This window comes from Pseudorca crassidens, chromosome 11, assembly GCF_039906515.1.
Source record: "Pseudorca crassidens isolate mPseCra1 chromosome 11, mPseCra1.hap1, whole genome shotgun sequence".
NCBI classification, from domain to species: Eukaryota; Metazoa; Chordata; class Mammalia; order Artiodactyla; family Delphinidae; genus Pseudorca; species Pseudorca crassidens.
In genome coordinates this window covers 43579852-43640799 of record NC_090306.1, presented here as the reverse complement: position 1 = coordinate 43640799, position 60948 = coordinate 43579852, and the positions used below count along the sequence as shown (strand labels likewise).

At 47.7% G+C, this 60948-nt stretch overlaps 3 protein-coding genes across 20 annotated transcripts; 1 reads left to right on the top strand and 2 right to left on the bottom strand.

Annotated features, from left to right (window-relative positions):
• Positions 1-2097: 2097 nt before the first annotated feature.
• Positions 2098-35668, top strand: RACGAP1 (Rac GTPase activating protein 1). Of its 18 annotated transcripts, none has more exons than XM_067696489.1 (18): positions 2114-2255; positions 7110-7138; positions 15546-15634; positions 21298-21500; positions 22525-22661; positions 23616-23685; positions 25357-25410; positions 26088-26168; positions 26947-27064; positions 27540-27670; positions 28318-28482; positions 29681-29776; positions 29864-30062; positions 31578-31683; positions 31859-31991; positions 32106-32241; positions 34108-34216; positions 34523-35668. In XM_067696489.1, the coding sequence occupies exons 3-18, from the start codon at positions 15550-15552 to the stop codon at positions 34596-34598; spliced, it is 1899 nt and encodes a 632-aa protein (XP_067552590.1). In that variant the 5' UTR covers positions 2114-2255; positions 7110-7138; positions 15546-15549; the 3' UTR covers positions 34599-35668. The 18 variants fall into 18 exon arrangements, with proteins under 18 accessions (XP_067552585.1, XP_067552590.1, XP_067552586.1 ...); XM_067696485.1 differs by having other exon boundaries at positions 7110-7225; positions 15550-15634; XM_067696475.1 differs by having other exon boundaries at positions 2116-2255; positions 7110-7225.
• A 9199-nt stretch (positions 35669-44867) lies between these two features.
• Positions 44868-47497, bottom strand: AQP6 (aquaporin 6). Its single transcript, XM_067698656.1, has 4 exons — positions 47105-47497; positions 46161-46319; positions 45820-45900; positions 44868-45169 (listed from the first exon to the last, which is right to left on the bottom strand). The coding sequence occupies exons 1-4, from the start codon at positions 47495-47497 to the stop codon at positions 44957-44959; spliced, it is 846 nt and encodes a 281-aa protein (XP_067554757.1). The 3' UTR covers positions 44868-44956.
• A 6614-nt stretch (positions 47498-54111) lies between these two features.
• On the bottom strand, positions 54112-57930 carry AQP5 (aquaporin 5). The gene is made up of 4 exons (XM_067696470.1): positions 57323-57930; positions 56041-56205; positions 55592-55675; positions 54112-54804 (listed from the first exon to the last, which is right to left on the bottom strand). The coding sequence occupies exons 1-4, from the start codon at positions 57683-57685 to the stop codon at positions 54631-54633; spliced, it is 786 nt and encodes a 261-aa protein (XP_067552571.1). The 5' UTR covers positions 57686-57930; the 3' UTR covers positions 54112-54630.
• Positions 57931-60948: the final 3018 nt, after the last annotated feature.

Genomic DNA, 60948 nt, shown 5'->3' with positions numbered 1-60948 from the left:
TGTGAAGTAGGTTCTGTTATTCTCATTTAACACGGGAGACAGCAGAAGTTGAGCGGAGAGGGAGAGAGCCCAGATTTGATTCCAGGCCTGACTCCGATCACTGGTTCTTGACTTAACTTTTAGGGTTAAGAGTTAGTAGTAAGTGCTACTTGTTACAATTTACATAAATCTCTGGTCTTTTTTCAGAACCAGCTACTTTCCTCTTCGCAGCCTGTCTCCCTACAGTTCCAGCCACCTTGAACGCGAGTAGCCGAGCGTCCTCTGAGTAAAGTTCAGGCAGGCAGTAGCCCTTGCTGGGTCAGGGTTAGCTGAGGTGGACACAATGAGGAGGGGAATACAGGAGTGTCAGCGGGTGGAGAGTGCAGGGGGGCAATACAAGGCTGGTGGAACTCAAACCTGTTTGCACATCAGAATCACTTGGGAAGTTTTTAGAAAATTCCTGAGTCTCACTCTTCATGATTTTAGGCCTTGGATCCATATTTTGGATACTCATGACGAGCTGGGCATAGGAAAGGGGTGGTGAAGCTACTTTATTTTCTTGGAGGTAGCCATTCAACAGCTATTCTAGAGCAGTGCTTCTCAAAGTGTGGTACCCACATCACTAACAACAGCATCACCTGGAAATGTGTTAAAAATGCAAATTCTCAGGCCCCACCAAAGACCTAATGACCAGTGGTGCTCAGCAATCTGTTTTAACAAGAACCCTTGAGGGGATTCTGATGCATGCTTGAGAACCACTGGTCTACAGCAGGGACCTACTGAACGTCGGGTACGTTGTTAGAAGTGGGACGAGGTTAGGGTGGATGAGCTGTGGTCTCGACTTTCAAGGAGCCTGGAATCTAGTAGAGATGAGTTCAGGACCTCGATAACTACACCTCCTCCCCCAAGCAAGGCTCTGCTGAGCCTGGGCACCTGGGAGAGGCACAGGTGTGTTTCTGAAGGGGACTTGGTTCTACTAGAGTCTGATTTAATTGAACGTTTTATTCATTGTGAGAGGCTGATTCCTAGGCATGGGGCAGGGAAACCACGGATTCAGGAAGATTTTTTGTTTGTTTCTGTTTTTTCAATGAGACGGAGGAAAGAATCAAAAGAAAGAGAGGAAAGAAACAGAGAAGACAGGGAGACACAAAGTAATAATAACTAATACTTATGGGGCACTTACTATGTGCCAGGCACTGTGCTAAGAGTTTTGCAAACACTGTCTCATTTAATCCTCCCAACAGCCCTTTAGACTATAATTATCATCCCCATTTAATAGATAGGGAAATGGAGGCACAGATAAATCAAGTTGCCCATCACACAGGTCATAAGTGATAGAGATAGACCTTGAACCAGGGCCAGTATAACTCCAGAGCCCATGCATTTTACCACTATGCTTTGCTCCTTCTCTTAGAGAATAGGAAGTCACCTGCCATTTGCTCAAAAACCTTCAATGGCTCACTAGTGCCTAGAGAATTCATCTTAATTTATTCATCTTGGTATTCAAGGTCTCTCATACTGTGATTTCAAAATTCCCTCCAGTCTTTACCATCCCCCTTCAAGATCCTTGCACTTCGGCCATGCTGGATTTACTTCTCCATTTTCTTTTTTCTTTTGTTTTAATGAAATTGCTGGGTCTCATGTCAGTTTTCCTGTTTTATTTATTTTAAATTTTTATTTATTTATTTTTGGCTGTCTTGGGTCTTCACTACTGCCCACGGGTCCTCTCCAGCTGCAGCGAGGGGGGCCACTCTTTGCTGCTGCCAGCCTGTCTTCTGGAACACGGGCTCCAGGCGCGCGGGCTTCGGTAGCTGTGGCACGCAGACTCAGTAGTGTGGCTCACTGGGCTCCAGAGCGCAGGGCCATGACCAGTAGTCGTGGCCCACCGGCTTAGTTGCCCCGGGGCACGTGGGACCCTCCTGGACCAGGGCTCGAACCTGTGTCCCCTGCATTGGCAGGCGGACTCCCAAACCACGGCGCCACCAGGGCTGTCCCCTCCATTTTTCTCTTAACCCTTCTGACTACTTCACTTCCCACTCCCCTCCCCGTTGGGATCCTATCTATTCCTCAAAGCTCGGTTTGACGCCTCTTCCTCTCTGATTCCCAGCCAAAAATGGGCTTGCTTCCCCCGAATCCCCAGAACACAGTCCCCACCTCCGCACTCTGCGCCGCTTGTACCCCACCCCACGCCGGTGCTGAGCGCACTGCCTGGAACGCGGAAGTGCTCCAGACGTCCTGGTGTAACTGACGGAGGGAACAGTAATTCTCGACTGGAGGTAGGGTGGAAGACCTCTAGAGATGGAGAGCAAATGAGAAGGAACTGGGAGATAAAAACCGATAGGGGGAGAGAGGATGAAGACAAACACTGGGCGGCGACTAGACGGCCCGCCGCCACGGGCCCAGTCTCGCCCCGCCCCGCCAGGCCCCCCACTGCCCAGCGACCGACGGTGCCCGTTCCCCGGTAGCGATTTCTGGGCAGGCGGCCCGCCGGGCGAGAGGTGGGGCGCGGGTGGCGGCGGGGCGGCGCGCTCGGCCGGTCATCCGCGTCCTCACATTAGCATAAATCCCATTAGCCGCTCCCGCGCGCCGGAGTGGGGTGAGGGTTCTGCCTCGTGCGGCGGCGAGGGCGGGCGCAGCGGTGCTAACGCATCCTCCGACGGCGCGTTCCGGCTGATAGAGGGCCGTTTACAATCGTTATCTCGCTGGCATCCCTGAACCATCCGGTGCGTGGGGCTCTCCCAATGCTAGGGATTAAAAAACCAGCCAACATCTCGTGTCTAATAGGTGGCCGAGCTGGAATCGAATCCATGCTTTCTGGCATCAGTTCTCATGCTTTTTCCGTTACAGGTGCAGCCCCAGGATGCCTCTCTACCCAGAGTATAGTTTGGGAAGAAAGAGGTTTAAGACCCCCCCGCCCCCGCCCCCCCCCACCTTTCCCGTGCTTCTCACCGGGCTGGTGCAGCAGGGAAGGGGGTTGAGTGGAATGGGAGGGGTGTGGTGGTGCTTTGGATGGAGGGAGGAATTGGGGGGGGGCAGTGTCACCAACCCTCATCCATCATTTGGGACAGAATTTGGGTGATGGAGTGGAATGCTTCCACCGTCCTATTGAACTCACCTCCGCTCACCCAAAGGACTATTTATTGGAGCTGCAAAAGCAAGAGATGATAGCAGTAAATGAGAGGAGTACCATCTCTGTTCTCTGGAAGTTTACAGTCTAGTAGGGAAAATCAGGAATATTTACGGAGCACTTACTCTGTGCCAGGAACTGTGCGAACTTTTTTTTTTTTAACCTATTTTTGGCTGCGTTTGGGTCTTTGTTGCCGCCTGCCGGCTTTCTCTAGTTGCTGGGAGTGTGGGCTACTCTTCCTTGTGGTGCTTGGACTTCTCGTTGTGGTCAGGCTTCTCTTGTGGCGGAGCACAGGCTCTAGGCGCATGGGCTTCAACAGTTGTGGTGCGTAGGCTTAGTAGTTGTGGCTCCCGGGCTCTAGAGCGCAGGCTCAGTGGTTGTGGTGCACGGGCTTAGTTGCTCCGCGGCACGTGGGATCTTCTCGGACCAGAGCTCGAACCTGTGTCCCCTGCATTGGCAGGCGGATTCTTAACCACCGCACCACCAGGGAAGTCCTGTGTGCCACCCGCTTTACATGGATATCTCACTTATTCCTCTCAACAACTCTATGAAATAGGTATTATTATGATTTACATTTATAGACGAGTGAGCAAAGGCACAGATGACTTCTGAAAGGCCATATAGCTGGTGACTAGAAGAACCAGGAAGATGAAACAGATGAGCTGACATGTGTGACGGGAGGAAGAGGATGATGGGGAAGCTTGTAGCAAAAGCATGGCTCTAGGCCTCAGAGACCTCCCTGAGCAAGGCAGAAAACTTCTCAGCTGCCCAAAAGGCTGAGTAGAATTTAGCCAGGTAAAGAGGCTGTAAGGGTGGGGAAGAGGAACTGCAAACGCCAGAGGGTCAGGAAATGCAGCTCTAGGGGCAAGCCAGGGCCAGGTTAGGAGAGCCTTATTAAGGATTTTGGTCTTTACTGAGGAGGAAGTTGAAGTCATTAATGGTGTTAAACAAAAGAGAGGCATGATTAGAATTGCATTTTTAACAGATCATTCGGGGGACTTCCCTGGTGACACAGTGGGTAAGACTCCTCACTCCCAATGCAGGGGGCTCGGGTTCAATCCCTGGTCAGGGAACTAGATCCCACATGCATGCCACAACTAAGACCCATGCAACCAAACAAATAAATAAAATAAATATTAAAAAATTAAAATAAAAAAAAGATCATTCAGGGTGTAAAGAATGCAAGTGAGGGGTAAACAGATTCACTGATGGCTTGGCCACTGAATTGGATTAGGGTGGTGAAGGTAGGAAGAAGTAAAGTGGGTACATACAAGAGATACTTAAGAGCTGCGCTAAGTAATTGGATAAGGGGTGAAAGGGAGGGGGAGAAAGCTGAGTCATTTTATACCCCCTTCTCTCCTTCAACTGCTAGATCCAATCATTTAATAAATTCATTTGATTTCATGAATGTCTTTCCCACCCGTCCCCTCCTTTCCATCCCCGCTGCCACTGGCCTGATTCAGCTCAGGTCCTCTCCCTAACAATGAAGCAAGAGTCTTTCTACCTTCAGATTTTCCCCTCTCCAGACAATCCTCCATGCCGTTTGCGGGTACGACCTATGTAAAATGCAAACATAGTCGGAGTCAACCCAGGCCCCATTGTCTTGTCATTTTGTCAATTACAGGATAAAGTCCCATCCTTTCCTAGTCTGTTCGTTCTTTGCTAGCTTCTTCCCCTCCTCAGGCCCAAGCTGCACAAGAGGTGTCACACCCACTGAACCCCCAAAGTTACCTGCATGTTAAGGTAAATATTCCTTCACAGCACTAAACCTTCACAAATCCTTTGCTTGTGTATTTATTATATATACTTGTGACTCATTTCTGAGAGGTCACATTGGCAGGAATTGCCTCTCCTTTCTATCAGGTAAATTCCTATTCATACTTCAAGTCCAAGTTCAGATAACAAGTCTCTGTAGGCTTTTCTAACACTTCCGCCCCCCTGATAGGATTAATTGCTTCCTCATCTGTGCTTCTAAAGCACTTTACACATATTCTGTTCTTGTATATGTTTAACTGTATTATAGGTGTAGGAGGCAGAGGCTAATGCAATCAACTAAATGAGATCTCCTGACGTTGAAGGGTTGTGGGAAGGAATAAATGGGATAATATGTGTACAGTTAATATTTCTTCATCTCTTTCCTAATAATAAAAATCTTTATTACAGTTTACAAAGTGTAAACTTTGATAGTGTTCCACATACTCTCCTGTTTGATCTAGGAATAAGCCTGTGAGATAGGATTGATACTGTTATTTCTGTTTTATAGCTGGAGGAATTGAAGTACAGAAGGGTTAAAAAGTGATGATGTGGCTGGTTCAGCAGTATGCGGAGGCACAAAAGTGCTCCACAGTATTTGTTTAAATGGAGTCAAGTTTTCTGGTTATAAAACCTGTGATCTTCCCTTTAAACCACACTGCTTCTTGCATGCATTAGCCAGTATTTTTTTCAAGTTGCAGGTAGCTAATCATTAATAAATTCGATGAGGTAGGGACAACCAACATGGCAGGGGTGGTGGTAAGAGAATAGGAAAAAAATAGTTCAGAATACATTCATGGAGTAAGGATAAGCAGAGTTCTGTACTACGTGGTTGTAATGTAAAATCTGTTTCTCAATGTGGATTTGGATTAAAAGAAAGTATGAAAGCCCCGTGTTAGCACTATGCCAAGTTCTAAATGAACGTTTATTAAATGAAATCATGGCACTTTCATTTTATATTTATTTTTGTTTTCCCGATGTGTAGCTACTGGAAAGCAGATATCATGTCATCTTTATTTTTCCAGTTCCTAGGAGAGTCCTTGTTACAAATTTGGTGCAATTAATAAATGTGTGTCAAATGAAAACCTGGAATGCAGGAATGAATGAAGGCAGTGTACAGCTCAGCATATATGGTTGTAAATGACTGCTGTTCTATCTCCTTCCGGAATTCTTCCTATTCAATCGAGAGATGAGACACTGTTCAGTTAACAGTTTCCAAAAGTCCTATTTCTCAGTCTGGAGAAAACAGTAAGGCCAAGAATAATTTGCACTCAAGAAGTATCACTTGCCCTTAGTCAACATGGTATCGTGAATGGCTTCAGGAAAGGGCTCCGGGGGGGTGAGGGGAAGGGGGAAACAACAACAACAACAACCAAAAAAAACGGTTGACCTTAGTCAAGATGGCTGCCTTTGGCTTCGCTCTATCAGAACGCGCATGCCCAGCCTTGTCCCCGCCCCCTCCCCGTGGCCCCGACGCGTGCGTCGCAACGTAGGGGGACAGCGCGGGAGGAATAAATTTCTCTGTGATTGGTTGGTGACGGATTTCAAACACGAGCTGGCGGCGAGGAGCTTCTCTGCCGTTGGGTGAGGCGCGGAGGGAAGTGGAAGGCCGCCCAGGTGGGACCCGGGGGACCCGGCCAAGTGGGTGCTGGGAGTTGCGGGAAAAGGTGGTTCTGGCGCTGGGTTTGTGGTGGGACGCAGGCGTCCGCGGTTGTGAAGCCGTGGCCCGCTCGCGGGTTGTGGTGGAGGCCGGCACCTACAGCCCCTCCTTTGAAGGCTCTCCATGGGCCGGGGGCGCGGGCGGCCTGAGGGGGCGATGGCTGGGAAGTGGGTGGCTTCTTTCTTGGCGCCGTGTTTTGTGGAAAGCCGGGGGCCTCTCTTTGAGATGGTGGCTTGAACAAGGCAGGAGCCACCCCAAAGAAGTGGCTCTCACCTAAAGACAGAGTTAGGGAGTGGGTGGGCTAACACCACCGTTCTCCACAGAGGAGCAAGACTTTTTCGAAGGAAAAAGCAAGCCCTGGTGTTTGAGAGGCCGGCGCGGCTCCGAGTGGTGCCCCTCTCCCTAGTGGGCTGTGTGTGTCTAGGTAGGCAATGACATCTTGCCCTTCCCGTCCTAAATCCCAGCCTTGGTAACAACGAGGCCATTTCACATACATCCCTCTTCAGGATTTCATTCCTCGGCAGAGGGTGTGCATAGGAACGTGGGGTGGGTGGGAAGATAAGCTTTTTTTTCTTTTTCTTTCTTTTAAAGAAACGTCATCATACTCTTCAATGTGGAAGGTGAGCTTTTCGAGTTATTGAAAGTGTTCAGAGAAGACGCTTTTCCTATAGCTTAAGCATTCAACAGGCACTTATTAAGTGCAAAATGTAAGTACAAGACAATCTTACTTGGCTTTAAAGGAGCTTGCAGTTTATTTGGGTTAATAGAACTTAGAAAGGTAACAGATTGTGTTACCTTTAGTAGGCCTTTACACTGTGGAGAGTACTGTACATCAGTACAGCCCTTTTAGAAAATATTTTGGCACTGTTTATCAAGAGTCATAAGAGGTTTTCATCCTCTGACTTGGTAATCCCAGCCTTGGAAATCCATTTTAAGGCACACGGCCACCTGAAGAAAAACACTGTCCTCGGTGATGTTCAATTTATTTATTCGGTGAATATTTAGTAATCATTTGCCAAGTGTCAGGCACTGTTCTAGGCACCAGGGGCTCAGCGATGAACAAACAAAAATCTCTGCCTTCTTGGAACTTAAACTATTGGGGAGACAGACAATAAACAAAATAAGTAAGTTAATATATAAGTACGTTAGATGGAGATGAGTGCTTTTGAGCAAAATAAAGCAGAGAAGTGTTGGGGGGGAAGATGCAATTTAAAATAGTGTGGTTAAGAATGACACAATGACTTTTTTAAAAATTGAAGTGTAGTTGATTTACAATGTTGTATTAGTTTCTGGTGTACAGCAAAGTGATTCAGTTTTATATATATATTGTTTTTCATATTCTTCTCCATTATAGTTTACTGAATCTAGTTCCCTGTGCTATACAGTAGAACCTTGTTGTTTTATCTGTTTTATATATAGTAGTTTGATTCTGCTAATCCCAAACTCATAATTTATCCCACCCCCTTTCCCCTTTGGTAACCATGTTTGTTTTCTGTGTCTAAGTCTGTTTCTGTTTCGTAAATAAGTTCATTTGTGCCATATTTTAGATTCCACATATAGATATCATATGATATTTGTCTTTTCTCTTTCTGACTTACTTCACTTATTATAATCTCTAGGTCCATCCATGTTGCTGCAGATGGCATTGTTTCATTCTTTTTTATAGCTGAGTAGTATTCTATTTGTGTATATATACACCACATCTTTTTTTTTTTTTTTTTTTTTTGTGGTACGCGGGCCTCTCACTGTTGTGGCCTCTCCCCTTGCGGAGCACAGGCTCCGGACGCGCAGGCTCAGTGGCCATGGCTCACGGGCCCAGCCGCTCTGCGGCATGTGGGATCTTCCCGGACTGGGGCACGAACCCATGTCCCCTGAATCGGCAGGCAGACTCTCAACCACTGTGCCACCAGGGAAGCCCCACATCTTCTTTATCCATTCTTCTGTCAATGGAAATTTAGGTTGTTTCCATGTCTTGGCTATTGTAAATAGTGCTGCTGTGAACATTGGGGTGCATGTATCTTTTCAAATCATAGTTTTCTCCACATATATGCCCAGGAGTGGGATTGCAGGATCATTTGGTAGCTCTATTTTGAGTTTTTTAAGGAACCTCCGTACTGTTTTCCATAGTGGCTGCACCAATTTACATTCCTACCAACAGTGTAGGAGGGTTCCCTTTTCTCCACAGCCTCTCTAGCATTTATTTGCAGACTTTTTTTTTTTTTTGGTGGTACGTGGGCCCCCACTGTTGTGGCCTCTCCCATTGCAGAGCACAGGCTCCGGATGCGCAGGCTCAGCGGCCATGGCTCATGGGCCCAGCCGCTCCGCGGCATGTGGGATCTTCCCGAACCGGGGCACGAACCCGTGTCCCCTGCATCGGCAGGTGGACTCTCAACCACTGCGCCAGGAAGGCCCCTCGTTGTAGTTTTGATTTGCATTTCTCTAATAATTAGCGATGTTGAGCATCTTTCCATGTGCCTATCGGCCATCTGTAAGAGGCAATGACATTTGAATAAATACCTGAAGGAAGTGAGGGAGTGACCATGTGAGAGGTTCTAAGTAGATGTAACAGAAAAACGAAATTACCTAAATGTCCAAGGAAGAGAACAGTTAAATAAATGTTCATGAACTTTTTGTAACTTAATGGAAACATGATTTAAAAAAAGTAAAACACAAAATTATATATAAATCTATGATTGCAATTCGATGAAATATGGGTGCATAATGGGCAAAGATTAGATAGGGAGGTGCATATAGTTGTTTAGGGTGGTGAGGTTTTAGTTTCACCATTAAATAACTTTTTTTTTCTTTTTCTTTTTTTAAAATTTTTGGCCACACCTTGCAGCATGCGGGGATCATAGTTCCCCTGCCAGGGATCGAACTTCACCCTTTGCAGTAGAAGCCCGGAGTCTTAACCACTGGACCACCAGGGATGTCCTTTTTTTTTGAACATAGAAAATTAACAGTATGAGGCAGTGTTTTATATCTACCAAATGAGTGTTATAGATAATAAAGAGGTTATTTGGGACTAAAATGGTTAGGGAATGCTTTAGTGAGTTGGTAAGACTTATACTAGACCCTGAGGAATGGAACAGTTTGGAATGGAAGGAATTCACAGAAGAAAAAATGAGAGGAGAACTTAGTATAACGAACTGGTAATCATTTTCTGAAAAATAGTAATTCAACTTGTCCCATTTCGTTTTTTTGTTTTGTTTCGTTTTGTTTTTTGGGCCATGCTGCAGGGGTTTGTGGGATCTTAGTTCCCCGACCAGGGATCGAACCAGGCCCTTGGCAGTGAAAGTGCAGAGCCCTAACCACTGGACTGCTGGGGAATTCCCTCCCATTCCGTACTTTAATCTTCATTCATGTTGGACTGAGAATGTTCTATTTACTCTTTCTGCAATTGACTTGCTCATGAGAACATTCGGTTTCAAGATATTCCTTCTGCCTGCCAGTTGAATAGAGGCTTTGATATGGTGAAGCAGAAGCTGGACATTTGGGAAAAAGAATTATTCCGAAATGCTTTCATTTGAAAGAATCCTGTAGTGTTGAGACAGTCTTAGGGAATGTTTTTTCTTGGCAGCAGAGAACAGAGAACCTGTATTGTTGATTTCTTGGGACTCTCCAGATTTAGTAATGTTTGTGAGAATGTTTTTCATTAAAACTCTTCCCTGAAAAACGCACTGCTTTGTGTGACAGAATTTAACACCCTCAATGCATCTAAAGCCTGATGTATAGGTCTCTTAATAATGTTGTTTGTAAGGGGAGGAAGAAGAGGCTAGAGACTTTTCCCAGGATACTCTGCAGTAAGATCTGTAATAGTCTGTTATTCTGAAGGATGATCTCTGTTCTCTTGGCTGGTGATTGAAATTAAATTGGGGACTCAAAGCAATCACATCAAGCTGAGACTCTTTCCTGGTGATGCCAAATTGCTCCCTTAGGGATACTCACAGATTGGGAATCTGTAACACAGTGACTTCTCCACCTCTGGGGCTTCTCATCAATAACAGCTGAGATTCTCTAGCACCTTTTTGTTTAAAGCACTCAACAAACTGATTTCCTTGCTACACACAAGGATCATTTCAGCTTTCCCGAAAGGCAGCCGCCTCTGTAGTGAAAAAGTGACATCTGTTTTACAGCTGCAAAGCAATGTACTGCAATATGACTTTGTTTTTGTTTCCTTTCACATTAGTGTATCTCCTAGCTATGAGCTAAATAATAAAGGGGGGGGAAATAAAGAAGTATTCATGAGGGTAAAAAATGTGACCCAGCAGGAAAATTAAGGCCATTTTCAATTGACATTGAATAGGATGAGTAAATTTTAGCTTTTCAAGCTACAATTTGGCTGAGATATCAGAGTTAGTACTGATACAGAAAGATATTTTTGGCATCTATAAATAATTCCTGAGAGTCACTTCTGTAGCACGTTAATAAAAATGCATGGTCCCTTAGCATATAAAGAGAAGAGGATTATATTTTCTAGTGCTGTTTTTGGATTGCCCAAAGTAAATCTATGTTAGAGGAAAAATTAACTCTTCTCAGATGCTATGAGCCTCATGTAGAAGAGCTTGTTTAAGAGCCTAGACAAGGTCAAGTTTTGCTATCTCCTCCCTTCTTTTTGATCTGGGTTCCAGCTATGATTTGGTAATCACTGTTCTGGGATGTAAATAACAACAATCAGACCAAAACAAAAGCAAAAAATGTATACCCACTATAATACCCTATATTCTTTTTTTTAATTAATTAATTTTGGCTGCGTTGGGTCCTCGTTGCTGTGCACAGGCTTTCTCTAGTTGTGGTGAGTGGGGGCTACTCTTCATTGTGGTGCTCAGGCTTCTCATTGCGGTGGCTTGTTGCAGGGCACGGGCTCTAGGCGCGCGGGCTCCAGTAGTTGTGGCACGTGGGCTCAGTCGTTGTGGCTTGCGGGTTCTAGAGCGCAGGCTTCAGTACTTGTGACGCATGGCTTAGTTGCTGCGCGGCATGTGGGATCTTCCTGGACCAGGGCTTGAACCCGTGTCCCCTGCATTGGCAGGTGGATTCTTAACCACTGCGCCACCAGGGAAGTCCAATACCCTATATTCTTATAATGAGGTTCAATTTATACGGTATAAAACTTTTACCTACATTAATTTGTAATATTCTCTGAGGTAAATAGGACAAGTATTATCGTTCCCATTTATAGATGTTTCTCAGAATTTAAGTGACTTACGCAAGGTTATACAACGGGTAAATAGAGGAACTAAAATTATATCCTAGGGCTTCTGCCCCCTCACCTTTCTTTTAACTGTTCTGTTTTCATCTATATTAAACGTGATGTTCAGGTACAATGGAAATTCTTTTGACAGAATCATGGGGGGGGGCGTGTGTGTGTCTGTGTGTGTGTGTGTCTGTGTGTGTGTGTGTTCGTTCATGTGTTTGTTCTCTGACTTCGATTTATCAAGTATTTTTTAAAAGTACTGAGTCTTTGTGCAATACAGCGGTGCCAAATGTAAGGTTTCTCCTCTCAAATCTACAGTTTAGCTGGGACATAGGATAGAAACATGGTAAAGTTAAATTAGAGTATAAGGTGTCTGAGTGCCAATTGAGCAAAGTAGTTGGGGAAAGACTGGGGCCAGGGAGGCCAGTTGAAGTGAATGTTAATGACCTGCAAGTGATGATGGGCTGGGTATGACACACGTGAGAGAAGAATCCACAGAGTTTGGTGATTATACTTGTAGGAAGGGGAGTAACTTAAGGTGACTCTGAGGTTTGGAACTGAGTGACTGGGAGAATGATAAAAATAAGGAAATCAAAGTTGGGTGTCGGTAGGAGAGGGAGTATCGTAGGTCATTGGGTAAAGTAGTTGATGACGTGTGGGGGAAGGCTAGAATGATGTCTCAAAATCGAGCTCAACATCCAGGGCATCCAAAACAAATTGAGAGTTACAAGATTGACTTAGGAGAGAGCTGAGGGCTGGAGAGAGAAATGGATGAGTTGTCTGTAGAGATGTAATGACTAAGGTGGGATAGTTTGATATGTTTAGTCAAACAGCTCTCTCCTAGGTACTAGGCATCATGATAGGAGAACAATGTAGATCGACGTAGTTCTATGAGATAATAGTTACTATGGTGAGATGTCCACAGGTAGGTACTCTGTGTCTATAGTCTTTTCAGGAATCAGGTTGTGTTTTCAAGAAAGTACCTCCCCACAGCACTCACTCTAGGGAGTGGTATGCACAAAGAAAATAGGAAAGAAGAATAGAGGAACTTGAGAAAATGAGGGATTTCTCTTAAAGGAGACAAGGAATCAGGTTGTTGTATTGTCATTTAAGACATAAAAACCCTCTGAATTTTTTTTTTTGTGTGTGTGTGTGTTTAAGGGTAGTGCCATTTATATATGTGTGTGTGTGTGTATATATATATATATATATATATTTTTTTTTTTTTTTTTTGGCTGTGTTGGGTCTCTGTTGCTGCGCGCGGGCCCTCCAGCTGCTGCGAGCGGGGGCCACTTCTGCTGCGGTGCGCGGGCTTCTCATTGTGGTGGCTTCTCCTGTTGCAGAGCACGGGCTCCAGGCATATGCGGGCCTCAGCAGCTGTGGCTTGCGGGCTCCAGAGCGCAGGCTCAGCAGTCGTGGCGCACAGGCTTAGCTGCTCTGTGGCACATGGGATCTTCCTGGACCAGGGCTCGAACCCGTGTCCCCTGCATTGGCAGACGGGTTCTCAACCACTGCGCCATCCAGGGAAGTCCCTTCTTTCTTTTTTTTTAAAATAACCAGTTTTCAGTACCCTAGTTGCACTGTCACATTTTCCTTTTCTGCATTCCTGGACAGATAAAAGTTTCCCTATGTACTGAGCTCACTGTCTTATAGTCTCAGAATATACAGATGAGTGCAGAGATGATAGAAACCAATAATACCCCATATTAAAACTGATCACTGGGGGGACTTGCCTGGTGGCTCAGTGGTTAAGAATCTGCCTGCTACTGCAGGGGGCACGGGTTTGAGCCCTGGTCTGGGAAGATCCCACGTGCCACAGGGCAACTAAGCCCGTGAGCCACAACTACTGAGCCTGCACTCTAGAGCATGAGAGCCACAACTACTGAGCCCATGCGCCACAACTACTGAAGCCCACATGCCTAGAGCCCATGCTCCACAACAAGAGAAGCCACCACAATAAGAAGCCCGTGCACCACATGAAGAGTAGCCCCCACTGGCCACAACTAGAGAAAGCCCACGCGCAGCAACAAAGACCCAACACAGCCAAAAAAATAAAAATAAAAAAATTGATCACTGGGAATTCCCTGGTGGTCCAGTGGTTAGGACACTGCGCTTCCACTGCAGGGGGCTCGGGTTCAATCCCTGGTTGGGGAACTAAGATGCTGCATGCTGCAAGGTGCGGCCCCCCCAAAATATGCTGGATGCAATAAATGTTTAAAAAAAAACAAAAACAAAACTGATCACTGTCTTTCATTTTTATTGGGAGCTAAAGGAAATCATCATTTGAATAGGCTACTGAATGCCCTGCCCCTGTTTTCTGTCCTGTAGCACTTAGAAGTATTTGCCTTTTTTGTCATATTGTTAAAACCCATGGGCATCTCCATGACTTCCACATCTCTTCCTACCAGTTTTAATGCTATTCTTTTAGTTTTGTTCTTAGTTTAGAGGAAGAGCTTTGTAATAAATTTGTTGGTCTGGTTGCTTAGCAGCTTGCCGTGATTATGTAGCTTGGAACAGATACATTGCCATTTGAAAATCTTGGTTTCCAGCCCTGATTCATGTATATATTGCATCCAAGCTTGGAATTGAAAGCTTTTTTGCTATTAGAGCAACCATCATACAAGTACAGATGAATAAGTCTATAGCATTTAATAGAAAATATCTTTATGTTTATATATTCCTTTTTCCTTTGTGTTTTTTCTGCCCTTTCTTGCCCTCATAGCTTATGGTACAATCTTACAAACATTGTAAAATCACTAAACCTTCGTAAAAGAGTTCTTAAAATTTTATTTAGATGCATGAAAAAAGGGCCTGGACTAGAATGTTGAAGGGGTGATTAGGAGAAACATAAGAAGAATCCTTTAATGGTGTTTCTGAGAACATTCAATTTTCAAATGAAACTTGATTTTTTAATTTCATTTCCTTGATAATTTTCATAAAATCCCACTGATTTCTTCCTTTTTTGAAGATCTTAGTTCCTTAAAGTGTTCCCAGTTAAAGTCTATTTGGAATAGAACTGCCTGTAAGGACACCATTTTTAATGTAATATCAGCAAGTCTTTGCGGGGGGGAATATGAAGCCTGAAATTCACTATTACAGAACACAGTAGCAAATGATTTTTCCTTTGCCCTTCTAACTGTGAAGGTGGTGTATTGTCTCCTTGATGCCAGAATATGGTACAACATAATCCTTTGCCTATACTTAGTATAAATTTATTAGACATAGTCCCTGCACGCAGTCCAGCAGAGAGCCCTGCATTACAGAAATAATTCTTGAGCTGCTGAGCTGGCAATTTCCCCACTTAATCACTTGTGTGACGCCATCTGCGCTGTTGGTAGGAAATGTGCTGACCATGTACTGCGTTTTAAAAGACAGTTGCAACAGGGGTACTAGCTAAAGATGAAATTAAAAATAAACCTTTTAAGTTACATGGAAGGTCTCCAAAGTGCAGCAGGATTAAAGTGGCAAAAATGTTATATTGATAGGCTTGACTAAGTAGTTGGTCACCTAGCAATCAACTGACATACTTGTCCCTAATTGCTTCTCAGCTCCAGAGTGATTGCAGAGTGGAGGAAAAGAAGTAGGCAGGAAGGGGTGTTATATTCAGGGGACTGAAATGCGTTTGTAATTTTCAAATGAGTCTTAAACATTCCAACTTTGTTTTTATAATAAGGATTACAAAAAACATCAGTTGTCAGCTCGAGATTCTCATAGTGGTAGCTACACATGGAAGAGTCCAGATGTTAGTCACTGATCACTGTACTGGATTGCTCCTGAATCTTTTGTCTGGGGGAGATGGCAGGACCCCTAATGTATATTTGATTTCTTGGCAGAAAGATGGATACTTTGATGCTGAATATGCGGAATCTGTTTGAGCAGCTTGTACGCCGGATGGAGATTCTCAGTGAAGGAAATGAAGTCCGTAAGTCATTCTGAGCTGGCCCGTGTGAAGAGAAAAAACAGATTTCAGATTTCGGTTTTCTGCAAAGCCAAAGTGTATTCCAATCCTAAAATTGTTTTTCACTTGAGTTATCTAAAAAGAAAATGATGGTCACTTATCTATGGTCAAAGCTTAATGGACACTCATTCTAAATGGTCACTTATTTTTCTGTAGTTGTTTTTAAATGGGTTTTACCCAGACTTTTTTCATTATCAGGGTTCTCTTTTCACTACATAGTTGGCATTAGTCGTCAGTTTTATTTTCTTATCACAAACTGGGCAAAATCTACTGAATTTCTAAGGATGTTGCCTTTTTTCTTCAGAGTAGTAGTTGTCTACATTTTTTATCCGGGGTTTTCCCTGTGTTCTATAAAACATTTTCAATTGAAGAGGAGAAAAATGACAGTTTCTTTTTGAAGGAGGGACAGTTCATCTGCTTTCACCTACCTATTTGATGCTTAGTAATAAAGGGTTAAGGTTGGGTGGAGAGCTGGGAAGAAAAAGGTGGTGACACAGTAGTCTTCTGGGAAGTAGATTAGTGAGAAAGAAAGGTGGGGCTGATAGCACTGACCTAAGTGATGTAAGGGAATTTTTCTTTACCAGCTTTTCTTTGTGTTACCATGCTCTCCTATTTCAGGTTTTCATGTATACCTAATTTAGCGGGTGTTGCTGTTAAGTCAGTCTCATTGGTACAAAAGTAATGCAAGAGCTGTGTCTTAAACTTAAAAAGAAAACAATCTCCATAGTACTTAGTAATGGTGTCTTGCTTGTGCCATTCAATATTTTCTTTAATTTGATTCATGTTTTTGATAGCTCTCATCTACTTACAGGTCTTTCAAAACAATATTCTATTTTTCTCTCTCTAATAGCTGTTGCATGACCCTATCGTCTGGTACCAACTCAATAACCATGATGGCATACTAATTAGGCTTCTCTTTGAGGTCACATCATCTCAGAAGATGGATTGCTTTGGAGTCTAGTGGGGAGGAGTATTGAATAAGAGATCTTAAAATTCAGGTTCACTCAGCAAATAATGGCTTTATGGAAAAAAGTAGGGTTTGAGTTGAGCCTTAGATTAGGTATAGGGTAGGATCCCAACAGACAGACATGAAAGAAGGCATTTAGGGTCAGGGGAGCCACCTGAGTGGAGACAAGAGGGTGTGGAGTGTGAGGGGAATAAGAGTAAGGGGAAGTGGTTTAATCAGAACCGTGCTTTTTGAAGGTTACCCTGGCAGAGGTGGAGGCTGCATCAGAAGTGGAGGCTGGGAGGTTGATTAGGACATGGTTGCCATAGCTCAGGAAAGAGGCAATGGGGAGCCCCAACTGGAGTGGTGATTGTGAAGGTGGAAATAAGGAGAAATGGGTGGAAGAGATTGTGATTAAGATCTCTAGGAGGAGGCAGCTGATAGTATTTGGGGGCAGAGGGAGGAACCTGAGGTTTGGAGTCTCAGTAACTCTTGCTGGCTTTTAACTGTTATTTTTGTGTCTGTTTCTCCATCTGTAAAAAAGGAATTTTGCCATGAGGATTTCGAGATAAATGAGATACTAGTTGTGAAAATACCTTTTGAAATAATTATGCCCCCCAAAATACAAGATATTATTTTTACAAGAACCTTTATTTTATAAGCAAATTTCTATCTTCCCTTGATTTCTGTTATAAAATAGAGGTACGTTGGTTTTGTTGGTTTTTTTTTTTTTTTTGGCTGCTTTGGGTCTTCGTTGCTACGCGCGGCCTTTCTCTAGTTGTGGCGAGCGGGGGCTACTCTTTGTGGAGGTGTGCAGGCTTCTCATTGCTGTGGCTTCTCTTTGTTGTGGAGCACGGGCTGTAGGCATGTGGGCTTCAGTAGTTGTAGCACACGGGCTCAGTAGTTGGGGCTCGCGGGCTCTAGAGCGCAGGCTCAGTAGTTGTGGAGGATGGGCTTCGTTGCTCCCCGGCATGTGGGAACTTCCCAGACCGGGGCTTGAACCCGTGTCCCCTGCATTGGCAGGCGGATTCTTAACCACTGCCCCACTAGGGAAGCCCAGCGGTACGTTTTGTCCCCTCTGCAAATCCCTAACTTGGAATGTTGGCTTTTTTTTTTTTTTTTTGGTCTCTGCCAGGTCTTATTTGCAGCATGTGGGCTCTTAGTTGCAGCATGTGAGATCTAGTTCCCTGAACAGGGATCGAACCCGGGCCCTCTGCATTGGGAGTGTGGAATCTTAACCACTGGACCACCAGGGAAGTCCCGGAATGTTGGCTTTTGAGGAACTAAAGTGGCTTAGTGTTTTCTAGACTCTAGAATTTCCTTTTCTGCAACCACCCCAGTCTGTCCTCTTCTTAGATCCTAGGAATTCCTCCCATCCCTCCGTGTCCCCTGACTCCTTACTCTTGCTTTTCATCATAATAACTTCATTCCTCTTTCTCCTTTTTGTATAGTTATAGTTTTTTTTTTTTTTCAAGCTAAGTCCAAGGTTACCGAAAGATCAGAGTGGAAGTTAATATTCAAATAAAATGACTTTAATAACCTAGATACTTTATCTTTGTTTTCCCCAATCTACATGATTTTTATCTTCTATTTTTATCATGGGACGCCTGAACTTTTTTGACGTTGGTGTGTAAATTAGGAATAGATATAACTTAATATTTATCAGGTGCCTATTGTGTGCCAACACCATACTAGGTTGGTGCTATGCTATATGCAGTAGGTGATACTAAAGTGTATGTGACATGGTGCCTGTCTTCAAGAAGATTAAGGTATTTAAGTTTCAGAGACAGGATTCTGTCTCATGAAAAAGAAGATAATACAAGTATAAAAATGTATGCTTTGGGGAAGTACAGAAAAATGGAGCAAACAAATTAGGAAAGGATTCATAGAGCAGTTGGGACTAGAAAAATGGGTACATAAAGAAGAGTGGGGAGTTCCCTGGCGGTCCAGTGGTTAAGACTCAGTGCTTTCACTGCTGTGGTTCCGGGTTCAACCCCTGGTCAAGGAACTAAGATCCCATAAGCTGCGTGGCACAGCCAAAAAAAAAAAAAGAAGAAGAAGAAGAGTAGGTAGGGCGTTCCATTTGGAGAGCATAGCTTGATCCTAAGTGAGAAGACAGAAATGAATACAGGTCTTTCCTGGGGCAGGGACAAATTGGTTTAGCTAGAAAGAGGATATTGGGTAGTGATGGGAAGTTTGATCAGACTGGTGAGGTGGGCCTGGATGCCTGGAGTTTAAATTTGATCTGAACAACAATTTTGCTCAGTCACTCATTTAACATTTAAGTGCCTACTGTGTGCTGGGTAGAGTGTAAGGCCCTGGGGATAAAAAAGCAGAAGAGACACAGGGTCCTTGCCCTTAAGAAGCTTAGAAGGTAGTGAGAAAGACAAGAGCCTCTACAAAGGCCTTAGCAGGAGTGAGCTGAAAAAAACAGGATTTCTGGAGCTGCTTTAATCTCTTTGCTGAACTATGAACCAAGTCCTGATTTTTTTTTTTAATGGATCTAGGATTATTCTTAATTTGTTTTAAGGAAATTTCCCTTCTCCTTTCTCCTTTTTGATAGATGCATTTTGTAATTTAATATACACATAACTTTTTTAAAGAGACAATTTGAATTTAATAAACCTTTTGAATGTATACTTCATGACAGGGGCTAGTACCAAATTAAATTGTGATTCACACACTGACCAAAAAAATGCCATTTGTGTTTATTGATCGCCAGCATCAAAGTTTTTCCTGGTCTATGGTCCGAAGTGCCTTTTTGACCCATGCTAGCACAATTAGTTCATAACAGAATTGTACATAAAAGTAATATCTTAATTATGTATGCAAATGCTCTGGTTTTGGTCTAACAAACTAAACTAGTAATTTAACCATTTGTACTATTAAAATAGGAACTCCTTCCTTGAAATGAACTGATAGTTTATTTGGTTTCAGTTCTGTTATCCAATGCAGTTAGACCTGTAACGTATGCCAATTAACGAATGGGAATTAAAACCCCAATTTAATAAGACTTTTCAAGGAGTATCCTAAGGACCAAGCAAGCCAGCAAAATTAGGTCAAATGAAAATCTTTTCATTCTCAGAATTGTTTTTCAATTCAGTAAGTATTTGAGTGTGTAGGCAACACTATATTTAGAAACATTTAATTGACCACAGTGTGGAGCTAGAAAGTTTTCAGACTGTGTAGTTGAAAAGTGTGTTTCCTGTTCTTTATTCTTTCAAATGGAAGTATCACATACATCGAAAAGTACGCAAATAATAAGTGCATTGCTTGGTGAATCGCGAGAGTAAACATGGCTAAGAACCAGCTCTTGTTTTTAATTTTTTCTTATGAATCTGTAATTTTGAAATAGTTAAATTTGCAAAAGGATATGTTGTTTGTTTTCTTTTTGTTTAAGTTAAGGAGAAAAAAACCCTTAGTAATGTGTTCCAAACTGTTAACTAAACCAGTATATCATTTAAAACTATTTGAATTTTGTAATAATATATTTTATTTTTTGAGATCCTTGATATTTGCGTTGTCTAAGATAACTAAGTCATAATATCCTGTTTTGCTAAAATCGATTGTTTACTAAAAACCTGTTTCCATATGTATCAGACTTGGTTTCTCTAGATTGAATTGTTATCCTAATTTGTAAGTTTGAAATTTAGTCAAATTATTAAAATTGCTTTAAAAAAGCACTATATTATTTCTATGCTCTCAGGTTAAATTCAAATGGGAAAAGTACCCTTACTACCTGAGAATCTGCTAGCTTTGTGTGAATTTGGCCTAGTTTCAGCCGTAAACTGGGTTAGTTTAACCTGCAGCAGATGTACACCTTGGAAAGTTCCTCCATGATGCTGGTGGAGTGAAGCTTAGAGGTAGATTGAGGTTAACTAGAATAGTAAGGCATTATAGAATAGTCTTTGCCAGTAGCAGGTGATAAGAACGGATGCCACCAGGGTTATCATGCTTTGAGGTGCTGCCTTCCTTAGAAGGGATACTTTCTTTGCAGACATTTGAAAAGAGTCCACGTTCCTCTATCAGTGACTCACCCAAAGCTAGTATGATCTTCTCTTCCTCTGTCTTTCCAACTGGAATGTTTACATACCCTTCAGGGCTGTGTTAAACAGCAAAGGCAAATTGGCTCTTTACTTTCAAATCAGTATTTGTATAATTATATAGCTGAATGCAATTGTAGGCCTAGACATCTGTAATATTAATCTATATCTACTGGAGCATACTACAGTTACATTTGAATTTGCTGTTTAACGCCTCTCTGGCACAGCAATGCGTGACTCTAAAGGAGACTGTTTTTGTTTTATAGCTGTAACTGTCCTGGTGGGTGACAGCTACCCCAAAGGTATCCCCTTTGATTGCCTTCTGTTCAGGAGCTTTTACTGTTAGTGTTACATCTGGAGCCAGGTGACTAATGACTTACTTATTCCATAGCAGATGCCACTGGCTAAGCCAAAAGTAACTGGCCTATTGAAATAGGAATTGCTCCCCACAAAACTCTCATCCAGAGTGATGGACATATATCCAGGATCTGCTCCTGGTTATTTTCAGATGGATTTGCCCATAGTTCATCTGGTCCCTTAATTATGCATTTGGAGTAAAACTAACCAGAGGACTCATTTATTAGAGCATTTATACTGTGTTTGGTGCTTGAATTATTAAAGTTTCCCCCTTTTCTTAGAATTTATCCAGTTGGCCAAGGACTTTGAAGAATTCCGTAAAAAGTGGCAGAGAACAGATCACGAGCTGGGCAAATACAAGGATCTTTTGATGAAAGTAGAGACTGAGCGTAGTGCTCTGGATGTTAAGCTGAAGCATGCACGCAATCAGGTGGATGTAGAGATCAAACGGAGACAGCGAGCTGAGGCTGACTGTGAAAAGCTGGTGTGTATTGTTTTTTATGCTAGAACTGTGACAGTGGGGACGGGGGAAGATCAACGGGTAATGTTTCCACTTGCCCAGGTATACCCAGTTTCTTCTACATTAAAGAACTAAAAGCAGTTTGTCTATGATTGGAGCTGAAATTGCAGCCAAGGAATCCTATTCTTCATAGGCTGAAATTTAAATTTAAAAAATTTTTTCTCCTTTAGACCTGAAACTTTTACTTAATAGACAGATTTCAAATGAGAATTTAAAGAATTAAAATTAAGGGGAAAGGCAGAGAAATAAATCCTAGCATATTTGATCTGTCTCATTGTTGATTATAAGTGCTACCTAGAACATCCTCATATAAGATGTCAATAGCTAGTACTTTGTCATTGATATAGGCAGGACAACTCTTAAGTCTTTCCTTCATCACTGCTCTTAATTTAGGGTAAAGGGATAGATGTATTCAACCAATGTGAACACTAGAACATAGAGCATTATCATTCTGATGTACCAGGGTGGGTCATGGTACAAAGGCAAGCCTTTGCTAGGAGGGACTAATTCATCTTCGTACAGTGTTAGATGCCTCAGTAAGCTCAAATTGTCTGGTTCCAGTGCATCACAGCTTTATATCCATTTTAATGCATTTTGCTCCACCATTTAGAAAGGTGGGTGGCTGCTTTGAGCTGTAGAAGAAGCCAATAATTGTCCTAATTAGCTGACACTAAAGTGTTTTTGCTATGTGAAATCTATTTTGGGACTCTCATTTTGCAGTACTGTCTTCTCTTGGATTAGCGGTTTGATCCAAAAGTCCTATAGCAGAAACCCCACTATTCTAGATGGAGTTCATTTTACCAGTCAGAAATCGGAGACACAACCTGGGCTTGTTGTGAATTAATATGCTATTGGTGTAGCAGCCTTCTTGAAGGCTCATTTGCATAATGCTGTATTTTAATGTCTTCTGGTCTGCCTGTCCCATAAATTTGAGGTGAAGCTTTCTCCCCTGGTTAGTTAGGCTGTTTTACTCTGCTTTGGTCTGTAGGAAAGACAGATTCAGCTGATTCGAGAGATGCTCATGTGTGACACATCTGGCAGCATTCAACTAAGCGAGGAGCAAAGATCAGCTCTGGCTTTTCTCAACAGAGGCCAACCATCCAGCGGCAATGCTGGGAACAAAAGGTGGGGGAACTGCATGTGTTGTTATCTGATCATCAGCAACACAGCTGTCATAAGTTCTTGTTATCTAAAGTCTTAGATATACTGCTTCTGGAATGTGTGCTGAATAAAGCAGAAAAAGACTTTGGAGGAAGGGTGTGTGGGAAATAAAGGCGCAGAGGCCTCCCTCTTTATTTTATTTTTTTATTTTTCCTTAGGATGTTTCATCATGGGTAAAATTTCATGTTGATGCTGAATTGCACATCAATAACTAATCTTGCACATTGCTAAGAAACCTAAAGGTGGAAGTGGCAGTTCAGCAATACTTCCAGTGTTTACTCTCTATAGAGCTCTCGTAGCTCTTCTGGTTTAGAAGGGCCTTCTGTGAGCCAAGACCAGACAATAATTTTGGTTCCACTGCATCGCTATTTAGAATAGTCTCAACCAGGCTTTCAATTTAACACCCCCAATACAATACGTAGGGAAAGGTCAGCACTCTTTTAGAGCTATTTATTTTGTTGCCTGGTTGTTTTATGGGGAATCTTTATAACTAAGAAGATGTACAGGCTTAATTTCTTAAAAAGCTAATGCTGGGTAATACTCTCTCTTGTAGAAAGCAACCACAATTGGGATCAAATTAAACTTCGCTCTTCTGCCTTGTGGATTTTTAGTAGCCTGTAGTACAGACTCAGCAGGGAATAGCACCCATACCCCTGAATGTAACTTTCAACTTCTGTTATAAGGCCTTAGCTGAAATAGCAACTGTGCTGCATGTGTGCTCCTGCACACACACACATAGTCCCCCATGAAAACCATAAAAAGCAACCCACCACAGCTAGGGTTTGAGCTTGTAGTTATCTCCACAGGGAAGATGCTACTGTGAAATTGCTGATGTTACCTGACAAGTGTGACTTGTTCTGGTGTTGGTGGGTTTTACTTTCCAGTTTTGTTTCTAACACTACTGTTTCACTCATTTAGACTGTCAACCATTGATGAATCTGGTTCCATTTTATCAGATATCAGCTTTGACAAGACTGATGAATCGCTGGTAATGAACACTTGATTTCTGAGAGTTATCTATTTTTCTTAACCCTGCTCCCTCAGGAATCTCTCTCCTGTCCTCTCTTCTAAAATTCCCTTATTACTATTTTATTAGTTGATACGTTATAGATACTGACTAGCATTTAAAAATATAAATATAAGCTGTAAGAGACTGGCTTATATATTTAATTTTTGGAAGTGAGAATATAGAATTTAGGATTTGGCATGAGGTTAAATTTATTTAACGGATCTGTGAGCTGCCTGTATTAATTGATTACTACATCTTGACTTATTAAAACCCCAGCTAGCAAAAAAATAATAATAATAATTAGCAAGACTCTATCCAGCCAGGGTTTATTTGCTGCTCTGGGGAGAATAGACTTGTGCCTTATTTCTAAATTAAACTGGTTCTTGAGGAAAACTTAGACATACTTCACAATTAGAAGGAAACCAGTGCCCTGAAACTTCAGCCAGAAGACTGATGAAAGTTTCCAGGCACTAGATAATGCTTTGATGAACAGTGGTTCACCTGTTTAAGCTGTTTGTTACCCTGCTTTTGTGGGGCAGAACCCTTCTTGTAACTTATGGTGGTGTTTCTCCATAAAAGGTCATCTCCTGATATTTCAATCTTTGATGTTCCAGAGACTTGTAGTTTATTGGTTTATGTATCTCTCCTATTTTACTGGCTGGAAGCTAGCAAACAAAACAATAAATCAGGAGGTTATTAGTAGTTGGTTTTCTGATGATAGCAAAATAAATGACAACTACTTGTTACATAGGCAGGGTTTTATGTCCAAATTGTCAGAGTTTGACTAGGGAAATAATTGCCGTTTTGTAGATATTAGTATTAGGTATCACCTTTTTGAAATAAGGAATGACATAGTCTGGGATATGTAATAAAACTAGAATATACTACTGGCTGATTTTAGAGCTAGACCTATGATATGATATCTGTTGTAACTGAAGCTGAATCAAACAACCAGTAACTAAATCACTTGACCATAAATTGGAGAGGTTAAATTTATTTAGCTAAGCTATATACGACTGTTTTTGGATTTTGTGTTTTCAGGGATGATCAGGATCAGGAGGTCATAGGTAGCTACTAAAAATGAATGCAAATGGTTAAAATGAGCGAAGTGAACTAGACCACAGTGAAAGACAAATAATTCTTCAGTGTCCACATGAATGTCTTTTTTAGGGCCCAAGGAGGAGGGATGATTGAGAGATGTAAAACCTAAATTAGAACTTTTAAAGTGGCTACATTGTACAGAACATCTGATTAGACGATAGCAATCCCTTAAGAGTAAGGCTCACATCTAACGCCAGCAGTATAGTGCCCAACATTCTGTAAGTTCTAAAACTAATTACAAAAATAATCAGAAATAAAGGACCGGGCACCGAAGATAATCACGACAGAAGTTGATTCTTTAACCTTTTCTTGCCTCTTTGGTATTGATTCCTGATTCTATTATAATAGCTTCAATTTTGGAAAGAAAGCATGTTAACTCACTACAGCTCTATAGCTATAACATTTGAGACCCTCCCTTTCTGTCTCCCCAAATTGTGAGTTAGGTACTCTGACTCAAGAGGCCTTTAAAATTCTCTGTAAATTTATTTGTACAGGGTTTAGGGGAGGACTAACCAAAGAAAGAAATTAATACAGTTTAATTGTCAACAGGATTGGGATTCTTCTTTGGTCAAGACTTTTAAACTGAAGAAGAGAGAAAAGAGGGTATGTATGGTTTTGTTTAGTTTTGGGGTTTTTTTGTGTTTGTTTGTTTGGTTTTACAAAGTAACAATAAAAGACTTTTCTCCAGAAATGTTGCCATTGTACTGCATTCCTGACATGTTGCTCTAGCTGTTGTTAAACACAGATTACAAGAGAATCCATGTTGCAGGGGCAGTAATTGATGTTCCTTGATGTCCTAACTCAGGACAGGATCCCATCCTGTTTCACTCTTCTGGGCTGCTCTCAGTTCATTCATGGAGAGTAAAAGGATATATTTAAGTTTGTTTGAGTTGTCATATGAATTTTTATGCAGGACTTTTGTGCTCTGATATAAGTTTCAGATGAAATGTGTGTATAATGGGATATACAGAGATCTATCTTTGTGCTTGTTTAGGGTCCTTAATATGTTTCCAAAGACTTCATGTCCTTAGATAGGATTCCACTCTACTTTTTCTGGTGCTGTCATCTAAATTTTTCCAAAGCTTGCTTGTTTCTTATAGGGCACTGAGGGCATTTTTGTGTTGGTACAACTTAAGCTTCATGTGGAAATAGGCAGTGAGAGAGTGCACAGTCCTGGTACCTAGGACTTGCATCCAAGTTATCCAATGGAATAATTTTATCTTTTGTGCTTCAGATCTTCTATTTGGCACTAAAGTTCTTGGTTTTTGCCCCATCTCTAGCGCTCTAGTAGCCGACAGTTCATTGATGGTCCCCCCGGACCTGTAAAGAAAACTCGTTCCATTGGCTCCACAGCAGACCAGGTAAGAATAGCCAGGCCAGGGCCTCCCTGGTGGCACAGTGGTTAAGAATCTCCCAGTGGTTAAGAACCCTGGGTCATGGGTTCGAACCCTAGTCTGGGAAGATCCCACATGCCGCAGAGCAGCTAAGCTCGTGTGCCACAACTACTGAGCCTATGCTCTAGAGCCTGCGAGCCACAACTGCTGAGCCCGAGTGCCACAACTAGTGAGGCCTGCGCGCCTAGAGCCCGTGCTTCGCAACAAGAGAAGCTACCACAATGAGAAGCCCACGCACTGCGACAAAGAGTAGCCCCTGCTCTCTGCAACTAGAGAAAGCTTGTGCGCAGCAACGAAGACTCAGCACAGCCATAAATAAATAAATACATAAAAGAATAGCCAGGCCAAGAGAATTGTGGTCTTGAACACATCAAAGTTTAGCGGCCCCAAGCATTAAAAATCCTAAGTCAACATTGCAGTGTTATTTTGAGAGAGATGTTCAGTGAGCGTTTTTCTGTGTAATAGGATCCTTATCATCCATATGAATAGAGTAGTAAACAGCTGTCAGCTTTATGTGTGGTTCTTAGTTGTTTGTATGTGTGTTCCTGTGACCTGTATTTCTATTTGAAAGTATGAGATTTCAACTTTAAGAGTGTTTGGGGCTGGGGGCTTAAGTCCTGACCTGAGCTAAGTCCTTAAGTCCTGACCTAATTCCTGAGACTCAGGAATTTTTTAACTATTCCAAAACACCTATAGTAGAGGGGAAATTAGATTTATCCTTCCCTCATTACAACCTTTGTTTCAGGGAAATGAATCCATAGTTGCAAAAACTACAGTTACTGTTCCCAATGATGGCGGGCCCATTGAAGCTGTGTCCACTATTGAGACTGTGCCATATTGGACCAGGAGCCGAAGGAAAACAGGTCTGCTGGGTTTGTGGCTGAATTGCCTGTGTAAAACAACTGGTAAAATCTGGGGAGAATTGGTTTCTTAGAACCCTCATGAGGCAGGGGTTGGATGTTTTGGGTAGTTGCTTACTGAGGGCCAGAGCACTGTTTGTGTCATGCCCTACCTTTGGCTTGCTAGCCTGGCCTACACCACTATATAACTTGTTTCTCTGGAAACAGTTTTTTGCATAGCCATTGTATTCACTTCTGATTATTGTTACAGATTACTGGTTATCTACCAGTTATATTAAAATTGGGGTTAAAAATCCAGAAGGGGGAATTCCCTGGTGGTCCAGTGGTTAGGACTCTGCGCTTTCTGCCGAGGGCCCGGGTTCAATCCCTGGTCGGGCAACTGAGACGCCACAAGCCATGCAGCGCAACAAAAAGAAAAAAAAAATTCAGAAGGAACAAAATACCTAAGACACAAAGCTTAGAGTTGCCTGCTTTCTAGGTACTTTACAGCCTTGGAATAGTGACTCCACCTTGAGCAGCAGGCAGCTGGAGCCAAAAACCGACACAGACGGCTCCAGCACTCCACAAAGCAATGGAGGGATGCGCCTGCATGACTTTGTCTCTAAGACGGTAAATCTGGGATTGCTGCTGCTCTTGGGCACATCTACTTTTTAAATTGTGGGAGTAATATTTACTAGCAACAAATTTAAATACTTTAGTGTTGTAAAGTTAAATGTCGAATTTCCTTCCTCCTTCTTATCCCACTTTCCAGGGTTACAGAGGGTGTGTATCTTTCCGTTCTGTGAGTAATATTAAATTAAAAGAAAGCAACTTTTCAGAAGCAGTTGTTTGTGCTTTTTAGTGACATGTATTTACATTTCATGCTTGAACATGGCACGTTTTAACTTTGTCCCACTTGATTTACTCATAAAAACCCGAGCAAACTGACTGAGGCTCAGAGGAATTAACTGACTTGTTTGAGCCACAGGATAGTAAGTAGCAAAGTTAACATGGGGGTTTTCTGACTCCTTGCCAACAAATTCTTTCCACTACTGTACAGTGATCCCTTGCAGCTGGATGCCCTTATGCAAGTTACTTAGCCACCTTTTACTTCTGTTTCCTTATCTTAAAAAAATTATAGGATTATTGTGAGAATTACACAAGTAAATATGTGTAAAGGGATGAGGAAGTTGTTTGGCACATGCTAAGTGCTTAATAAACATCGGTTGATATGATGATAATTTTCTAATTCATACTACTTCCTGTTTCATCCTCAGGTTATTAAACCCGAATCTTGTGTACCATGTGGAAAGCGAATAAAGTTTGGCAAGCTGTCTCTGAAGTGTCGAGACTGTCGTGTGGTCTCTCATCCAGAATGTCGGGACCGCTGTCCCCTTCCCTGCATTCCTACCCTGATAGGGACACCTGTCAAGATCGGAGAAGTATGTATGACCTGTGGGAACCATCATTGTGTTATGGCTTCTTTAGCTTTTAAAAGCTTTAGGTCATTTTTTTCAAAAATTAATGATGCCACATATATTTTTTCCCACAAATAATGAATAGAAATTGTAAAATGTTAACCTGCAGCAGAATCCTATTTGGGTTTGTCTGTCTGTTTAGTAACCTTTCTAAACCAAACTCCTCTTCCTTTTCCTTCCCTCCCTTCCCCTTTCTCTCTCCCTCCCTTTCCTTGTTTTCATCCTATTTTCCTTCTCCCTTCCCTCCCCCGCTTCGTTTTCTCTGCCTCCTCCTTCCCCTCCCCATCCCATCCGATTTTGTAAAATTTCAAACATATACAAAAGTAGAGAGGTTAGTATAACTAACCCTAGCTCCTATCACTCAACTTCCACAATCACTGATTCGTGTCCAGTCTTGATTTATTAATACCCCCATCTACTCTTCACCCTGTTCAGTGAATTATTTTGAAGCAAATCCCAGCCATCATGTAATTTCATCTTTGACTATTCTTTTTCTTATGTTAGAGATATTCCATACTATGCTCTTTAGATTATTTCTAAAGTTTGATTCATTAAGAAATTATTGTTATAAGCAACAGTAGCAAGAATCAAAACAAAATGGCTATGCTGCTACCCAGCCTCCAGCAAAGCAAAGGTTACTTTTCTTTAATCTTAAGAGTTCTTATCCATGCATGTAATTTTTTACAAATTTTCTGTATTCTAATATAGAACCATGGAGTTCTCTCCTACAGATAGGTTTGTGTCATGATCAACTGTGAGTTAGTTGTGTTAAATAATTTTTCTTACTAAGAATAATTACAGTATAGAAAAGGCTTTCTTTTTTAGAGTAATAAATTAGTTTATATTATACTCCATACCTGTGATCTCATTATTGCTTTCTTTCTGATGCCCTTGACTATAAGAGGAGCAGGGGCAGAGTTGTAGCTAGTGGTCTTTTATTACTTGTTCATGCAAGAGTGTGGTATATGTGACCATAAATCAGTCCTGGTGTGGAGGTAGGAAAATAATTGAGTCTTTGTTTTAATACATGCTTTGGGAAGAGGAATTTAAAAGTAAACATGATGTCCCAGCCTGAATATTAGTCTGGGGATGGCTCTTTCCATTGGTCTTCATCTGCTGGTCTAAGTGGTGTAAATACTAATTTTAAACTCGCCTTTTTCAGGGAATGCTGGCAGATTATGTGTCCCAGACTTCTCCAATGATCCCTTCAATTGTTGTCCACTGTGTAAATGAGATTGAGCAGAGAGGGCTGACCGAGGTAAGAGTCCACCCTTGGAGAGGGTGAATTTGTTACTTGTGTCAGTAATTAAGAGGTTTTTAACTGAAAGTGTCATCTTGATAATAGACAGGCCTGTATCGGATCTCAGGCTGTGACCGGACAGTAAAAGAGCTGAAAGAGAAATTCCTCAGAGTGAAAACTGTACCCCTCCTCAGCAAAGTGGATGACATCCATGCTATCTGTAGCCTCCTGAAAGACTTCCTTCGAAACCTCAAAGAACCCCTTCTGACCTTTCGGCTAAACAAGACCTTTATGGAAGCAGCAGGTAAGGGCAGATCTTAATACTTAAATGTGGGACTTCCCTGATGGTCCAGTGGTTAAGATCCCTCACTCCCAATGCAGGGGGCCTGGGTTCGATCCCTGGTCAGGGAACTAGATCCCCACATGCTGCAACTAAAAGATTCCGCGTGCCGCAACAAAGATCCTGCACCCAGCAGACGCAGCTAAGACCCAGTGCAGCCAAATGAATTTAAAAAACAAAAAAAAAACCCTTAAATGTGAGTCCCATGGGGCAGGAATTTTTGACTTTTCTGTTTCCTGTTTTCTGTTTTATCCCCTGCCTGGTACGTGCCTGCAACATAGCAGTTGCTCAGATATTTTGATGGATGAATAACTCTATCCACGTTCCCCACGGCTATCCTCTTCCTATCTAAACTGTATAGGGTCCTAACAGGTTTTTTTGTTGTTGCTTTGTGTTGTGTTTTTGGTCAAGTTTTAGGTTGTCCTTTTGAACTTGGAGCCATCTTTGATTTTTTTACCTCACGCCCAGCATCTAATCCATTGGCAAATCATGTCAACAAAGGCCCTGTAAATATATCTTAAATTTAAACTGTGTCACTCCTATTATTATCTTGACCTCTCTTACCCTGGAGTGATGTAAGAACCTACTGGTTTTCCTGTTTCTACTCTTGCCCTCTACAGTATAATCTTCACACAGAAGCTAGAGTGGTCCTTTTAAAATTTAAGTTAGGTAATGTCCCTTCTGTCCTCAGTATTCTCCAAAGTCTTCCCAAAAGTCTCAGAATAAAATCCACAGTCCTTAACAAGCCCCAAAGACCCCACATGATTTGGGTCCTGGCAACATCATTTCTTTCAACACCCTTCCCCTCCTTTCTTCTTTTCTAGTTACACTGGAATTCTTGCAGTTCTTAGAACATAACCAAGCTTACTCCCATCGAGGCCATCATGTTTGTTGTCTCAGCCTGGAGTGATTTGCTCCTTTATTTCCTTTCAGGTTTCTTTTTGGATAGCTTGTCCTCAGAAACACCTTTCCTGACCACCTTGTCAGAAAGAACAGCTACCATTACTTTCTAGTTTCTTGCCTGCCTTACTGTTTATTATACGTATCACTGTCTGATAGGTATTTGCTTTTTGACTGACTCCTCCGGTAGCATGAGGCAAGGTCCTTCGTTTAGTTCTGCTTGATCCTGAGCACTTAGAACAGTGCCTGGCACATAGTAGACTCTTAACATGTTTGGTGAACGAATACCTTCTTAATAATTGTAGTCACTGCACTTATATGTCTGCATTCCTGGAAACATGAGTTTCCAGCTGCTTTCCCTAACTGCAAGAGCTGGTTTTTTAAGAGTTCTGATTTCTAATATTGAGCTGTTGGCCAATATCCTGCTTGTTAATGAAACTAGAGTCTGGTGCAGTCATGAACCTAATCAGAAGTTTCAGAAGCTTACTGTATAGATGAGACTTTGTGATCGATAACTTGGAAGGCCCGCTGTCAAAGGAAAGAAGTCTAGGCCTCTTGGTACTTTCTTTTCATTTATAGAAATCACAGATGAGGACAACAGCATAGCTGCCATGTACCAGGCTGTTGGTGAACTGCCCCAGGCCAACAGAGACACATTAGCTTTCCTCATGATTCACTTGCAGAGGTGAGTAGAGCAGAAATTTGTCTCTGGGAGTCAGGGAATTTTGCCAAGGGGAAGAGAATGGGGTTGGGTGTTAGAGAGGGAATGTGAGGGCTGAATTGTTTTCCTATAGATCTTATATTTTGATCCGCTTTTAAGCAGAGGGACAAGTCTTCTAATTTAATGCTCTTTTACTTAGAGTGGCTCAGAGCCCAAGCACTAAAATGGATGTTGCCAATCTGGCTAAAGTCTTTGGCCCTACAATAGTTGCCCATGCTGTGCCCAATCCAGATCCAGTGATAATGTTACAGGACATCAAGCGTCAACCCAAGGTAAGCAAGCATGTATGCCTATATACGTGAACTTGTGTAACATAACAGGAGAGAATGGTGAGAGGTAAAAGCCCTGAGCATTGGAAGTTTGCTAACATATTTGATGGCATTTAGGTGGTAGAGCGCCTGCTTTCACTACCCCTGGAATACTGGAGTCAGTTCATGATGGTGGAACAAGAGAACATTGACCCCATGCATGTCATCGAAAACTCAAATGCCTTTTCAACACCACAGACCCCAGATGTTAAAGGTAAGGCAAGGCCTAAGGTGTGCTTTTTAAAGGGCCTGACTCCCTCTCTGGTTTTTGGTCAGGTGCCCTCTCCTTGCCTTTGCTAGAGCTGTTTGAAATGTATATTCTTCAATAAAATTAAAATAATTTTGAGAATGTTAAAGAAAAATTTGTACAGTTCCATCCTATTTTTTTTTTCACTTTTCCATATTCTCCTTTCTTTACCCATATGGATATTTTTAAAACATATAGATAGACTAAGTTAGATATAATTATTTCTTATTTTACTTAGCATTTTGTGAGAACTTTCTCTGTTACTATATAATCTTATTTATCATTTTTATGGTTGTAAACTAGAATTTGCTTAAATATTCTATTAGGTATTGATGTTGTTTTTCAACTTTTCATAATTACATATAGTGATGCCATCAACATTATATGTATGTACCTTTTTTTTCCTAATGATAAATTCCCAGGAGTGGGAATTACTGAATTAAAAGTTTTAAACATTTTTGTTTCTTGGTATGTTTTACCAACTTGATTTCTTTCTTTCTTTCTTTAATATAGATTTTAAAAATAAATGTATTTATTTATTTATTTATTTATTTAACTTATGACTGCATTGGGTCTTCGTTGCTGCGCGCGGGCTTTCTTTAGTTGTGGCAAGTGTGGGCTACTCTTCATTGCGGTGCATGGGCTTCTCATTGCAATGGGTTTTCTTGTTGGGGAGCATGGGCTCTAGGTGCATGGGCTTCAGTAGTTGTGGTGCACAGGCTTTAGTAGTTGTGGCTCGCGGGCTTAGTTGCTCCGCGGTATGTGGGATCTTCCTGGACCAGGGCTTGAACCCGTGTCCCCTGCACTGGCAGGTGGATTCTTAACCACCGTCCCACCAGGGAAGCCCCAACTTGATTTTTTAAAGGCTTTTGCCAGTTTGTACTGCCACCAAAAATACATGAGGCTGGTTTCATTCCAACTTCACTGGCTTCGGAGACCTATTCTTTCATTATTGCAAATTCCTTTTTTTTTGCGGTACGGGGGCCTCTCACTGTCGTGACCTCTCCCGTTGCGGAGCACAGGCTCCGGACACGCAGGCTCAATGGCCATGGCTCACGGGCCCAGCTGCTCTGCGGCATGTGGCATCTTCCCGGACCGGGGCACGAACCCGTGTCCCCTGCATCGGCAGGCGGACTCTCAACCACTGCGCCACCAGGGAAGCCCCGCAAGTTCCTTTTTAAGGGAGCATATTGTTTTTTCTAGTATAGGAAAAATCAAATGATGTTAGATTTGTGAAGTTTGGAGTTTGAGAATGGCTTAACTCAGAAAATGAGTGTGAGAATGGCTTAACTCAGAAAATGAATGTCAACTACTCACTGAGCAGTTGCTTGCATAGTTCAAAAAATATACTGGGGCTTCCCTGGTGGTGCAGTGGTTGAGAGTCTGCTTGCCAATGCAGGGGACACGGGTTCGAGCCCTGGTCTGGGAAGATCCCACATGCCGCGGAGCAACTAGGCCCGTGAGCCACAACTGCTGAGCCTGCGCGTCTGGAGCCTGTGCTCCGCAACAAGAGAGGCCGCGATAGTGAGAGGCCCGCGCACCGCGATGAAGAGTGGCCCCCGCTCACCACAACTAGAAAAAGCCCTCGCACAGAAACGAAGACGCAACACAGCCATAAATAAATAAATAAAATTTTTAAAAAAAAAAAAAATATATATATATATATATACTGGTGTGTTATAAAATGATGACAAAACTGACCTCTGGGACTTTGCTAGGTCTCTAACCTTAGCTCTTAAGTGTTTCACAGGATATTCAGCTTAATACTGGCTGCCTGCAAGAGTGCTTTCTTTTTTCCCTTCCTTTAAAAATATGTCTTACCTTTGATTGAAGTGAGTTTACTGGGGCCTGTGACCACTCCTGAGCATCAGTTCCTCAAGACTCCTTCATCCAGCTCCCTGTCACAGAGAGTCCGCTCCACCCTCACCAAGAACACTCCCAGGTATGCAAAATTGGCCTGCTCAGGAAGTAAAAAATGACTGCTTCCTTAGACTTCTTTCCCATCATGCTGAAGCTTACTGAAAGAAAAATTGAATTAGATCTTAGCTAGCAGCTCGACTTTAAAAGCCCCTTTTTAAAAAGGGTCTGAAGGTCTTTACTGTTTCCTCTCCCTCATCTCAGGTGACAAAGAATAGCTTACAGAGTAGTTGTTGAGGGTTTCCTATTTTAATTGATTATGTCAAGTAATGTTACAGTTGTTTATCATTTTTTATAGAATACTTTTCCAGTTCATTCTCTTTTTCTTTAGATTTGGGAGCAAAAGCAAGTCTGCCACCAACCTAGGACGACAAGGCAACTTTTTTGCTTCTCCAATGCTCAAGTGAAGTCACGTCTCCTGTTACTTGCCAGCGTTTACCGACTACAAGGAAGGGCACACCTGTACTCTCTGCTCTGCAGCCTCCTGTACTCATTACTACTTTTAGCATTCTCCAGGCTTTTAATCAAGTTTAATTGTGCATGGGGGTTTTATGAAAACTATTTATATCTCCTTCTCCTCAAGTAATGTAATATCAACACCTTGTGCTGTCATCGGGAGCTTTTAGATGGGAGATCTTTACAGGGGTAGAAGTGGGATATGAAATTCGTTGTGATTCTTTTGGGGGCTGGGGGTACATCCCTTTGCCTTAAAGCCAAATTCTCTCATGTAATGACCTTTCTCTGGTGTAATTTCCATGAGACAGTGGTAGAAGCCCTACCTCTTTGGTAAGATTGACTTGTCTCAGGGTGGGGAGTGGGAGGGCAGGGTAAAGAAAGGTTTTGACAGAAGATTTAGGATGGCTCCTTCGAGAACTTGGAAATTCCCCTTCCCCCATTATGAACTGAGCTATAACACGGAGCCTTCATAGAAATGGGGTACGGTGAGGACTGAACTAATAGTGGGAGTGTGCTTAGCTTTAATTTGGATTGATTAGGTTTAATAGTGTTAAGTGGCACAACCTTGTAAAAGTGATACTACGATTTATATTTATTTCTAATGGGCCTCTGGCTGGACTTTGGGTTTGGTTGGGGTCAAAGCCAGTTTGTTCTTAAGTTGAATTCATTCTGATGCTTGACACCCCCCACCCCCTTGTCCATTTAGAAGCCCTGCTTCTAAAAGTCAGTGTACCATCTGTTTGGCACTCAACTAACAATTAAGAGTAGGCTACAAGGGAGGATTGTCAATATTTTGAGTGGCAAGAAAAGCCACAGTCATTTTGTCTTTGCACTTTGGATACTGAAATCCTCCTGTGTAACATAGCTACATCTAGATAAATATGAGCTTTTTCTTCTATTAAAATTATTTCCAATGTCTATCAAAATGCTTTCTTTTATAGAATGTTTATGACCCATAGTGGCCTATAAAACATGTATTTGGAATAATATTTGGAAAAAAGTAAATAGTTTTTTTTCAAAATGAATGTAAGGTTGGTTTTCTTGTCCTGGAAGGTAACCTTAAATTCCTTTTTTTTAGGAAATATTTTTCCTCAAAGTGTCATGAGTCTATCATTCATTTATCCCCTCCCCCATCACCACCTTCTCCCAACTTCACCACCACCAGGAGTTTGTTTCTTCGTTTCAGTCTCTTTCATTGTCCAAATTGAAGTCCTAGATTTTTCCTGACTCTTACCCTCTTGTTTTTTGGGTTTTTTTTGCGGTACGCGGGCTTCTCACTGTTGTGGCCTCTCCCGTTGCGGAGCACAGGCTCCGGACGCGCAGGCTCAGCAGCCATGGCTCACGGGCCTAGCCGCTCCGCGGCATGTGGGATCTTCCCGGACCGGGGCACGAACCCGTGTCCCCTGCATCGGCAGGCGGACTCTCAACCACTGTGCCACCAGGGAAGCCCTTACCCTCTTGTTTGAAGAAATGACTTTAAACAAAAAACAAACTTTTTAAACAAGTCTTTAGGGATCAGAATGGTGCAGAAAAACAACAACAACAGCAACAACCCAAACGATTCTGTCTGGCTCACTGCCTGGAACATCCTTCACTGCTGGAAGTGACTCTGGAGTGAGCTGGGATGATTAACTGAGGGCACCTGCACTTGGAACTCTGAAGCTGGTGAACAGAATGTATCTGAGATTGAACGTAAACAGTGGCAGGCTTAATAGAGAGAGGAGGCAACCTACTGGCTTTTCTCCCAGGAGGTGGCAGCTCTCGCAGCAGGGCCCATCTGCCTCAGCAAATTGACAGAAGATGGGTCCCGTCTCGAGACCCTTACCCCCTTTTACACACACACACACACACAGGACTGTTACGTTTTGTTGTTTTTTTTAACTTTGTCCTAGATGCCATCTCCTATGTCTCTGCAAGCCTAGTGTTGGCCTGGCTCCATATTTGCTGTTCTGTGGTATCTCCCCAAGGTGCATTTTAAGTCACTAATGTAGAGGAAGTAAATGGATTGTATAATGTCAGTGAAGGCAAGATGATGCTATGCAGGAACTGATGGCCCATTAACGAAAAAGGAAATGGTCCTGTGTGTCAAGTGTTGGCAGCCAGTTGCTCAGTTTTTGGGCTAGGCCGAGACCTTAGCCATGAAAATAATTCTGATATTGGCAGAGGGAAATATGTACCAACCTTCAGCTTCTTTAACAGTACTTCATGTGGAACAGCTTGAATTTCGAGGGCTTTCTTAATTAAATTGTGCTCCCTTGATGTGAGATCTATGGAAGGGGCTTTGGAGTGGGTGTCACCCCACCTCCTGCTCCTAACCATGTCTGATGCTGCCTGTTACTCTGTTTTTAATGCATTTTAGCTTTATTACCCCACTTGCTAATAGCTGGAATATTCACATCTTTAAATCCATTCACCTCCATCAATCTATGTAAGTCTCCTAAGTTTGATGCTTATTTAACTGGGCAAGCATTACATGGTTTGATTTAGCGGCAACAATTTGTGTTTATTATTGGTATTTAACGTTTTTTTTCTTAAGAAGGTGAATTCTTTGCTTGCAGAAATAGAGGGTGAGAAGGCATCATGCGTTTCCATCAGAGGACTATAAGGATGCTCAGTTGATTTACTGTGGGGAAAAAAGTCATTTTTGGCTGTGAACTGATGCTGTGGCATTGAAAGGGGTCTTGAGTTCCTAAATTCGTGCTTAAGTTATCAGGCAGCACAAAGTGACAAGGAGTGCTGCGTGAGTGCAGTGAGCAGAGATCCCAGGCTTGCTGTTTTTGTTTTCTAGGGCTTCTCTTCCCACCTCACGCTTCAGGTAGGTAGACAGACGTACACACGTGCATATACATATGGTATATGGTTTCCTATTGGAAAGCATTTGGGAGACCAACTGCTGTGCCTGGAATACTGACCAGTTTGCTTAATCATGCATCACCTTTTCTTAGATTCTCAGCAGGAGCGGGGAAGGGAGCTGCTGTGGCGTCCAGATCTGAGAAGCAAGGGTGGCAGGCACAGACTTCAGTGTTCAAGTCGGCACAGCTCACACAGTAGGTTCTCGATCAATGTGCTTTGATGGTAATCTCAGTTGTGACTCAGGCTTCAGCCACTGGTGCGAAAAGCTTTTAAGCGTGCAGAGTCAGGGCATGTTAGTCATTGTGCTTTTAGTATAAACTGGGTTTGGAGAGTGGCCACTTAACCTAAGAATTTAGTAATTAAAAAAAATCTGTCCCTGTAGCTGGCATATTTTGTAAATAAGTGAAAGTCCCAGGCCAAGAGGTCCTTAACTCGTGTAATTTATTAGACTCTCGTTTTCAGAGTCTATTTGTTGATGGTTTCTGTTCACGAAGTCAGGGTGAAGACAGCTTGACGTCACCAAGAATAACCTTGCAGTGTGTGGGAGCCTTGTCCTCTGCAGTCGTGTGGGATGGGAAAGGAGGCCACTTTTCAGGGACACAGAGTTGGAAGCAGGAATTTTTTCCTCTTGTATACCTTCTCCCTCTGTAACTTGCCAGGCTTCATTTAGTTGCACTGTTTTTATACAGCATTACTCTCGCATCTCACATGGCTGGACACCATCTGTGTGTTAGGCTTAGACACATGTAAATGGATATTTAGACTTCTCATAAAGCACTTGCCAGTTAATATCTTCTCTGGTCATCAATGAAGATGGAATTAAAAAGAAGCCTCTAGAAGATATAATATGGTGATGTACAGTATACTGGTTGCTTCCGTTTATCATCTTATTTGACCTCGGCACACCCATGTGTGGTGGGCGGGATAGTTGATATGATCCCAATCGATGAAAAGTTCAGAGAGGTCATTTGGCTCAAATTCTCATAAAGTATAGTTTAGTTGGGATTAGAACCAGGAGATTAAGCTCCTTCCTGCTCTGGAGGTCAGCTGTGCTGCTTGCTACTTCAGACTTCATCAGCTTCGCGGGGCCTGTTAATACATTATTAGGTATGTAAATAATTCCACGCAGGGCTGTATGTGGATGTGCCTGTGTGCTCTCAACAGATGACCCAGAAAGAGCAGGAAGGCCCAGGCTGCTGGGAAAAGCATTGGGATAGGAGAATGTCTTAACGTTGGCTTGTTGTTAGGATGGAGGACCTGGGCTCGGTGGTCCGGGGCCGAGCTCTGTGTGCAAGGTGGAGGAGGAGCTGGTGGAGGAGGAGCTTAAGGTTGCTCCTGGTGGGAGTCTGTTTTCAGACCACCCGTGAGCATTTTGTGTGCTCCGAAGCTTCGAGCCAAGAACAGGCAAGTCTCTGAGCGAAAGCCATCATCCTGCTTTTAGAGACGTGTCAGCGGATTAGCTTATTGGCTTTCCCCCTGAGTGGCATTAGCTCTCACCCCGTCTCATGTTCACCATCTGGCTTTGAGTAAGAAGTCTTCAAGTGATCTCTCTTCAGCAGCCCGCTCTGTGCCAGGGCTTTCTGAGGGCTGTTCAGCTTTCTCCCTCATCAACCCCAGGGCCCAGTGCTCTCTGAGAAGAGGAAGCCCGTCTGTTTGTGTCCACATGTATACACACCTGGGATCCAAACAACACTTGAGACCTCAGAGAAAAAATAGGTTCAAAGGAGAATGAGTGTGTGGTTAGTGGCCTAAATTCTTGTCAGAACTGACAAGTGGATCTGTCCTTATGTGAGTTTTAAAGATGGAGTCGTTCTTGCTACAGAGAAAGCTCTGCCTGTGAGGTGATACCGTTGGTCCAGATTTTAGTAGAGTGAACACTACCAAGGGGCTGGGATTTTTCCTCCTTATTGGAAAGCAAAGCCTGTGGGTGGACGTGCTTAACTGAGCCACCTCCCCTCCTCCCAGGGAGCTGGCTGCTCTCTCCTCCTAGGTTAATATACATCGACTGGGGCTAAATGCCTGATGCTTCTGGACAGAGTCCAGCCCCCTCACAGAGCAGCCGCACTGTGGAGATAGAGCTGCTGGCATTAAAGGGCTAAGCCCTTTCCAGCTGCTTTGCTTTAATGGGAACTGCCTGCAGTCGGCAGCTTAACGGTGCTGTCTTAGCCTGATTAGGAGGAAATAACTAATCTCGGGGCATTGGCCTGGAGGCTCAGGGGAAGGTAACCCGCTAGAGTGGGAAGTGGTTGGATAAATGGTGTTGGAGTGCTAGGTGATGATATAAAAAATGGCAGTCCCGGCTTTGGCAGGGTTTGTGTTTTGTTTTGCCTCTGTGAGAAAAGTGGGGTTCTCTTCAGTGGACTCCCTGGCACTGAAGGAGAGGAGATGGTCGCTGTGAGGGGCAGCCTGGGTATTCAAAAGCTGGAATAGCAACAGATGCGCAGAGGAGTTGAGAGCATACAAGGGTCATGGTGTCCATCCCCTTTAAAGGAAGAAGACTTGAGCCCCTCCAACGTGGTCCCCCCTTGGGCCTTCCATTCCCAAATCTGACTTAAAGAGCCAAGATTTGAAGGAGAAATGATCATTTCCTTGATTGTAAAATGCACTTAAAAATACAATTTAATACCTGAGTATTGAGATGACTTATAATCTGTGGCATATAATGCAGTGCTTTTCTTTCTTAGTGGCTTGTACAATAGCGGTGCATCTTATTATCAACATGATTTGGGTTGGAAATGTTAGCTGTTCTTGGGAGATAGGCTGTTAGCTAGACCAGATGTGGAGGTGAGGGAAGCTGCTACTTAGCTGTGATCAGAGAAAGATTAAAATGGGGAGTTTCCCCAGGTCTGAGGGAAGCTATGGTGTAGGAAAAGCAAGGCTCAACCCCAGGATGCTTGGCATGAAGAAGCAGACGAGTAATTTGTAGGAGAGGATCAAAATCTGTCCCAATCATGACCCCCAGAGCCCTCACGTGTGACCCCTGAATTGAGGAAGTGGCAAAAGAAGCCATTATGAATCAGTGAGGCTGTGACCAAAATAATAGCACCTTCTGGTGGAGTTCTGAAATCACGGTATAGTACTGAAACATTCAGGGTTCTTTAACACAGAGGTGTTAGATAATCTGTGCAAACCTTTGGCTCACCAAATCCAGAACACCAGAGGTCTTTACTCACTAGAAACTGGAAGGCCATGGTAGGGCACCAACAAAAAAGGGGACAGATGGCCAAGTTAAGGAACCTGTTGCCTGGAGATGAGATTAAAAATACAATTTTGCTTAAGAAAGTCTTCCTGCTTGGGTAGAGAGAGGTGTTCAAATAACTATGAAGTGATGTGTTCAGTGCCAGGACGGAGGTGGGTGCAGAGTGCTGTGGGAACTCAGAGTGGGGAGGAGCTGGAGGCTTCAGAGAGCCTCAGAGGTGATGACATGAAAGCGAGGTCTCAGCGTGAACCGGGCGGCTCGAGAGGCCTGGAAGCATAATCGGGGCTGGGGAAGCACTTCTAGGCTGGTGCTCCATAACCGGACACTGCCCTAGACTGCTGTCCTGGTCTCTCCTCTGACCCGGGGCTGGGCCCTGGCCTGGCTGGGCCTTGTTTCATCTGCCCACGGGGGCGCAGGGGGAGTTATTGGTCCCTGCCTCTGTCTCTGGCCTCCTCCACCCCCAGCTCTGAGAAAAACTGCCCCTTTATCTGACTTAGAGCTCTGAAAAATTTTCATCCTCCCCTTTTCTGCCCATTAACTGTAGCCTATTAATTAGAGTCTTTGGGCTCCCCACTTTCATAAACCCCCTTCACTTACTGTGCCTCCCCTCTGCAGCTTTTACTAAATATGTGAAGCTGCTCCCCGCTGAGAAGTGATTATGTGTCTGTGCAGACCCCCTGCCCCAGCTGCCCAGGTGGTGACCGCTTGGCCGGATGCTTCATCTTGATTAGCCCTGACTTCTCCCCTCCCTCCGTCCCTCCTTTTCTCTCTCTCCTTTACTCAAGCTAAGCCTAGGGTATGGGAAGGAAGTGATCCCTTCTTTAGTAACAGCCTGGCCGTGTTCAAAACTGCAGGAGAAACAGCTGAGCTCATTGGCAGAGGGCATGGCAATCTACCATGATGGTGAAAACCACCACTGATCGAGGGCTGTGTGTCAGGCGCAGTGCTGAACACATGCGCCCCGTAAGGTTCTTCCAGACGCTTATGAACAGACCCTGTTTTCCAGATGAGGAAAGTGAGGCTCAGGATCCTGAAGTGACTTGCTTAAGTTCATGCAGCTGTAAGTGCCTGAGCCTGTATTTAAACTCTTTCAACCCTCTCAACCCCTATTCTATCTTCACATGGCCTTTTTTTAAAAAAACCTTGGTGCACAGAATTCCTTCAGGTCAAAGTGATTTTCTCTGGAAAGTGAAAGTCTCCGGATCGTCGTCGTGCTCCTCTTCTCCTCTCAGTCCATGGAGCCCGAATGTGTCCCGGAGCCTGGCCCCTCTGTGGAGCCGCCTCCACTGTGCAGCGTGGTCCCAGATTAGACCTGTCCTCTTTACACCCGGAGGAGGCAGTGGGGGGGGGGGGAGCGGAGAGGGGCTTCCTGCCAGCCAATGGGGATGCGACAGCCATGGCTCTGTGCTCCCATCATCTGCTCCTGCTAAGACAATCATCAACATAAAAGGCTAATTGTATTAATCACCAAGGCGCCCGCCCCGGGCCCCCCTCCCTTTCGGGAGAATTATGAATTGCAATTGCAGATGGCTCTGCTGATTGAAGGCAGCGCTCAGCGGGGAGAAGGGCCAGATCAGATTACACACCATTAATTAAAAACTTCCCCTGACAAAAGGGAGGAAGGGAGTGCACACCAGGGGTCTGCCTGGTTGGGTCTCTGCCCTCCCCAGGCTCCCGCCCCCCATCCAGGCTCAGGGGTTGTGCCTGTGAAGCGAAGCCCCTGGCTGGCACCGCTGAGCTCTGCCCCTGCCCCCCCAAGGCCAACCCTTCCCACATCCAAGCAGATGGCCGGCTGTCCTATTAAAGGGCTCCAGAGAAGGAGAAGCTAACCTTTGGTTACTCATTCCTGTGTCTAACTTTGGATACTCTTCAGATTCTAACCTAATTCCTCACCTCTCATGAAGCTTGTCTCCTCTTGCTCTAGTCTGTTATGACAGAAAACAGCTTTAAAGAACTATTTGTGAAAATAGCCCCCAGCTTTCTCTTCAGGCAATCACCCTTACCCTCTTGTCCCGGAAGTCCCTGGGACAGAGGTTTCCCAGTCTCCTCTGGTGTAGGGGCGGGGGCTCAAGTGTGGCTGTGCACCCTCTTCCCAGCTCCCCTGACCTGTGAGCATAGGCTTCTCAGCTTCTGTCATCTTGGCTCATTTAGAGCTATGACTCCTGAGTTCTCCTCTTGATCAATTACCACCTCCCCTCCCCAGCCGCCCAGCCTCATTCATTCATTCATCAAACTTTTATTGAGCACCCACTGCATGCTTGGCTCTGGGGATGTGGAGATGATTTGTCTAGGAGCTTAAGAGCCTACTGTGGGAGCTCCACCCCCCTGCCCTCTTCAACCTCCTAGTTCCTGCTTCCTTCCTTCCTCTGGCTGCAGTTTGTATAAGCCCCCCTGGAGCTCTATTTTGGAAAATTCTAAGCTGGGAGCTGGGGAGACCTTGGGGGGCTGTGGTACCGAGCTGGGTGACCTTTAGCAAGTCAATCACACACACACAGACACGTGTGCGCACGCGTGCCCAGCTGTCCCTGCTCATAAAAGGGCACAGGAAGCCCTGGGCTCTGAGAGATCTTGAAGATGGACGAGTGGGGCCCAGCTTGGAGAGATGTGAGTAGTACTCTGCACTGACGATATTACAGAACACAGCTGCTGTGGCCACGAGCATTTAGGACTCAGCCACTGCACTGTCACAGGCTGGGCCCTGTCCTTGGGAGACTTTGGCAGCCCCTCCCCTATCTCCAGCCCCTTTGGAGACATTGTGGAAAAGGACCTATCTTTTTTGTGCATTTTGGCTGCTCTATCGCAGGGTACCATAATGACAGGCACGATAGAGATGAGAAGAACTGACTTTTATTGGCTTGTCTCTTCATTCCAGGGTCCCTCCCCAGCCTGACTCCTGTTCCCCCAGTCACCCCCCACACACACTCACAAAGCTCCCAGGTCAGTAGGCCCAGGAGAGAAGAAGGCAGGACCCTTGGTAAGTAAAGCAGATGAAAAGAAAAGCCTACTCTGTTTTCCCTCCCTCTCAGTCATCTCCCTCTCCCTTCTTGGCCTCCTTCCTCCCATTACCAACAGCAATTGTATTCAAGCCCAATAATTACAGTAACAGCAACAATAATCATCATTTATTAGGTTTGTTTTTCTAGCATTTTAACCTCCAAAAACATTTTCCAACCTCTTGTTTGTTTTAACATCAATCTCTGGGGGAGATTTTACAGCTGAGGAAGCTGAGATCCAGACAGGACCCCAAATCACAGGCAGAGTAGATTTACCACAGCTTGTAAATATTAACGAACAAGGTGAGACTCAGATAATACTTCAGAGGCACTGAATTGCAAATCTTGGTTTCCTGCGTCATTCCTGAGTTCCTACCATCCTTGGGACGTATTCAACAGCTTTTTGGGGATCCTGGCAGAGCTGAGAATGAGGCTGGAGATGGCTTCTTCAGGCCCAGGTCAGGGACCAAGTGCTGGGATAGGACATTTCCCCTCTCAGGATTGCTCTTGTGAATGGGGCTGTGGAGTGGAAGGTAGGAGAGCACCTGGGGAGAAAGGCCTGTCCGGCCTGAACCTCCCTTGCCTATATCATGCCCCTCTGCTGGCCGGAGAAAAGGTTCCTCTCTGTGTCAGCTCTTCCCAAGGGAGGGGCTCTCTGCTGAGCGTTTGGAGGAGAAAGGAATGAAGATCTATTGGGAGGGCAGTCTCTGGCCTCAGGAAGCCCCCCATCTGAGGGGGGAGCCACAGCCCCCGTCCTCATCCAAGAGCAGAGACATCCCTCTGAGGAGTGCAGAGGCTGCCCTAGGGTTTGATTCTTCTGGGAAGTCTGGTCCCTCCTCCCCAAGGGTGGGGTAAGAAGTTGGGATTCCCAGAGGTCCCCATAGCCCTCAGTCTCTAAGCAGAGTGTCTGTCTGGGCTCAAATTCCCTTTTCTCCAAGACATGGGGACCTGGAAGCCCAGGACCCCCACTGGGGTCCAGACAGATGAGAGACAGGGAGAGCAATCATGAATTCCCCCTGCCTCGCTCTGCTCTGTCCCATTAAAAGAGAGGTAGGAGGAGGAAACTGAGCAGATTTGCTTCCCCGATTCCATCTAGAAATGTAATGCCAGGGATCCCCCGCCCACCCTGTTAGGACAAGAGGCCAAGCCTCCCTACCCCACCTCGCAAGCCCCACGCCCCCCAGGAAAACCTGAAGTCTGGTTACACGAAGCATGCTGCCCACTTTAGGGCTCTTTTCAGAAGTGTGAGGGCAGGGGCCAGGTTCTATGCCACCTGACACACATTCTCCATTTCAGTGTCCTCTGAACTGGACTGAGATTCTTCCTTCTGGGGCTCCACCCCTTCTACCTCCTGCACCTCCGCAGTGCCTGTGAGGATGGCAAGTCGCTGGGCCAGGGTCTTGGTGTCAGGGAACAGGATAAAGTTGTAGATCAGCGAAGCCAGGACAGCCCCCGTCAGGGGTCCCACCCAGAAGATCTGAGGAGGCAGAAGTGGGTACCCTGCTTGTGAGCCGTCAGGACCATAGGGTGGTTTTGGGACCCCACCTGCTTCCCAGTGTTGACTTGGTCTCCCAGGAACCCTGGAGCCATCCACGAGGTGGCAAATTTGAGAAGCACAAGTCCTGACCTCCCACTCTGAGTCCCCGCAGGTGAAGGGACCTTGCCTCCCACGGGGCTGGGCCAGGCTCCCCGCCACCCCTCTGCCTCTCTCTTCTCGCCTTCCCCATTCCAGCCCAGAACCCTGGCTAGTGCTCTTCCTGTCCCTGCTGGTGTGTGTGTGTGTGTGTGTCTATTTCTGTTTGTCTTTTTCTTTATCCAAGTTTGGAAAGTGGTCCAGCTGGAAGGAGTGAATAAGGAAACAGCCAGGACTTGAGGCCTGGGCCAAGGCTGCAGCTCCTGCCCTGGCTCATTTCTTGCCAGTCCACTGGGTACCCCGGACTTTTTGAAGCTGTAAAGAAAGGATGCTGGCTCCGGTCTTCTGAGCTTCGGGAAACCTCCACTGGGGGTCAAGATGGTCTGTGGCAGGGGGACTTGTCTCCCCAAGTGTCTGTGGTCCTCCTGCTGGTGAAAGTCCCTATTGCCACTGGGGCCCTCTCCCTTCCCCTGGCTGCCAGCAGAGGGTCTCACCCAGTGGACTGCGAACTTCCCGACGATGACAGCAGAACCAAAGGAGCGGGCTGGGTTCATGGAGCAGCCGGTGAAGTAGATCTGGGGAGTGAGTGCAGGTCAGGGTGTGAGGAGGCTGAAGGCAGGCCTGGGAGGGGTCAGTGCCCTCCACCATGGCTCAGAGCCCCAGCCCCGGGCTTGGCCTCTGTAGCACCCCATCCGGGGCCTGGAGTGCGGGGCACAGCCTTGGCCCCAAGACTCGAGGGCTCAGGGAAGGACACCTCCTCGCCTTCAGGGCCCCTGCAGCCTCCCCAGGGAGGGACCAGTGGGTACATGGGCCCGGTGTCCCCTTTGCCCCTTACCCCAATGAGGTGGCCCACTGCCACAGAGGCTCCAATCGTGGCAGCTGGGGAGCCAGTAGTCTGTCTGCTGTCGGTGGAAGCAAAAACGCAGAGCACAAGCTGCAGGGTCAGGACGAGCTCCACTGCCACCGCCTGGCCCATGGAGACGCTGCTCCGGACCTGTGCAAGGGGGTTACACTGGAGCCAGCAGGCTCTGCCCAGGGCTGGTGACCCCTTGGGCCTCATTTCCTCACTGTAAGGGGTGAGAGGCCTCACCACCGCCAGTCCCAGGACTTAAGGAGATAATGGGCTGAGGAGAGCTGTGTGGTGGGGTTCAGGTGAGCCCCAGACACTTGCTCCCTGCAGAAGCGAGTGGCACCCCACCCACTACACGGCTTGGTTGGGGCCACGGGTTCAAGGGGAGGCGGGGGCTCAGGACTGGTGGGAGCAGGAAGGCTGGGGAAGCTAAGATGCACGACGCGTGTCTGCAAGCTGCCTGGGAGGGGCCCTGGGTAGGAGTGGAAGGTGGGGACTCAGGGAAGTAAGTGGAACACAGATGATTACAGGAATCTGGGGGAGTGAGACAGGCCTCAGGGTGCTGGGGAGGGAGGAACATGGGACAACAGAGGAGCGGGGGACGTGGGGTGGACCCAGGGAGGTGAAGTGCGTGCAGGGTCCCCTGCCGCTACCCACAGCTCCACCTCTCCCCACCTACCCCCACCCTTAAATGCCTGGTCCTTTTCCGACTCCTGTCCCTTAGTGTGGCTTCTTCCTGCTCCCCCTGCGCCTTGCACCACAATCCCATTCCTGCTCTCCCTGCACTAAGGCCACAGTCACTCCCCTGGGTCCCGGGTCCCAGCCCAGAGCAGGTGTTGCTCTGTTACCTCCCTGTCCCCTCTCCTCCAGCCTGGCCCTCCCCCCTTTCCACCTGTATGGACCTGCCCCCTCCCCCTCCCCGCACCTACCACGTTGACCCCAAAGGTGTCTCGGATGTCCCCGGGCGTGACCCCGTAAAGCAGAGCAGCCCCCGCCGTGGCCCCTGCCAGCTGGGCAGCCACGTAGGCCACAGCACGGGGCAGGGAGATTTGGGAGCCCACGAGGAAGGCCAGCGTCACAGCAGGGTTGACGTGGGCCCCACTAGCCTTCCAGGTGATCTGCACGATCACGGCCGTGGCCAGGTTGAAGGTGATGGCAACCTGCAGCATAGAGGGAAGCGCCAAGGGCCATCTCAGAGCCGAGCCCACGCCAAAGAACACGTACAGCCCCGTGGCCAGGAACTCGGCAAACACAGCCTTGCTGATGGTTGTGCAGAGCCGGCACACCAGCGTCTTGGCCAAGCTGCGCCTGCCTGACTCCATGGCATCCGGGTCCTGGTGCCTTTGCTCCCGGGGCCTCTGTTTCTCTTCCCTCTGATCTCCTCTGCCTCCCCTGGTCTCCTGTCTCCGGGCTGCTCCGGCCCCAGCCTGCAGCTCTTCCACAGTGCTGCTGCCCTGAGGACTGTGTGGTCAGACTGGCAGGGGGCGGGCTGACAGGGTTATGTGCGTCTGGGTGGGTGGGAGTAGGGGTGGCATGACGGGTGGCTCTCACATGCCCGCTCCACCCTAAGCTCACCTGACGGCCGGAGGAGGGGGGCCCTCCCCGGGCACTGAGCTGGAACCTCCCAGGAGTTTTCCAAGCTGGACAGGCCTAACTCCGCTGTGGGCAGACGCCCAACCTTGGGGGCCACAGGTGCCGGAGTAGCGCGGGCCATGGGATTCCAGGGCGCTCCCACCCCCGATGTCAGCTTAGAGCAAGCTCACTGAGATCCCCAGGTCCAAGGCCTGCTTTGGGGGGCCCTGCGCACGCTCTGCAGCACCTGTTCCCCCGGCCCCCCTTGCCTGCAGGCTCGGCCTCCAAGTGGGCTCATGCTGTTCTGAGCCCCATAAACCCAGATGTGAATGAAGCTCTGTCCTCCACTCCCACCTAGAACCCCACTCACTGAAAGCTGATGTGAACGGAGTCAGCCTTACTGAGGACGCGGGCCTGTGTGGGTGCAGGGGGGCAGATGGAGGGGGTGTGTTTATTCCACAGCTGATCAGTGACACCTGTGGCAATGGGCACCTCTGCTGCCCGCCAGCCACACACCAGCCACACACCAGTTTCCGCTGGCCCTTCACCCACTTCTGCCTCTTTCTGCCTCCCCTCCCCCAACTCAGCCCTTCCCCTTACTTCTCTGACCTCCTCCTTCTCAGGGGCCAAAACAATCCCTCTCGTGCCACGCAGCGTAGCTTACCATTTTTGTGGCTATGCTGGCCCTAAGGTTACCCGCGCCCTAGGCTCTGCCCTTTAACTCCCAGCAATATACCAAGGTATTTTCTCAAATAAAAGTGTTCCTTCCCTAAGAAGAACCTGCCGAGCTGTTAAAACAGTACACTCTTCACCTGTTCACCACATCTGGGTGCCCTGACCTCACCCCCCGCCCTAGCTCCCTGCCCAGTGGTTGTCCCCTGGTGTCCTCAGGCTCCCCAGATGCCACCTGTCTCACAACGAGATCCTCGTCTCTCCCCGTGACCCCAAAAGCACTCCTTCTGTTGTCCCAGCTCAGTTGGCGGCACCTGGGAGGCATCCTTGACCTCACCCTCCCGCCCCCTTCCAGCGAAGGCAGCGAGTTCTAGTGATACTGAATCCTAAATATTTCTTGCCTGTGCCCTCTTCCTGCCAGCCCTGCTGCCCTGCAGCCTTTAACCATTCTCTCTGTCTCCTCCCTTGCTCCGCTCCAATGAATTACCCACACTGCAGCCTGAGTGATCTCTCGAAAATGCAAAGCGGATGCTGCTGCCCCCTGCTAAAATCACTTGAAGCCTCCTGTCCCCTCTGTGAGCTCCGTGCCTGGCCTACAAGGTCCTCCTGGATCCTGCACCTCCCACCTCACCTCTCCCCACCTTTTGCCTTGTCCTTTACCCTGTGGCCTCACCAGAAGGCCAATGGTTCTAGAACACTCCATGCTGCTCTCCCCTGGCGGGGTACTCTCTCCTCTCCCTGGAAAGCCCATCCCACGTCCTTTGCTTGGGTGAGTCCTATTCCTAAGGCTCAGCTTTGATGTCACCTCCCCCTTTCCTGGGTGAGGGGGCAGGAACCAAGTTTTGTTCATCCCTACATGTAACGTCTTGCACAGGGATTTGCTCACTGCTGCAGTAAGGTCCTCAATAAATATTTGTTGAATGAACGAATGAGTGAATAAAAGCTTCTTGGCCTCCTGGAGGCAGGTGACGTTCATGTCTGCTTCATTTCAGCTGGCTCTCCTTATAGCCTTATACCTGTCCTCACCTGGGGCTGGGTCTTCTGAAATCTTCAAGTGAAACATCCCAACTCTGACCACAGGCTCTGTCCATCCACCCTCCCCCATTTCAGTCCCAGTCACATTCCTCCCCCAATGTCTCCCCCAGCCCCTTTCTGTTCATCCAGCCATCCTGGCTTGACTCTACCTTCTCCAGCCAGATCCCCTGGCATCTCACCTCAGTGCCCTCTGTCCCAGCACCCTGTTCTCTGAACCCCGCCCCCCCCAGCCGTGTCCCTCCATCCTCATTCTTCTCCACACCCCTCTGCCCCCATCTGCCCTGCTGAGCGCTGCTGGAGAAACTCGCCCAGCCGTGCAGACTGCCGCCATGACAAGTCCATGGTCTCTGGCCACAGTGAGGGTCACAGCTCTGCTCAGCAATCCTTACACTACACCGTCGCCAGGCGGCTCTCTCCCCATTCTTGTAAGCCCTACTTCAAACCTTCCGTACTCTCTTCAAGTACCCTACCTTGCTCTGGCTTTCCTCCAGCAGATCTACTTGCCTCCTGTCCTACCTAGAAAGTGAAACCAGCTGGCAAGACTTCTTCCCATCCCTCCACCCCACCCTCCCCCAGCCGCAAACTCACCTGCAGCTGCCCCATGCCCTCACCAGCTTCCCTTTGGCCCTGAAGAAGAGGCAGCCCTCCTCCTGTGTCTGCATCAGGGGGCCCCTCCTTGTGTTCTTGGCTCCCTTTGAGCAACTGGGGCCCTCTCTTGGCCATTCCCAGCCTCATCTACGATTTTCATTTCTCCCTCTCCTGGCTGCTTCTTTATAATGTGCCTGGGTAATCATGGAGTAGTGGAGAGACCATGGGTTTGGAATGCCTTTCCTCTCTGTTTCTCTTTCAAGACTTTGCTCAAGTTCAATTCCTCTATGAAGCCTGCCCTAATTTTCGCCTCCAGGAGAGTCAGGGCAAACTTTGTAGAGAAGCTGGGCTTGGGCAAAGCCAGGGGCTACTTCCGGCTTTGACTTCCTCGGTGCCTCCACTGTTCCAGTGCAGACTCCCAGTCTTGTCTGGCATGAAGGAGTCTTTCAAGAAATGCTCAAGATTGAAGGAATGTAGTGTGAGTGACATTCCTCTCTGGCCCTGGGGTTGGGGGGTGAGGGTGGGGGAATTTCCCTGGCTGTCCCAGGGAATCTCACGGGCATCTATCTCCTTCCCTCCCCTCACACAGGGCCTGGGGACAGACACTTGCCAGGCCCTACATCTTACCTAGCCTCAGTTTCTGCACCTGTACACAGGCAACAAACAGCAGTAATGCCTGTCTGTTGAGAAGCTTTGAAAAGAAAGTGAAAGCATTTGAACACTGCCACATATTCTGTACCCCTGACCAGTGCTTAACTCCTGTGACCTCAGCTTTCCCACTTTTAAAGTGGAGATGTTGGGAATTCCATGGTGGTCCAGTGGTTAGGATTCTGAGCTTTCACTCTCAGGAGCCCAGGTTCGATCCCTGGTTGGGGAACTAAGATCCCGCAAGCCACGTGGTATGGCCAAAAAAAAAGTGGAGATGATAATTCCCACCTCCCTAGGAGAGCACCCCCCAGTCAGAAGATGTTGGTTATTAGGACTGTCACCTCCCTTCCCACTCCAGCGAGACAGCTGTGAGGGCCGTGCTGGGGTGGGAAGGGTCCAGGACAAGCAGCACCTGAGGCCCCTGCTCTGGGCCCTGGAGATTGAGAGCCTTAAGGGTAGTGGCAGCCCTTGTCTCTGGCTGGCCTAGAGAAGAACCTCCTGGGGCCCTGCCTGGCCTGGAACAAGGTCCTTCACCCCCTGAGGACAGGTGGACATGGGCCAGGACTTGCTCCAGCTCCAGCCAGCGTATCCCTGGGCCCAGCCAGTCCTGGGCCCTAGTAGTACGCTTTTGAGGCCACTCTTGGTCCAAGAGCTTTTTTCAAGCCCCACACCTGGCTGCCTACAGCTGCCTGTCAGGTGGCTGTGTGCTCTGAACCTCTCAGAGGCCTGTCTCTGGGCTCCCCAGACTAGCGGGGTGGGCGTCTCTGTGGGGAGATGTGTGTGTGGTGTGTGCTTGGCCCGAGGGGCAAGGTGAGCTCTGATTGAGGTTCTCTCTCAGGGCTTGGAGAGGATGGGGGAGCAAGAAGGAGGGGAAGGAGGAGGGAACTGGAAGAGATGAGAAAGGACAATAAAAACATGACAGAAAGGGAAAGATTCAAGGTAGTTTCCCTTGTATCCCCTCACCCATCCCCACAAAATGGTGGAAAGAGGAAGCTGAGGCTCAGAGGGGGGCTGACAGAGCCGACCCTCCCGGCAACCCCTCCTCCTGTCCATCCATCTAGACAGCAAACCCTCTGTCTGTTCTCTGCATGACCCCTAGTCCTCCTCCATCTTTCCATCATGTCACCATGTCCACCTTCCTACCTGGTGAAACTGGCAGCCCCGGGGAAGGGAAGGGGAGGAAGCCTCCTACAGGAGAATCAAAGCTCTTTTGGGTTCTGTCTTCAGGTGGAGCAGAGGGTCAGAGGGATGACTGAGCGTGTGTGTGCTTGGATATGACACACACGTATACCTCGCTGATAACACGTGGAGCCAGGCAGCTGGGTCTGGTCCCGAGCGGCCCTGTGACAGGGAATAGGGGACGGGCGATGTGGCTCTGCACACACGCGGAGTGAGCGGTCTATGCCGAAACACGGAGCCCGCTGGGTACAACCGAAGAGCCTTGTGGAGCGGCGCTAGCGTGTGCGGGCTCGTGCGTGCGCAGGTCTTTGTGAGCGCCGGACTCGAGCCGCGCGGGGACGATCCGACACCAGAGAGCGCAGCGCCCTCTGCTGGCCAAACTGCCCGGCCCGCGGCACGTAGTCAGCCCCAGGCCCTAGGCGGACCCTTGCCCTCGGACTGGCCAGTACCTCCCTCGGACTGGGTGCCCCGCCCATCCCTGAGGGCCTGTCCCTCATAGGCCCACCGTTCACCCCGTCATGCTCCCCGTGGGGCCCGTCGGAGAAAGGAACCAAGTTGCTGGGCTGGATGCAGATGGCTGCCTCCCAGTCACGGCTGTGCCTCACTTGAGTCTTGTGTGGAAGTCTTGCGAGGAGGTCTGATATTCTCGTCCACAACCGCCGGAGGAGGAAGCTGAGGCTCAGATTGGGGTTGAGAGAGCCGACCCTCCCAGCAACCCCTCCTCCTGCCCAGCCATCTAGGCAGCCAACCCTCTGTCTATTCCTGGCCTTGACCCCTAGTCCTCCTCCATCTCCCCATCCTGTTACCTTGTCCACTTTCCTACCAGGTGAAACTGGCAGCCCCCGGGGCGGGCAGAGGAATCCCCTCTCTTCTGTACCCACTCCCAGACAGTGGGGTGGCGGGGGGGGGGCTTGGGGTATCTGCTTCCTGGTGGCCCAGGGAACCCAGACCTGAAAGACTCCCCAGGGTCCCCTCTCCTCCACGCCGCATCTGGCCCAGACCCGGGACGCGGGGAAGAGGAAGCGCGGCAGCGGTGGATTCGGTGGACGAGGTCGCCCCCTGCTGGTCGGAGCTGGCACTTGCGCCGGTCTCTTGGGTAGGGGCAGGGGTGGAGGCAGCGGGTGGGGGACTGCTCCTTTACCGGGGCTTCACACACACTGCCATTTGGTGTTAACTGCAAGCCGCCAGGCAGGCAGGGCAGGGTGCCGGCTGCCGCTACCATTTACATATACTAGACTCAAGTTTGGAGGAGGGCTGGGGAGTCTGCCCCTCCTCACCCCCAGCCCCTGGGACTGACCCTGGCCAGCCACTGTCTATAGCTTCTCCCATCGCTTCTCAGTCCATCTCCTGGCCCTGCTGGGCCCTCCTCTTCTGAGGCAAAACTGAAAACCACGGGGGAGAGGTTCCCACACCAGAGAGAAGCGCGAGCTCAGGTTTAAACACTCTCGGGAGAGCAGAGGCCCAGAACTGCGGTGTGGCTGGGGTCCCAGCTGTAGACGTTTTTCTTCACACTAGCAAATCGAGCCCTCGATCTGAGGTGCCTGTCCCTGTTTGCACAAGTGTTTCCCTTTTATCCATTGTTTCATTTTATCCCCGTAACAATCCATGAAATGGGTACAAGTATCCCCATTTTACAGATGAGGTAATTAAAACTCAGAGAGCTTGTGTTATCCAAAGTTGCACAACCAGGTTTGAACTCAAAGTCAGAGTAACTCTGATGAAGAGTTGTGTCCTGAGCTGTTGTGTGCCCCTTTCGCCACAGAGAGCAGCCCAGTCCCAGGAATCTCACTCCCTCCCTTCATCTGACCCCACGACGACCCTGTGAGGAAAGCATTTTTTATCCTCACTTTATAGCTTAAGAGATGGGAGGCTTAGTGAGTTTAAGGGGGTTTCCTAAGGAGTGTCAGTGGCAAGGGGACAAGGGCAGGTAAGGGCAGAGCTACAGGCCCAGAGGGGAAGACAGTGGGAACCATGGCTGGTAGAGGCTGGGCTCGGTGAGGACCCCTCCTTCTCTGCTCCCACTGCCCCCTCCTGACCTCTAGCTCTGTTGCTACATTTGGTCTCTTTCTCTCTCTCCTCCCAACCCCCTCTCTGACTCTCTAAGCCTCCCCTGGCCTCAGCTTCCCTGTCTCTCCACAGAGGATTGTGGAGACGGTGGAAGAGGGTGTGGGATGATGAGGAGGAGAGGTGATGAGCCAGAGTACCCTGAGGTGAGGCTTCTGGAGAGAAACGAGGCCGAACATGAATGTCAGTGGTTTATTGGGAAGCCTCCGCCCCTAACACCAGCAGCCCTACCCCATGCATCCTTGAGCAGAAATAAATAAGGTGGCATGTAATGAACCAGGTTGCCTCCCTCCTAAAGAGCTCTGGGGAGGGCCAGCCTCTGCTGTCCCGGGGGCTGGGATCCCCCTGGCTCTTGAGGAGGGGCTGGGGAGAGGGAGGGGGCACAGACTGCCAGCCACCCCTTCCTGGCGTGGCCTGGGGCAGCCTGCAAGCTTAGCACTGCGTTCACGATCCCTGAGGTCTGACCTCGCTGCAGCAGTCTGCCCTGTGCCAGAGACACCCCTTCCCCACCAGACCCCAGCCCCTGGCCCCCACCCCAAGAGCCCCATCCTGTGTTCCTGCTCCAACTCTAACCGTTCAGCCTGGGGAGCCAGCACCTCCTCCCCAGCTGCGGGGGAAGGCAGCTTTGCCATCGTGTATTTCTCTTTTTTCCCCCTGCGGTTCAGGGGCTGAGAGGCTGGCCCCTGCGTGATGCTGGTCACTGGGCAGTCAGCTCCATGGTCTTCCTCCGCTCCTCTCCGTCCTCCTCGGGCTCAGACGCGCCCTTGATGATGGCCACACGCTCACTTAGCCTCAGGGAGTTGGGGGAGAACAGGTAGAAGTAGAGGATAGCAGCCAAAGCAGCCCCCACGATGGGCCCCACCCAGAACACCTGGTGGAGACAGAGCCGTGTCAGTCGGCTGAGCCCCAGGCCTCAGAGACCAAGACCTCCCCCTCCAGAGGACAGACCCATGGGCCTCTCAGAGGAGACAGACAGACAGACTTCCAGACCTCCCGAAGGAAAGACTTCTCTCCGCTTCAGGGGCAGATACACTGACACCCCACTCCCCAATGACAGGGACATGGACCACAGACACCCAGATCCTCAGAGGAGACAGACATCTCCAGAGGGACAGGGCCCCGCCAACCCCACCCTAAAGAGAGACCAATGAACCTTCAGAGGGAACAGACGTGGAGATCCTCAGAGAGATGAACAGAATGCCTCTCTCTTCCACACAGGGATAGAGACAGACTTTGGAGAGCTCTCAAAGGAGATGACAGATTGTCCAGAGGGACAGACCCACAGGAAGGAAGACTCTCCCCATTCCCCCAGCAGGGACAGATAAATAAAACATCAAAGAGGACAGACACACGGACCCCCTGCCCCCCACCATCCAGAAAGATGGAAGCAAAATCCTCAGAGCGTGACACTGGAGTACAGATCCTTTTCCCTTCCCTAGAGGGACAGACACACATAGGCAGCCCCTCCCCTCAAGCCAGGGTCCCCTGCCTGAAAAACCTACCGCGCCCCTGTCCTTGTTCTGGCTGTATCCCCTTCTCTCTCCAGCCACCCCCAAGCCCTAGGCCCCCATCATCCGGGAAGTCCTGTTAGCTGTCAGCTGCTAAGGCCGGGTTTCCAGGCCCTCATTGCCAGGGAGCCAGGGGAGGCCCAGACTCACCCAGTGCGAGGGGCTGAACTGCTTCATGATCACTGCGGGGCCCAGAGAACGGGCCGGGTTCATGGAGCAGCCGGTGAAGTAGATCTGGACAGAGAGAGGGAGGTGGTGAGGAGGGCTTGTCTACTCCCACCCGGCCCGGAGTCTCCCCAGGTCCCCCAGCAGTTCAGGGGCTCAGCCAGGTCTCCAACTGTCTCCCAGTTCCTAGGCTGGTGCCCTCTCCCTCCACAGGTTCCTACGGACCCCTCCTCTCCTCTCTGTCTTGCGCTTGGGCTTGGCTTCCTGCCCCCATCCCAATTCCCACTCACTTCCATCTTTCCTCGGACTGGAGAAGGTTTGAGGGGATCAAGTCTGGGCCAGAGTAGAGCAGCTCCACTCCAGGCCTTAACTGCCAGGCTCATAGGTCCAGAAGGTACTCCCCATTATCTGCCCCAAGGGGCAGCACTGCTCACCCCCACTAGGTGGCCCAGTGTGACGGACAAGCCAATAGACAGGGCTGGGGAGCCCACAGGGCTGATGCGGCGGCAGTCGGTGGAGGAGAAGATACAGAGCGCCAGCTGGAAGGTCAGAATCATTTCCACCACAACGGCCTGGCCCGGAGTTGTGTTGTTGTTGAGCTGTAAGGGAAGGGTGTGTTAGGGGCCCTGCCTTCTTCTGGCTCTATGGCCAGGGACTTGGGGGGATGGGCTTTTGGCCTCCAGGGACATCTAGAGCCTGAGCACCTGGAAGCCAAGCCCTGTCACATCAGGGAGGTCATCTGCTGAAGAGAGCACATACTTCGCAGTGAGCACAAAGCTTGGAGCGCAAAGCTGTGGCTAAAGGGCAAGTGTGAGGGGAGCGCTTCCCGGACACAGGCCTGTCACGCGTTCTGCCCAGTCCCCAGTCCCCACAAGCTGGCATTTACCCTCCCTCCTATGGGCAGCTGCCCAGTTTGCTTACGGCACCCCCCAAGCCAGCCTCTCGCCTGTGCCTGACCTGCTGCCAGTTCCAACCTCAAACCCGTCTCTCTGGTGGGGCTGACTCACCGCTTGACAATGGCCGAGAAAATCCTCCTCTGTGTTTGATTAATGAACCCAGTTTGCATGGGACATGGAGGCTGAATCTGGGGCTGCGTGAGGGGGAGGCAGCAGGGAGCCAGGAGCAGGAACCAATACTCATCAGAGACTGTATGCACTGGCCTCACATCAGGGAGTTCACAAGCACGGTTTCTAAACATAAGTCCCTGACTCCTGCTGTTATGCAGGAGTCCCACATAATAGTCCCTGCTGTTATGGCCATTCCCACGTAGTGTGAGTGAGAAAAACGAGACCGGGAGAGGCCAGGGCCACAGAAGACAGTACCACAACCCACCTCTCTCTGATGGTTCCATGAGACCACTCCACTGAGGAGCACACAGGAGCAATGAGGCACCCAAGAGGACAGAAGAGCTCAGAGGTAAGACAGAAGAGAGAGAAGTTTTGGGTAAGAAAAGAGGGGCAGCAGGCAGGCACCAGGAGAGAGGCCAGGATGGGGCAGCATGAGGGCGTCAGGCGGAGGAGGCGAATATGAACCACAGCAGTGGGCTGAGGGGCACACCTGGAGATCCATCCTCCCGGCCTTAGGAGGCTGTGACCTTCCTGGCAGAGGTGTGCACTGGACCACTCTGTGGCACCCATTCTGGAGATGGGGTTTGGGGGCCAGGTCCAGAGCCCACCACAGGGTCCCTGCCCCACAACCAGCCCCATTGACACTCACCGCGTTGACGGCCAGATTGCCTCGGGCATCGCGTGGTGCCACCCCATAGAGGATGCCAGCCCCGGCAATGGCGCCCACCAGCTGGGCCACCATGTAGAAGGCTGCCCGGAGCAGGGAGATCTGGTTGCCCAGTAGGAGGGCCAGCGTGATGGCGGGGTTCATGTGGCCACCGCTCACGGGCCCCAGGGCCTGGGCCATGGTGCCTATGGCCAGGCCGAAGGCCAGCGAGATCTGCAGGATGGTGGGCAGCGCCGACGGCCACTTGAGGGCCGAGCCGAGGCCGAAGAAGACGAGGATGAGGGTGGCCAGGAACTCTGCGAACACTGCCTTGAGAAAGGCCGCGGAGCACACCTCCTTCTTCATGGTCTCAAGACAGCAGCCCCCGCAGGGGTCGCACGTCGGGGCGGCAGTGTAGCGGGCCGCGGGGGCTGGCTCCCCGGCGCCGAGCGCTCTCCGGCGCCCGCGGCGTGGCTCGTCTCCTGGCGCGGGCCCTGCGGGGCGCGCTATATACGAGGCAGGCGCCCCGCGGCGGGGCGGGCGGGCGCGAGGGCGGGGGCAGTGGGCGGCTCCCGCACCAGGCGGCCAGCACTGCGCGCTGGGAGGGAACTTCAGGCCGCCGCGGTCTCGCCGCTGACCCCGGCCCCGCGCTCCCCTCCCCCGCGCCCGGGCAGCAGCCCGCCCGCTCGGGCCACGTGACCCGGCTGGCGGTTGTAGACCCGTCGGGCTGCCTGGGACCCGCGCATGGTGCGCTTCGGACGGCTCCCGTGCTCTACTCCGTGCGGCTCCCGTGCTCTACTCCGCGCGGCTCCCGTGCTCTACTCCGCGCTGCCTGTCCCGGGCCCCCCGGGAGACTTTGTCGGGTCCGGGCTCTCCCGTCCTACCGACCTCCGGCCGTCTGCCTCCGCTGGACCTTTATCTCTGGCCTTGGTCTTCCCCTTTTCTTCTCTTCGGGCGCTGGGTCCAGCTCCTCCTTTTCCTCCTGCGACCTGGGCATCCTGACCGGGCTTCGCGGCCGGCAAGGTTGGAATGATGCGCTTCCTTGAAGACAGCGTCGTCGCCATCCAGCTCCCTACCGGCCGGTGGCAGGGGCGGGCGGCCATCGTGGGCCTCTCCCCAACTCGGCCCGGCAGGCCTCCAGGGTTGGAGAGGGGGCGTTTTGAGATAAGTGGGCCCCGTGCCAGCCTGCGCCGGGACTCAGCCGTCCTCTCTACTCTGTTTCACCTTTCCTCTCTATGTGATTTTAGTCTCTATGACTTTGTCTCTACATCCTTTTCCATGTCTGTCTCTCTTACATTTGGTCTTTTTTAGTTCCCCCAAAGTCAAGTCCTCCTACCCCTGGACTCGGTGACACTTCCTTTCGGTCCCATTCCTCGCCGCCCCCCCCCCCCCCCCCCCCCCCCCCGCCTTGCCCCTTCCCTCTGAGCTCCCAGCTGCTTTCCACCCACCCCTCCCACCCTTCCCTCTTCCCACTCCCAGGTTAGGCATGTGGGGAATGAGGCTGGAGGGTCCTTGAGGGCTTGGAAGAGGGGCAGGGACCCACCGCCAGGATTCCAGGAGTGGAGATGCACTAATGACCCCACCACCACTACCATGACGTGTCGTTGGGAAACACTCAGCACAGTGCTTGGCACAGAGTAAGGCTCAATAAAGTTTCCTCAAGTTGTGACTGTAATGTTAAAACCCCCCTGAGGGCTCTGTGTGGAGCAAAGTGAGAAGGTGCAGCAGAGGGAGAGGACAGGTGCTCCTCTGTCAGGGGGCTGAAGGGAGGGGCGTGGAGGGAAGCCAAGGACCTGGAGGAGCGGGATGTGGGCTCTGGCAGCTAAGATGCCAAAGAAAACAGGGAAGGAAGAAACCTCGCTATTGTTCCTGCTCTGCCCCGGTTTCCTGCTGGAGCAGCTCCTCCCCCAGGTCTCTCCTCTTAAGGCAGGAGGCCCATCTGTCCCTTCTGCCATGGGTCCTGGGGCCCTGCCCCTGGCAGAGCATGGCAGCTGTATTCAGGATCTTCATCTGGGCTTAGGGCTCAGGGCTCTGCGGGCCTGGTTCAGACTGGAACAGACTGGAACAATGACGCTCATGACCCCAGAGGCCTTTGGGGACTAAGCCCTTTCACTGCTGAACTTGCCTCCAGTCTGCCCCCTTGCACCTTCTTTTTCATCCTCTCTCTTCAGGCACTGTTGAATCCACACGTGGAGTGGGAAGGACTCGGCAGTGTCACCAGGGGAAGGAAGCTCCTGCTTGAGGATTTGAGACCAGTCCTTTATAGCCAACAAATGGCTTTGGCCTCCACTGTGTGATTAAATTCCGAGCTGCCTGTGAGGAAGATCAGACTGAGAGGTTCTGCCTTGCCCAGGGTCACACGTGACCTGAGATGGGACCCACGGCGTCGTCAGAAGTGGCCTGGTGTGGCTGAAGAAGGAGACCATATCTGTCCAGATTGCTCAAGTGGGGGCAGCTGGTTACATCTCCTAGGCCTGTGCTTAAAGCCCTTCTGCCTCTCTCTAACCATCAGGGTTACTCTGTCCCCAGGTTGTCACAAGAGCGCCTATATGCTGGAATTATCTTTGCCCTGAGCACTTGGACCCTTCCCTGCCACAGACCCAGAGGAATGCTTCTCTGGGACCACTCTGGGCCGGGAGATGGATCTTCCCGTGTGTGGCACAGAAAGTTAGAATCTCTCGGGGGGAACCCCTTCTTCCTCTCCTGATATTGGGCCCCCTTGGTTCTTTGGGAGCAGTTTCTGGCTGAGGGTAGAAATGGTAGGTAATTGGCAGCGGGTGATGCTGCCAGGACTCCACATATCCCCAGGTTTGGGGAAGGGTCATTCATTCATTCCACAAAGACTTACTGAGCACTTACTGTGTACCAGGCACTGTTCTAGGCACTGGGGATAGAGCCATGAGCCAGCAGACAATGTCTCTGCGTTGTGGAGCTAATATTCTAGTGAAAGGAGACAGACAATAAACAATGGACATATTGAAATTATATAGTACAATAGAATGTGGTTAAGTGCTATGGAAAAATAGAATATGTTATGGGAAACTGGTTCTTTGCATTTTAAATGGTTGTCATGTGGGTCTTATTGAGAAGGTGACATCTGAGCAAAGACTTGAAGAGTGAAGCGGAATCTGGCCTCTGTACCCCAACGTCAAATTAAATCTCAGAGACAGAGTTTTGGGTGAAGTAGAAAAGAATAGCTCTATTGTTTTGCCAGGTAAAGGGGGACACAGTAGGCTAATGCCCTCAAAACTGTGTGTTCCGCCCTGGGGGGGCCTGTGAGAAGTCTTATAGTCCAGGGGCAGGGTTGCCGATAAGGATCAGGGTACATGCAGGGACCGCATTCCTTCAATCCAGAGATCATCTGGTGTCAGGTTATGATGGGTGAACTGTGACCTTCTCTGGAATGAAGAGTGCTTCATCACATCTTCCATTTGGTGAGGGTTTTAGTTCTTCAGAAGAGCTTAAAGATAACATTATGTATATATCCCTTGAGGGGGAACCAGGACCCTGCCCCCAAGGCTGTACTACTGTTTCTTGACTGCTTCTTCCTTGTCTCCATATCCCCTCCCTTCCCTGATTAGCAACTGTTTGAACCTGCCCTTTGGAACTCAGAGAAGGGGACACAGAAA

What these genes read in the sequence shown, in the direction of transcription:
- RACGAP1 (XM_067696472.1), top strand. An exon ending in AGGCTGACTGTGAAAAGCTG is followed by an intron (nt 21,501 to 22,524) that starts GTGTGTATTGTT and finishes TTTGGTCTGTAG; the next exon opens with GAAAGACAGATTCAGCTGAT. An exon ending in CTCATGATTCACTTGCAGAG is followed by an intron (nt 31,684 to 31,858) that starts GTGAGTAGAGCA and finishes TCTTTTACTTAG; the next exon opens with AGTGGCTCAGAGCCCAAGCA.
- AQP6 (XM_067698656.1), bottom strand. Translation starts at nt 47,497, where the DNA reads ATGGAGTCAGGCAGGCGCAGCTTGGCCAAGACGCTGGTGTGCCGGCTC. An exon ending in CAGTGGGCCACCTCATTGGG is followed by an intron (nt 45,901 to 46,160) that starts GTAAGGGGCAAA and finishes CTCACTCCCCAG; the next exon opens with ATCTACTTCACCGGCTGCTC. An exon ending in GGAAGTTCGCAGTCCACTGG is followed by an intron (nt 45,170 to 45,819) that starts GTGAGACCCTCT and finishes CTGCCTCCTCAG; the next exon opens with ATCTTCTGGGTGGGACCCCT.
- AQP5 (XM_067696470.1), bottom strand. Translation starts at nt 57,685, where the DNA reads ATGAAGAAGGAGGTGTGCTCCGCGGCCTTTCTCAAGGCAGTGTTCGCA. An exon ending in CACTGGGCCACCTAGTGGGG is followed by an intron (nt 55,676 to 56,040) that starts GTGAGCAGTGCT and finishes CTCTCTGTCCAG; the next exon opens with ATCTACTTCACCGGCTGCTC. An exon ending in AGTTCAGCCCCTCGCACTGG is followed by an intron (nt 54,805 to 55,591) that starts GTGAGTCTGGGC and finishes TGTCTCCACCAG; the next exon opens with GTGTTCTGGGTGGGGCCCAT.